The sequence below is a fragment of the Rhinopithecus roxellana genome, chromosome 20, assembly GCF_007565055.1.
Source record: "Rhinopithecus roxellana isolate Shanxi Qingling chromosome 20, ASM756505v1, whole genome shotgun sequence".
NCBI lineage: Eukaryota > Metazoa > Chordata > Mammalia > Primates > Cercopithecidae > Rhinopithecus > Rhinopithecus roxellana.
Window position 1 is genome coordinate 48,894,950 of NC_044568.1, and position 71,675 is coordinate 48,966,624.

The window sequence follows — 71,675 nt, forward strand, 5'->3', positions numbered from 1 at the left end:
AACAAGAAAACCCCAAACATTCCAAAGGAGTATAAATAGAATTTCAGAGAAAGCAATACATTGGAGAAGCCAAGAGAAGAGAGTGTTTCACTGAGACAATGATCATTTGCAAGTGCCAAAGAAGGCAACAGTAGAGAAACTATGCAATATGAGATGTTTTTGCCATCCAGAATTTATTCTGATTTTGCTTGGAAAGAACCACTTCTTCCCCATTCTCAGCCCTTGTGTTTTGCGTGAAGCTGAATCTACCCAGAGATGGAGCATATAATCCAAGCCTGAGCCAATCAATGCATCCCATTCTTCTAATCATGGTGTTCAACTAGAAGTTGAAACAGCCAGGCATGGTGGCTTGCACCTTTAATTCCAGCTACTCAGGAGGCTTAAGCCTAGAAATTCAAGGCTGCAGTGAACTATGATTACACCACTGCCCTCCAGCCTGGGCAACAGAATGAGACCCTGTCTCTAATAAGTAAAAAAAGGAGTTGAAACATGCCTCAAACAAGGCAATAAAGCCCAATCAAGATTGTCCTACAATATGTGCTTAAGCTATCAGTCCATCTGGACTCAGCATTGTGTATATGTAGGGGCTAGAGCTAGAGCAGCCATCTTGCAACAACACTGGACAGAGAATGGTGTGAACACTAATAAATTAGAACCAAGACTCAAAGGTAGAAAAACCAGGACCTGGTGACATCTTTTGAATTCAAGTGTAAGCTGAGCCTGAAGCCAGACTCCCTTATACATGAGTCAATTTGTTTCATTCTTTAGCCTCAGTTAGTTCATGGTTGTTTGATTCTGATATTTGCAATATACACAGTTTTACCTGAATTAGAAATAAGTACTGAATGCAGAATGTTTCAAGTGATGCATGATAAAATGTGGAACTGACACGGGTGAAATAGGTGGGGTATAGGGCAATAAAAGCCCCTTTGACACAGTTGGGAAGCTGTGCATTCAATGAACCCCCATCACCATAGGTAATCTGTGCGTTCTCTTGACCCATAAAAGAGTCTAATTAATAAAAGAATGTTTCTTCACTCTGAAAGGCCAAGGCAGGCGGATCACTTGCGCTCAGGAGTTCGAGACCAGTCTGGGCAACATGGCGAAATCCCATCTCTAAAAAAAAAAAAAAAAAAAAAAAAAGTGTCTTGCACTAGAAAAATGATGCTAACTTTTGCCAGAAACATATACATATGTGTACCCTTTGGGGAAAAAGGGTCCTAGAAAATTAACATAACCAACTTTATATTTCTTTATTTCAACAATTGATGCTATTGGCTTAAGCTAAGACTATACACAGAAATAGCATCCAGGTCATTGAATTAAGGTCCAATTAATAAATAAGAATGGTCTTCTAGCATGCCACTACCCTTCATCAGCCCAGCAAGAGAGACTTTCCTTGTCTTCAACAAGGAAGACTTTGTTGATTGCTTCTTAGCATCCTCCCATCCTACTACATAATATAAATGTGATCCTGGAAATGTGAGTCCCATTCACCCCACACCTGACTCATATCAGCCTTAGGTCCTATGAAGATAATTTGGTAAACTTTGGGTCTTATTGAGATAGCTGGCCGGGTGTGGTGATGTACACCTGTAATCCTAGCACTTTGGGAGGCTGAGGTAGGTGGATCATTTGAGGTCAGGAGTTCGAGACCAGCCTGGCCAACATGATAAAACCCCATCTCTACTAAAAATACAAAAAAATAGCCAGGCGTGTTGGAGCACACCTATAATCCCAGCTACTCAGGAGGCTGAAGCACGATAATTACTTGAACCCGGGAGACAGAGGTTGTAGTGAGCTGAAATCACGCCACTGCACTCCAGCCTGGGTGACAGAGCAAGATGTCATCTAAAAAAAAAAAAGAGAGAGAGAGAGAGATCTAGGATCAAGGGCAGTCTATTTCCCTGTCAGAGTTCTAATTACCTATTATCCCTTTAAGTAGCTCGGGGTCCTCCCTGTTGTTATTTGGCATAGAAAAATGTTCCTCAGACTTGTAGGTATTCATCTGGGACTAGATATGAAATACACTCACTTTAAGAAACAGAAGAAGGCATCACCACATCCAAGAGGGAAGATAGGATTTTTATTCTCTATATTAGTTGGGACTTTTTTGGTTTTGAGTGAGATAAACTGAACTCAAAATATCCTAAACACAATAGCAAGTTTATTGGCTCATATGACTAAGAATTCCAGGAGGTAGACCCAGCTTTAGGTAGTGCTGGGTCCAGAGACTTGCTGGAATCCTCTCCATCTCTGGACTCTACTTTTCTTTGTGTTGGTTTCACTCTAAGGCCCCATGTGATATTCTCCAAAGCCCTTGGATCACACAGTCTTTTCTGCTAGAAGTCCCTGTAAAAAGAGACATTCTTCTCTGCAATATTCCAGACAAAGTCTTGGGTGGGTGTGACTCTCACTGGATTGAATTTCGGTCTGTGCCCACTCCTGAGCAAAAGACTGTAACCTGAAGGCCAGGCACGGTGGCTCACGCCTGTAATTCCAGCACTTTGGGAGGGAAGCCAAAGTGGGCGGATTGCCTGAAGTTAGGAGTTTGAGACCAGCCTGGCCAGCATGTTGAAACCCCGTCTCTACTAAAAAAAAGAAAAAAAAAATTATCCAGGCATGGTGGTGTGCACATGTAGTCCCAGCTACTTGGGAGGCTGAGGCAGGAGAATCACTTGAACCCAGGGGGCAGAGGTTGCAGTAAGCCGAGATAGCACCACTGCATTCCAGCCTAGACGACAGAGTAAGACTCCGTTAAAAAAAAAAAAAAAAAAAAAAAAAAAAAAAAAAAGACTGTAACCTGAGTGGACAAGATAAGCTGATTTGCTAGAGCCAGAGATGGGGGTCAACCTAAGTTGAACCACATGAATGGGGTTGGGCGGGGTGTGGGTAGGATTGAACGGTTCTCCAAAGGAAATTCAGGGATGTCTCTAAAATAAAAAGAAATGGATATCGGCAGAAAAACAAGCAAATGGCTTCTACATCATTGCTCTTAAATACTAAGCTTCTACACCATTTAGACTTAAATACTAAGTCTAAAATCTTAGTATTTAGGGGACAATGTAAGTCTCATCTAATATTGCTTTTTCCTAAGTGGACCAGAAGTCTTTTTTGAAAACAAAGGGAAATGTTGGCTCACTTGTTTTAAGGTTTCTTCCTCACAGCCACATGATCTGAGAATTTCCCATTTACTGGTAGTGGTGAACCTCTTCAGTCATAATTGTTTTACCCATTCCTGCCCTCACGGTGTTAGCTGATTGGACCAGGAATGAATACACCCGACCCAAAGAATCTAGTTCATTGGCATAGGCCAGTGGCCAATCAAATTCATCTTCACAACCCACTGAGAATAAGACAGGCTTTGAAAACTCAAGAAAGCCCACAAAATCCTCTGTCAGGCACAGTGACTTACACCTGTAATCCCAGCACTTTGGGAGGCCAACGCGGGCAGATTGCTTGAGCCCAGGAGTTTGAGACCGGCCTGGGCAATACAGAAAGACCTTCATCTCTACAAAACCACAACATGTATCTGGGTGTGGCAGTGCATGCCTATGTTTCCAGTTACTCTGGAGGCTGAGGTGGGAGGATCACTTGGGCCCGGGAGGTGGAGGTTTCAGTGAACCAAGATTGCACCACTGAACTCCAACCTGGGTGACAAAGCCAGATGCTGTCTTCAGTAAAAATATAAATAAAGAAAGACCACAAAATCCTCCTCTTGAGAGATCCAGACCTTTCCTGGTTCCCATTCTCCTGAGACCCTCTGTGTTTCTTTGGATTCTGTAAAAGAGCTCTGCTTGCATCCATTTAATAATTTATTGGTTCTGCTTGAGCTAATTTGAGTCTGTTTCTGTTGCCTGAAACCAAATGACTTGGCCAAGGCTAGGTCCAGTCATAGTCACATCCAAGGATGGCACGGAGGCCAGCGAAGGTGAAGCAGAATATGCCAGAGTGTGAGTAGGAAGAGATGAGGGCAGAGGGACAACAGGGTCAGACGATGGAGGGCCTTGTAGATGATCATAAGGACTTTGGCTTTCATTATAAATGAAGCAAGAAGACATTGAATGGGTTTAAATGGAGAAATGGCATGTCTAACCTTAATTCAATAAGAATCTCTTTGGCTGGCTTATTGACAATAGGCTGTGGAGGGCAGAATTAGCAAGACTAGTGAGGAGCCTATGGCAATGATTCGGGTGAGAGACAATGATCAATTGGAGCATGGTGGTGGGCCCGGGAGGTGGGGAGATGTAGATTCTAGGTATGTTTTATAAATCTGAACACTGATGCTTCAAGAGGGAGAGGACGTTGCCTATGGTTTTATGATGACGGAGTGGTTTAGAGGCAATAGCACTCTGTTCTGAAGAATCAGATGGTGATGGTCATAGGAGTGTACACATTTACCAAAACTCCTTGATTTGTTCATTTTGGGCCAGGTGCGGTGGCTCACACCTACAATCCCAACACTTTGAAAGGCCAAGGCAGGCAAATTTCTTGAGGCCAGGAGTTCAAGACCAGCCTGGGCAACATAGTGAAACCCCATCTCCACAAAAATAAGAAATTAGCCAGGTGTGGTGGCACAAACCTCTAGTCCTGGCTACTATTTTGTAATCTGAGATCTGAGGCAGGAGGATTTCTTGAGCCCAGGAGTTGGAGGCCACAGTAAGCTATGATCACACTACTGCATTCCAGCCTGGGTGACAGAACAAGACCTTGCCTCAAAAACAAACAAAAAAAAATTGCACATTTCACTGTATATAAATTTTAACTTGATTTTTTAAAAAGCCAGTCTAGCCTAATTCCACGCCTATAATTCCAGCACTTTGGGAGGCTGAGATGGGTGGATCCCTTGAACTCAGGAGTTCAAGACTAGCCTTGGAAACATGATAAAACCCCTTTTCTACCAAAAAAAACCCCACAAAAATTGGCTGGGTGTGGTGGCATGCACCTGTGGTCCCAGCTACTTGGGAGGCTGAGGTGGGAGAATCCTTGGAGCCACAGGAAGTTGAGGCTGCAGTGAGTCGTGATCATGCCACTACGTTCCTGCCTGGCTGACAGAGCAAGACCCTGTCTCTAAATAAATAAATAAATAAATTTAAAAGACAAAAAGAAGAAAAAGCTGGCTTTATTTTACAGTGAGAAATAACTGTGTATTGTCATTCAAAACAAATATAGAATTTGAACAGTGTGTTTCAAAATCCCATTGTATATGTATGTGTGCATATATATATATGTGTGTGTGTGTATATACATATATATAAAACTAATATGTGTATGTGGACACACACACATACACACACCAAATAATCACCAAACTGTTAGCTATGCTTATTTGGGAAGGGGTGGGGGCACAGATTATTGTTTTAATTCTTTACAATGAGCATATATTGTTAGAAGAAGCAGCTGAGATTTTTTAGAGGATTTTCTTTAAATTTCTCTCCAATAATGCTGGACCTGTTTCCACCCACCTGGGCAAGCAGCCCTTGGACCAGCAACCAAGGCATCTCCTAGGAATTTGGAAATTCAGACTCTTAAGACCCACTCCACCCTGATCTAGTCAGAATCTGCATTTTAACAACATCCATAGGTGATTGTAAGTGCATTCAAATCTGAGAAGCTCTAGGTGAGAACAGATCCTTTCCTGTCTCTGGGTCTCAGTTTCTTTCCCGCACAAAGAGAAACCGGTCCCTCCCAATTGCAGTTTTCTAATCTCGTTTCTTGTAGACATCTGAGTCCCTATAAAAAGGCAGCTGAAGCCAGGCAAGGTGGCTTACCTCTGTAATTCCAGTTATTTGGGAGGCTGAAGCAGGAGGCTCTCTTGAGCCCAGCAGTTGGAGGCTACAGTGAGCTATGATTGTACCACTGCACTCCAGCCAAGGTGACAGAGGGAGACCCTGTCAAAAAAAGAAAGAAAGAAAAGAAAGAAAGAAGGAAAGAAAGAAAGAAGAAGAGGAGGGAGGGAGGGAGGAGGAGGGAAAGAAAAAAGAAGAAGAGTAGGAAGGGAGGAGGAAGGCAAGCAGAAAGAGAAAGGAAGGAGAGAAAGAAGCAGAGGAGGAGGAAGGAAGAAGGAAGGAAGCAAGAAAACACAGAAGAATAAATAGGGAGGGAGGGAGGGAGGAAGGAAGAACAAGCAAGAAAGAAAGAGAAGGAAGAAAGAAGAGAAAGAAGAAGAAATGATAAGCAAGGAGTGAGGTGAGAAGGAAGTCAGCAGAAGAAAGAGAAAGAAAAGAAAATGGAAGAAAGAAGGCAGGAAGAAAGAAGACAAAGAAAAAAGCAAAGAAAGAAAAACGAATAAAGCAGTAAAGACAGACATACAAAGAATAAGAAATAAAAAAGAATCATCCCTAACAGACTAATCGAAGAAAAAACATGAAAGAAGTAAGACAGGCCAGGCGCGGTGGCTCACGCCTGTAATCCCAACACTTTGGGAGGCCAAGACGCGTGGATCACCTGAGGTCAGTAGTTTGAAACCAGCCTAGCCAACATGGTGAAACTGCGTCTCTACTAAAAACACAAAAATTTATCCGGGCTTGGTGGCGCGTGCCTGTAACCCCAGTTACTTGGGAGGCTGAGGCAGAATTGCTTGAACCCGGAAGGCGGAGGCTGTAGTGAGCTGAGATCGTGTCATTGCACTCCAGATTGGGTGACAGAGCGAGATTCCGTCTCAAAAAAAAAAAAAGAAGGAAAGAGGAAAAGAAAGAAAAAGGAAGGAAGGAGGAAAGAACGAAAGAAAGAGAAAGCAGCAGCTGAAAAGGGCAAAGGATGAGTGACTTGGCTGAACAGCCCCTGCTGCCTACGGCTAGGCGAAGGTGGGCCCTGAAGCGGCCTCACGCTGCGGGTCTGAAGGGAGTCCGAGGAGCGCGGCTGCGTGGGATTCCTGCTGGTGCTAGGGCAGGCGCCTGCCATCCGCGAGAGTGGAAGGAAGGCGCGGGACAGTAATAGGGGGCGGGAGGCGCTGCGAGGCGCCTTGGGGTAAGTGCCGCAGAGACCCAGCGGGCATGCAGGGTGGCAGGGCGGCCTCGGGGCGGCAGCAGGCACTGCGCGGTGGCCCAGGAAGGCGCAGCGCAGGCCGGGCTGGGGCGCAGGGCGGCCTCGTGGCGCCAGGGGGCGCTGCGAAGTCGTGGCCCGCTTCGGGCGGCCGCAGGTGCCTGGCGGCCTGGGGAAAGCACCTGGGCAGGTAGGGGCGGGGCCTGGGGAGGCGGGACCCCAGGGGGCGGGGCCCGGCCGGCCCACAAGAGCCCGTGGTGGCGCTGCCAGGGGATGCTAGCCCGAGAGCGAGCAGATGAGCAGCGCACCCGGATCGCTCATTCACGAGCCTTGGACCCTTTGGAACCGAGAGGTGAGTTCAGCCGGGTTGAGTCGGACCAGCTCGGGGGTTCTGGACACCGCAGCGGCCGCCGGGCGCCAGGGCGTCGCACGCCGTCAGCGCGCTAGGTGACTGAGCCAACATCAGCCGGTGGCGGCTTCCCGGTGCCCCGGATGCTGGGACACCTTGCCCGGGCGGTAGCGTCCAGCTCTCCGGGGTCTACCCACGCCGTGACCCGGATCACTGAGCCAGTCGAGAGCCACTCAGGAACCGTGTCCGGAGTCCGAGGGTCTGGGGGTCCTGGGCCGCACCTCGCCTCTTTTCTCTGCCCAGCGCCTGCTCAGCCCCCTTCCCTGCCAGGGTGAGTCGCGTGGACCTGTCCACTACTGTTCCTTCTACCCTCTGGAATGCTTTCTCCGGGGTGACTTGGTGCAGAAAGAAGCAAACACTTGAAGTGGGCTGGTTGGGCTCCAGCGTCTTCAGCCGGGGCTCCCTGGGGCAGACGTGGCTTCCTTCACAGGACAGCGCCCGCTTGCTCTGCGCCGGGAGGGCAGGGGCTGCGGGGTCGCTCTGGAGGAGCTCAGGTCCGAGCCCTGAGGCTGAGGGCTGAGTTCAAGTGATTTCTGCACAGGAGTCGCCCCCCGGGACGGGCAGTGGTCGGGAACTCTCCGGTCCAGCGAACCCAACGCTAGACTTGAGGCAAATCTCTCATCCTTCCCCAAGCTTTGGGGTCCTGCACTGTGGGATGGGGGACAGGCAAAGTCGGTAGTAGGTGAGGAGGGGGTGCACGGAGTCGCTGCGGTGAGCCAGGTCCTTGGAATTCTAAAGAATCCTTCAAATCCTTTCTACCTGTGTGGTCTTGGGCAAATTACCTAACCTCTGTGCCTCAGTTTCCTTCTCTGTGAAATGGGCCAAGTAATAGCACCTCATATAACTGTAGTGAGGATTAAATCAGGTAGTGTGTGAAAAGGACTGAGTGGGATGCCTGGGAGTAGAGAAAGGGATCAATAAGTGATAGCTGCTATTATTGCTGCTTTCCCCGCTGCTGTTATTATTATTAATGATTGAGGAGCAGCCTAGCTAGTTGTTAAAGGGACTCCTAGGTGCAAATCCCAGCTCAGCCACTTTCTAGTGTGACCTTGGGCAAGCTACTTAACCTGTCAGCGTCTGTTTCATTTGTATAATGGGGGTGGTTGTGACACCTACCTCAGAAGATTCTTGTGAAAATTAAATGAGGTGACACCTACAAAGTACTTAGAAGAGTAAGTGCTGGATATCAGCCAATAATTCTTCCACCAAGGTATCACATTGGATCAGGCTGCATAATCTAATGGTAGCTACAGTCTTGTTTTGCTTTGAAGTTGAAATATTATTTATATGAATATTTTATCTGTTTTGCAAAGTGCAAGATCAGTTTCCTTCCTTCACTTGGGGCTCCTCTGACATTGTCGACTGATCCATTGGGGTCAAGGTCGTTTCTGGGGAAGGGGCTGATGGGGCAGAGAGACCCCTGAGAGCTGAAATCACAGCTTCTGTTGAACATTCACAGAGAAGGGCTGCAGTTTTATTTGACAAGCAATTGAACCTGGACCTAGATTTTAAAAACAAACTCTTGCTAATTTTTTTTCTTTCTTTCCTTCTTTATTTTATTTATTTATGTATTTATTATGTATTTATTTATTTATTTATTTATTTATTTTGGATTGTAGTGAGGGAGGAGGTAAGGATAGACAATATTTAAAGTGATAAAAACAAAACAAATTATATTCCTGTTGCCCAGAAGCTACTAGCATCATTTTGATGATGTTCTTTATCCTGGTAAAATCATATCAATTTATGGAGGGTTTAGAGCAGTTTGGCTGCTCTGGGCATCTCACCTCCATGCCCAGCACTCCATTTCCTTTGCATCAGAGACCTCAAACCCACTAGTATCATAAGCTTGGAAGCCTCCTAGCTTTGCCCCAGCTTCCAATTTTAGCCCATATTTCATGGGTTCAGGGTGGGAAAAAAACATAACTCTGCAGGATCCGAATCCTGCCTAAAAATCTTGATGGGGCACATCGAAGTCACAGACACAGGCCCTTTCTGGTCCTGGGGACCTCCCTGTGTACCCTAGGATATGTCCTAATTTGCCTTTGTCACTGTAGAAGGCATAGGGGGACACATTTTTCATATACCCCCCATCCCCAATACTAGTACTCACAAGTCTTGGGAAGTGGTCATGTGCACTGTTCAGAGTTTGTAAATTAAATAGCTCAGGGTTCCTTCTCTTTCCTCTACCTTTAGTTCTCAGTACTGTTAATTAACTCTCTGCACCCAGCATACTATCAGGCCCCTCAAAGGCAAATGCCATAGTGGTAAAGGCTGCAAGGATCCATCCAGCTCTTCCACTAACCAGCTGCATCATCTTGCCCAAGATATTCAACCTCTCTGAGCCCATTTTCCTCCTCTGTAACATGGAGATAATAATAGCATGCCTACTTCATGAAACTGTTGAAACACAAAATGAAATATATATAGGCTATATGTATATTTATAGAGAGAGACTAATTTACTTATGAGACTAATGAGACTATATATTATAAACATGAAATGAGTTTTTTATGTAGCATATTAGTTCACTTCTAAAATTATTTCTCATTGTAAAGTTTGTATAGTTGAGATGCATCGTATACATTGATGAATGTGATAATTTGCTTTCCAGTACTGGTACTCTCCTCCAAAGCTGTTATTAAATCAAGGGCATTCTCTAAATTAATGGTATATTAGAATGAAGGAAATATGACACAATGCCTGGCAAACACTAAGTGGCCAACAGTTGTAGGTTGTTGTTACATCAGGTGATCTGGAAACATTAAGAGCTTGACTGTAAAGAGAAGAAAGGAAAAAGAAATCGTTTCACTTATAATAAAGCCTCAGAGAAAAGGTTGGGGAAAATACAGCCAGGAACATGATCTAAGGTGGCTGCCGGGAAATTTTCTTGGCAGATTTCATCCGTCAGTTACAATCTGCCCAGCACTGCTCTGTGCCAGACACTGTGCTAGGCACCAGGGGGCATAATGAGATAGGAATGCTGCCCTCGAGGAAGGCGGGCTACTGCAGGTGATAAGGCACGGGTACCCCTGCCTGATAAGAGAGTTGGTGGGGCTGCTTCCAGAGCTCCTGCCCCAGGAACCCAGGGAAAGTTCCTGCAGCCTGTCCAACCAGTGCTTCGCAGGTTGCACCTCACCCAGCCCCCGCGCGGCTAGGCCTGGGGGCCGTAAGAGAAGTAGGCAGCTTCTCTGGCAGCTGTGGTGGCCAAAACCAAAAGTGGAGAAGGGGCCAAGGCTTCGGAATGCAAAGTGTCTAAACCACAGAGGAACAGAGGAAGGGGGCCTCTAAGGGCGCGTGGACTGGTGTTTCTCAGGCTGTGGCCTCCAGGGACACACTGGGGCCTGACAGCTCACCTGCTTCTCTTCTCTGCCCCTCCAGCACGCCCGTCCTCAAAGTCCTGTCCTCAAAGTCGCATCCTCGCCATGGCTCCTGGAGAGAAGATCAAAGCCAAGATCAAGAAGAATCTGCCCGTGACGGGCCCTCAGGCGCCGACCATTAAAGAGCTGATGCGGTGGTACTGCCTCAACACCAACACCCATGGCTGCCGCCGCATCGTGGTGTCCCGCGGCCGCCTGCGCCGCCTCCTCTGGATCGGGTTCACACTGACTGCAGTCGCCCTCATCCTCTGGCAGTGCGCCCTCCTCGTCTTCTCCTTCTATACTGTCTCCGTTTCCATCAAAGTTCACTTCCGGAAGCTGGATTTTCCTGCGGTCACCATCTGCAATATCAACCCCTACAAGTAAGAGGCATGAGCAGGGAAACGCGAGTAGGGAGCCAGGCCCCCTACGGAGGCCGAAGCCCCTCCAGAAAGTGACACACTGGCAGCCTGGAGGTCGATTCCAGCCTACAAACGTGCTTTCTAGAAATTTGAATTTGTTGCTAACACTGGTAAACAGCCCTCTCCCCGGTTCTAAATCTGTATGTGCCAAGTTTTCAGACCATTAGTGACTTTTTTTCCTTCTTTCTTTGTTTCTTTTTTTTTTTTTTTTTTTTTTTTTTTTGAGATGGAGTTTCACTCTTGTTGCCCAGGATGGGATGCAATGGCACCATCTCGACTCACTGCAACCTCTGCCTCCCAGGTTCAAACAATCCTTCCAAGTAGCTGGGACTACCGGGCGCACCACCATGCCAGGCTAATTTTTTGTATTTTTAGTAGAGATGGGATTTCACCATGTTTGGCCAGACTGGTCTTGAACTCCTGACCACAGGTGATCCACCTGCCTTGGCCTCCCAAAGTGTTGGAATTACAGGCGTGAGCCACTGCACCTGGTCTTTTTTTTTTTTTTTTTTTTAAGAGACAGGGTCTCATGTCACCCAAGCTGGAGTGCAGTGGTGCAATCATAGCTCACTGCAGCCCTGACTTCCTGGGCTCAGGCAATTCTCCCACTGCAGTCTCCTGAGCAGCTGGGACTATAGGCACATGCCACCACATCCAGCTAATTTTTGTTTTTTTGTTTTTTAAGGAATGGGGTCTCACTGTGTTACTCAGGCTGGTCTCAAACTCCTGAGTTCAAGTGGTGCTGCCACTTTGGTCTCTCAAAGTGCTAAGATTACAGGAGTGAGCCACCACACCCACCCCATCAATGACTTCTGAGGATGGGCTAGCCCAGGGAGAGCAGAAAGAGGAAGCTGCAGGCTTTTTTCACTTAGAAGAGGCCTGGAACGAACTAACTCCCTCTGCACACTCCCCATATTAAGCCCAAATTAGCCAACCCCCGTCCGCATCTGCGCCCCTGGTTCTCCAACCTCACATGCTCACTCCCCCTGCAGCATGAGTGAGCTCAAGGCTGACTCAGAAGTGACACCCAGGTGACTTCCATGAGCACCTCAGCTGCCCCAAACCCTCATCTGAATAAACCCAGCCCCATTAATTGAGATCATCAGGCTCTGGGTGTGATCAGCCCTTGGGACTGCCCTATCATCCTCGGCAGGACCTGTTCTAAATAGGTCATCAGAGTCCTTCTCAGGATTATGGAAAACTGGTCCGTGAGGCAGGTCAGAATCAGGCAGAGTTTGTCAGAGCAGGGGTGGGGAGAAGGGAAGAAGAGCAGGGGAGGAAGATTATCAACGGAAACTAACTTGTCCAGAGTCATCACCCAGGTGGTGCAAAGCTCAAAATCAAGATCAAGTCTAAGACTCTTTCTCCACCCTCCATATCTTCCTCTTCTTTCTTTCTCTCTCCCTCCTTCTCTCTCTCTCTGGTCCTCCTTCCTTCTTTCCATTCATTATTTGTTCCATAATAATTTACTCAGCATCTACAAACTGTCATGCACTGTACTAGGTTCTGGGATAGAGAACTGAACAACCCAAACACAGTATTTGCCTTAGTGGATCTTATATTGTAGTGGAGGAATAAAGTCTTAATCAATATAATAACACTAATATTATTAACAATAGAAGCACAGTGGCTTATGCCTGAAATCTCAGCATTTTCAGAAGCCAAGGCATGAGGATTGCTTGAAGCCAGGAACTCGAGACCAGCCTGGGCAATAGAGCAAGACCCCATCTCTAAAAACATTTTATTTTAAATTAGCCAGGTGTGGTGGCACACATTCATAGTCCTAGCAAGTTGAGAGGCCAGGGTGGGAGGATTTCTTGAGCCCAGGAGTTCTAGGCTACAGTGAGCCATGATTGCACCACTGCACTTCAGCGTGGGCAGCAGAGTGACCCTGTCTCTAAAATAATAACAACAATATAGGCCATTTAATTATCTATATGTATATCTGTGTGTGTTTATTATATATAATAAACTCATTGAACCTTCCCAACAACCCCACTTTACAAAGGAGAAGGCTAAAACACAGAAAGGCTAAGACATTTGTCCAAGGTAAGGCAGCCGGTACCAGAATGGGGAACCTAAACCCAGGCAGTTTGGCTCTAGGGTTTCTGCTCTCAATTGCTACGCTCTGCTGCCTATACCTAGAGCAAGGGAGAGAAAGGAGAGAGCAGAGAGTTGAGAGGAGGCTGGAACCATTTGATTTGTGAAAATTAAAAGATGGTATATTGTGCTTCATGAAGGCAACTCCTTTATAACTATTTTGTGTTCCTGGGGGTCGTCGAGGTAACAGTTATACCCTCCTTCCCCCCAGCACAGATTTGAGGACAATCAGAGGGCAGAGGCAGAGTGAGCTGGGTGGAGAAGGAGCCTGCCCACTAGGTAGACTCCCGGTTGGCAGTTATTTACTTGTCCTCACTGTGGCTGGTTTATGGGAGGCACCTGACAGTCACCACTCCAGAAATGCTGGTCAGGACAAACTCATCAACACACCCTGAGAGCAAGCAGATAGTGGCGGCAGAGGTGAAGCCGCAGGAAGTCACACACAGGTCACACATGAGCCTTTCCTCATTTGCCGGAGCCAGGGTCACTCTGGATGCGTCAAGTCATGAAAGGCATGGTCTCCTCTGCCAAGGTGTTGGGAAAGGTGGGCACGAGACTGACACGTGTTGATGGAAAACAACCCGGAGGAGCACCAGGGTTCTGCCAGTGCCGCCTCCCCTCTCCCTGACTTTTCCTCCCCACCTTGGCAGGTACAGCGCTGTGCGCCACCTTCTAGCTGACTTGGAACAGGAGACCAGAGAGGCCCTGAAGTCCCTGTATGGCTTTCCAGAGTCCCGGAAGCGCCGAGACGCAGAGTCCTGGAGCTCCGTCTTGGAGGGAATGCAGCCCAGATTCTCCCACCGGATCCCGCTGCTGATCTTTGATCAGTATGAGAAGGGCAAGGCCAGGGACTTCTTCACAGGGAGGAAGCGAAAAGTTGATGGGAGAATCATTCACAAGGCTTCAAATGTCATGCACATCGAGTCCAAGCAGGTGGTGGGATTCCAACTGGTAAGATTTCACCTTCTCATTCTTTCACTGCTTAGGGGCATGGGATGGGCTGGGTCCAGGACTCTTCTCCTTGGCCACTAGCCCCTGTGGTCCCACTGGAAGAAATACACCCAGCTGGGGTCAGGCACAGTGACTCATGCCTGTAATCCGAGCGCTTTGGGAGGCCAAGGCAGGCAGATCACCTGAGGTCAGGAGTTCGGGACCAGCCTGACCAACATAGTGAAACCCGTCTCCACTAAAATACAAAAATTAGCCGGGCATGGTGGCACATGCCTGTAGTCTCAGCTACTTGGGAAGCTGAGGCAAGAGAATTGCTTGAACCTAGGAGGTGGAGGTTGCAGTGAGCCCAGACGGTGTCACTGTACTCCAGCCTAGGTGACAGAATGAGACTCTGTTAAAAAAAAAAAAGGAGGGGGGTAGAGGTGGGGGGCAAGCAGAGGGAGAGAATTAGGACAAATACCTAATGCATGCGGGGCTTAAAACCTAGGTGATGGGTTGATAGGTGCAGCAAACCACCATGGCACATGTATACCTATCTAACAAACCTGCATGTTCTGCACATGTATCCCAGAACTTAAAGTAAAATTATTTTTTTTCTTTTTTTTTTTTTTTGAGACGGAGTCTCGCTCTGTCGCCCAGGCTGGAGTGCAGTGGCCGGATCTCAGCTCACTGCAAGCTCCGCCTCCCGGGTTTACGCCATTCTCCTGCCTCAGCCTCCCGAGTACCTGGGACTACAGGCGCCCGCCACCTCGCCCGGCTAGTTTTTTGTATTTTTAGTAGAGACGGGATTTCACCGTGTTAGCCAGGATGGTCTCCATCTCCTGACCTCATGATCCACCTGTCTCAGCCTCCCAAAGTGCTGGGATCACAGGCTTGAGCCACCGCGCCCGGCCTAGTAAAATTATTTTTAAAAGAAAGAAAGAAAGAGAGAAAGAGAGAAAGAAAGAAAAGAAAGGAAAGAAAGGAAAGACACCTAGCTGGGGTGATTCAGCTGCAAACAACTGAAACTGACTCAGGTAATTTTCAGTTGGGGGGTGCAGAGGGAGGAGGAAATGTGTTAGAAGGCAACCAGTAACTCATAGAGGCCTCTCAAAGGGCAGAAATTAGGACAGATGCAGGGATCTAGGTAGCAAGGCATAATGAAAAGTCATTTCAGATATTGCTGCTGGAGTAAAGAAGCGTCAAATATGTTCAGTTTTTGTTGGTGTTGTTAATGCTTAAGAGTCAAATTCCATCTTGGGACTATCTGGTTGGTCAAGCTTGGGTCACCTAATCACCCTTTGGCTAATGGATGGTGGAGTATCTTCATGGACAATCACACCAGGCTGTATCCAGAGGGGGGAAGGAAATTCTTCCAAAGCAAAATTGACATGCAGGCACCAGAAAGAAAAAGATAGACAATAAACGGCAGAAACATCAGTGTTCCTGCAGTACTTGCCTTCATGAGGTGCCTCGTCTGACTTCATTTTCCCTTTTGGTCCCATTTGAGGGGATTTTTTTTTTTTTTTTTTTTTTTTTGAGACAGAGTCTCACTCTGTCATCCAGGCTGGAGTGCAGTGGTGCAATCTCAGCTCACTGCAACCTCTACCTCCCAGGTTCAAGTGATTCTCCTGCCTCAGCCTCCCTAGTAGCTGGGATTACAGGCATGCACCACCATGCTTGGCTAATTTTTTGTATTTTTAGTAGAGACTGGGTTTCACCATGTTGGTCAGGCTGGTCTCGAACTCTTGACCTCAGGTGGTCCCCCCACCTTCGGCCTCCCAAAGTGCTGAGATTACAGGCGCGAGCCACTGCACCTGGCCTGAGGGGCTCTTGAGAAATGCCATTCACTGAAAATGAATTCTAGTACCTTCGTGGGCAAACTCTATCACCACCCTCCCTCTCCATGCCCCAGTCACCTCTGGAGGACGGGGGGCTATGTCCATACCTTATAGGCTTGGTTGCCAATTGTGTGACCTTGTAGCTATAGTCCCAAATCCTGAAAAATGGACCTTCTAAATCATTGAGATTTCAAAGTCTTCTTGGGTCCTTTCATAGGATATCTGCAAGGTTCTTCTTGATACCAAAATCAACTCTTTATATATAAGTTTGTTTGTTTGTTTTAGAAACAAGATCTCACTCTGTCATCCAGGTGGGAGTGGTGCAATCATAGTTCACTGCAGCCTAGAACTCCTGGGCTCAAACAATTTTCCCACCTCAGCCTCCCAAGTAGCTTGGACTACAGGAATGCACCACCACACCTAGATAATTTTTCTATTTTTTGTGGAGATGGGGGTCTAGCCATGTTTCCCACGCTGGTCTCAAATTCCTGGCCTCAATCAGTCTTCCCACTACAACCTTCCAAAGCATTAGGATTACAGGCATGAGCCACTGCAATCAGCCAAAATCAGTTGACATCTGTCCATTTAGAAAAGTTTCCAAGCTTTGTGTGATGAGAACATTTGGAATGTACAATGGCTTCCCTATGCTGTTCTCATTATTGTATATTTCAAACATGGGTCCTCCCAGCTACCACACGTGGTTGGGAAGGATGGTGTTTCAGTCAATATTTTGTGGGTGAGATAATGGGTACAGAATATCTTGCCTAAGATCCTGCAGAGTAGTCTCTCCTCCTCCTGCAGAGTCTGGGCTGGAATCCAGATAGCTTGACTGTTGATATGATAGGAAATGGGAAAGGTTGTTAGGAATGTAGTAGCATCAATCAGGTGAACCCCAGGGTACCTGGGGACCCTGAAGATGCTGGTTTTCCTTCTGGCTTGGTGGGCAAGTAGTGCAGAGTTGCAGGAGTAGGACTCTGTGTCCTTTCTCACTCAGCCCCTTTTTGGTCTTTGAGGCTTGAGGATGATCACTCCCAGCCCCTAGAAGTGAGAGGAAACTCATCATTGCCCCAGATATCCAACCTGTTCCCCTGAGTATCTGGCCTGGAAGTCTCGGTCCCTCATTCTTACGGTCCTTCTGAAGAGCAGCGATAGGACCGATGGCTTCAGCCTCGTGTCTCCTCTTATTCACAGTGCTCGAATGACACCTCCGACTGTGCCACCTACACCTTCAGCTCGGGGATCAATGCCATTCAGGAGTGGTATAAGCTGCACTACATGAATATCATGGCACAGGTGCCTCTGGAGAAGAAAATCAACATGAGCTATTCTGCTGAGGAGCTGCTGGTGACCTGCTTCTTTGATGGAGTGTCCTGTGATGCCAGGTCAGGAAAGAACGCTGCTCTCTCAGCCTCTGAGGACTGGCAGCTCTGAGTACCAGGCCCCTTGCAGGAACCTACAGCCTTGATGATAGGTCTTGGGAGCAAAAGGTGCTCTTCTCACTGACGCTGCCTTTGGAAATTGCTTACATGGGAGCTGTGTTCTAGAGTCAGTGAGTGAGGTGTGCATGACATAAAATCAAAATATCCTTAAAGTCATTAAACTACTCATTAAAAACAAGGTAGTTGGCTGGTCATGGTGGTTCATGCCTCTAAATCCCAGCACTTTGGGAGGCTGGGGTAGGTGGATCGCTTGAGGTCAAGAGTTCAAGACCAGCCTGGACAACACAATAGTGAGACCCCATCTCTACTAAAAATACAAAACTTAGCCAGGCATGGTGGTGCATGCCTGTAGTCCCAGCTATTCAGGAAACTGAGGCAGGAGAATCACTTGAACCCGGGAGGCAGAGGTTGCAGTAAGCCGAGATTGCACTACTGCACTCCAGCCTGGGCTACAGAGCAAGACTCTGTCTCAAAAAACAAACAAACAAACAAACAAACACACCAACCCACAAGGTATTAGATTGGCACAAAAGTGATTGCTGTTTTTGTCATATAGTGTGCATGTAACCTAACCTTGTATATTACCAAAATGCATACTGATGATTAAGAACCATCGTTCGAAGGAAGGAAGGAAGAGAAGGAGGGAGGGATGGGGGGAGAAAGGCCCATGTTCAAATATGTGAGATTTCAAACCGTTCACCTTTAGGATAACACTCAGATCCCTCATGGTGACTGGGCAGTGGGTGAGACATTCTAAAGTGTTCCTGGGCTGGGCACAGTGGCTCACACTTGTAATCCCAGCACTTTGGGAGGCTGAGGAGGATGATTGCTTGAGCTCAAGAGTTTGAGACCAGCCTGGGCAATGTGGCAAAACCTCCTTTCTAGAAAAAAAAAAAAAAATCAAAAACTTATCTGGGCATAATTGCACACACCTATAGTCCCAGCTACTCAGGAGGCTGAGGTGGGAAGATCACTTGAGTCTGGGAGGTTGAGGCTGCAGTGAGCCATAATTGTGCCATTGCACTTCAGCCTGAGCAAGAGAGCAAGAACCTGTCTCAAAAATAAAAATAAAAATAAAATAAAATAAAATAAAATACTAAGCCTCTTTCGCCTATATATATGTTAGCAGACAGATTGGTTCTTGTGAAAAGTAAATAAATGGAATCATGTCTCCCTAAGAATTGGGTTCCAAAGTCACATAAGGGCACAGATGATGTGATTCTTTCCCTGGGGATTATTTTCTAGGAATGGAAATTTGAATGGAAAATGTCAAGTGTTGACTGAGAAATTCAAAAGTGGAGGAATTTGGGGACAGACATGGCACAAGGAATGTCAAGTCAGGATAGAGATGAAGGTGAGAGGATTCCGAGAGAAAACAGAAGGCAGAGAGTCTAGTTCTATGTCCATGTGTGTCAACCAGAATGAGGGGCCTTGTTTGTCATTTGAACAGGAGCAAGATGTGGAAAATGAGTCACGTCTCTCACGCGTTCTCCCCAAAGAGAGTTGACTCCATTAGCACTGCCCTGCCCAACTTCAGCTAAGACGCATGGGGAAGATCCCTTTCTGACCCATTTTCTTTCTCCATAGGAATTTCACGCTTTTCCACCATCCAATGCATGGGAATTGCTACACTTTCAACAACAGAGAAAATGAGACCATTCTCAGCACCTCCATGGGGGGCAGCGAATATGGTAAGGAAACGTGTGCCAAGGAGATCTTGAGGTCCTCCAACAGTGGACATGGGGCAGCAGGACAGTGGGGATGCGGGAGCCCTCTGGAAATGCAGGATCTCTCCCACTTGGCCAGAAACTAAGGATGCCCTTTTTTTCTACCAGCGTTTCCATCAGTGTTCATGCTGGTTCCTTCCTTCCGTGTCAGCGTCTGTTTTCCTTTTTGACTTCTCCTCCACCTTTGAGAGAGTGACAGGGACATCGTTGGGGCTCCTTCTGCTAGGGAACTACTCTGGTTTAGACTCATAGCTAGAGTGAATAATGCAGGACAGGTGGTTTCCAAACGGAGTTGAGCCCAAATATGCTGAACAGATTAGGGAGGTAGATGCACATTTATCTTAGTTCAGGTGACAGATTCTGGACGGAGCCGAAACCCAGCTCGGCCACTCACTGTGTGACCTTGGGCAAGTTACGGTGCTTCATCTATAAAGTGGGACTAATAACAATATCTCCCATATGAGATTACTGAGAGGACTTAAGATACAGACTTAGAATAAGACCTGGTCTGCACTCTCTTAGTCTGCTTGTATAACAAAATACAAGAGACTGGGTGCCTTCGATAACAGACATTTATATATCACAGTTTTGGAGACTAGAATGTCCAAAATCAAGGCACAGGCAGACTCGGTTCTGGTGAGGCTTCTCTCTTTGGGTTCAGAAGTCTGACTGTCTTCCTTCCGTGTCCTCACATGGTCTTTCCTCTGTGGTGTGTCAACAGAGAGAGGCCTGTGATGTCTCTCTCTCTTCTGATCAGGACATCAGTCCTATCAGATTAGAGTCCTCTGCTTATGACTTCCTTTCACCTTAATTAAGGCCCTATCTCCAAATAATATACCTTTGGGGGTTAGGGCTTCAACATATGAATTTGAGGCAGTAAACAATTCAGCCATAACACATACTAAGCACACAATAAGTGCTAGTTGCTATTGTTATTACTACTATTATTACTGTTACTAGCATTGTTACCAGTCTACCACCATTGCTACTGCTGCTATTACCCCCAAAATAATACCATTGCAACTTCCAGCACTACTATTACTACTATTCCACTACGATTACATTTGTAGAGAAGGTAGGAACTGAACAGATTGGCCTGGCTTATGCCCAGAAAGAATGCTTGAAAGGTCCCATGCAAATAGAACATGATGTGATATGCAGATATACTCCCACCAGGACAAGCAAGGGCCTGTCATAAAGGAAATCCATACTTGGAATCCTGGACTTTGTCACTGTGTAGTCTGTGCTCTTACTAAGTCTGCAAGGAATCGTAATTCAGTGCACATACTTCATGGGGAAGAAGTAATCTGGAAACAGAGTGAAAAGTTGCAGAGTCCTGGCTCTGCTATGGAGGGGCTGTGTGACCTCAAGCAATTCACTTCCCCTCTCTGGGCTTTGTTTGTAATTGTTTACAAGTTGTTTACAAATTATTTGCAGTTGTTTACAAGTTGCTTACAAATTGTTTGCAATTGTTTACAAGTTGTTTACACATTGTTTGCAATTGTTTACAAGTTGTTTACAAATCATTTGCAATTATTTACCAATTCTTTGCAATTGTTTACAAATTGCCCTTGTTTACAAATTGAATGTCAGAATAACTCTCAAAAGTATCTTCTTTCCATCCATATAGACCCCGCTGATTCATTCATCCACTTACCAAGCATGGAGTATCTCCTGTTTGCCAGGCCCTCTTCTATATACCGGGGACACAGCAGTGGAAAGACAAATGTCTTCTCTGCTGTTAGGGAACTTAAATTTTCATGGAGAGAGACAGATAAAAAATGAGTACACAACTACACAGACATGATCTAGTTACAAATCCTAATGACTGCTATTCAGGGAAGAAAGAGGCAGAGTGGGAAGACAGAGTGGCTGGGATTGGAATGGGGGGGTGGTCAGTTTGGATAAGATCTCTAAGAGGGGGCTATTTAGGGAGGAAAAGATTCATGTTAAGGTCTACACAAGAACATTCCAGGGACTAGCAAGGGCAAAGGCCCTGGGAAGGACATGAATCAGATGTGTTCTAGAAACAGAAGTAAGACCAGTGTGCTTGGAGCTTATTGAGGTGGGGAGAGAGTGGGAGGAGATGAGGAGGGAGAAGTAGGCAGGGGCCGTATCATCATCACCTTGACAGATGCAGCCAGGTTTATTCTGTGGCATTCCCATATATCCAGTGAGATGCCACTGAAGAGTTTCAGGTTTCAAGGAGTGATCTGGTCTGAGGTCTAATTTTCAAAGGACCTCAGCCGGTACATGAATGAGCAGGGTCTCTACGGATGGAAAGAAGAGAATTTTGAGTTATACTGACATTCAATTTGTAAACAAGTCAAGAGCAATTGGTAAACAATTGCAAATGATTTGTAAACAATTGCAAACAATTTGTAAATAAGCCCAGAGAGGGGAAGTGAATTGCTGGAGGTCACAGCCCATCTGTAGAAAAGCCAGGGCCCTGCAACTTTTCACTCTCAGTTCCCATGTGCACTGGTACTGTGTTTACTCTGGTGCTGGGTCAGCATAGACTGCAGGGGACAAGAGCAGGAGTGGGAGAAGAAGTTGCGCCAGTGATTAGAAACACCATTAGTGATTCATCTCTTCTCTGAGTGCCCGCCCTGAGGGGTGAAGCAGCCAGAGCAATGCATGTTCTTTTGAATGTTCTGAGCTCCCCACCTCAAAGGACCACATGGAGATGCATGTCTCGAGCGGAGTGGCAATCTCCTTACACTTGGCAAAAACGTACGCTTAGCAAGAACTGTGACAGTGATACTGTTTGAGCCCCTGTTTTGGGCTAAGCTGTGGGGGCACAGCAGAGAGCAAGTCAGGCACGCATTCCAATCTCATGGAGCTTCCAGTCTAGCCCTTGTCCACCTGTCACTTGTTGGAAATACCTGGTCTTGGATTTGAAGCTCCTGAAGCAGTGGGAGAGGTGGGTTACCCCCCAGGAAATGTTTTCCTAGCCTTGGATCACGGCAGGTTGCCTTATCCTCCCAGGGCTGCAAGTCATTTTGTACATAAATGAAGAGGAATACAACCCATTCCTCGTTTCCTCCACTGGAGCTAAGGTGATCATCCATCGGCAGGACGAGTATCCCTTCGTCGAAGATGTGGGAACAGAGATTGAGACGGCAATGGTCACCTCTATAGGAATGCACCTGGTAAGAGAATATTCTCATTTCCATAGACTTGGAGAGAACAGATGTTTTTTTTCTAAGGATAACCAATGAGGTGCAGCCTGTGGAAAAGGGTGTTTGTTTCTAAAGGGAACATGGTCCCAGATTTTCCCATAGTTACTCCATTCATTTCAGGAGTTACATTAAAGGTTGTGTTTGTATCTTCTGACCGACTACAGTGGCTCACACCTGTAATCCCAGCACTTCAGGAGACCAAGGTGAGGTCAAGAGTTTGAGACCAGCCTGGCCAACTTGGTGAAACCTGTCTCTACTAAAAATATAAAAAATTAGCTGGGTGTGGTAGCACATGCCTGTAATCCCAGTTACTTGGGAGGCTGAGGCAAGAGAATAGCTTAAACCCAGGAGAAGGAGGTTGCAATGAGCCAAAATCATGAATCATGCCACTGCACTCCAGCCTAAGCAACAGAGCAACACTCCAATAAATAAAAATAAAAACAAATAAAATAAAATAAAATAAAAGATTGTATTTGCATGGATTGATAGGACAGGATGCCATTTGTGGAAAGAATTTAAAAAGCAAGACACCAGCATTTGTGGAACCTATGCTGGAAGCAAGGCATTAGGACACTAACTATATATTTGTCAGTAATACAAATAGATAAGATTACTAACTATCTTTCTGGGTTGCTTAAAGGCCTATGAGGCATGTCAGTAACTGTATTAAAGCCTAGTAGAAAGTCACTCAGCTCTCCAAGGTCTATTTAGCCCATCATGCTTCCATCAGTTTTACCTCATTTACCAAGAACCCCTTCTCCCTCCAAATTTGACCTTTGTGGACCTCTCTGGGCACTGAGAACACACAAACCTATCAACAGAAACACAAGTAAGCTGCAGACTCCAACCCCTGAGTCAGCCTTGCCCAATGGGAGCTGAATGGCAAGGTAAAGAGTGGACTCTGATGGCCCTGGTCACTCCACTGCTTATGGAGTTTTCTTGTTTGCAGTTTTCTTGTTTGCAGGCCTGGGGTCTTTTTATTCCAGGATCTGTCTGCCTCTCCCTTTCTCTCTTTCGTAGAATGACTGTTAAGAACTTATTTAGACCAGGCACAGTGGCTCATGCCTGTAATCCCAACACTTTGGGAGGCCAAGGCGGGTGGATTACTTGAGCCCAGAAGTTTAAGACCAGCCTGGGCAACATAGCAAAAACCCCAACTCTACCAAAAACAAAATACAAAAACTCACCAGGCATGGTGGCACATGCCTGTAGTTCCAGCTACTCGGGAGGCTGAAGTAGGAGAATCACCTGACCCCAGGGAGGTCGAGGCTTCAGTGAGCGATGATTGTGCCACTGCACTCCAACCTGAGTGAGACTCTGTCACCAAGACTGGAGTGTAGTGGCGCGATCTCGGTTCGCTGCAACCTCCGCCTCCCTGGTTCACGCCACTATCCTGCCTCAGCCTCCCGAGTAGCTGGGACTCCAGACGCCCGCCACCACGGCTGGCTAATTTTTGTATTTTTTAGTAGAGACGGGGTTTCACCGTGTTAGCCAGGATGGTCTTGATTTCCTGACCTCGTGATCCACCCAATTCGGCCTCCCAAAGTGCTAGAATTACAGGTGTGAGCCCCTGTGCCTGGCCCATAATGACACTTTTCTTTACCTGTTTGGGGGTGGGGAGAAAGAAACAAAATCTCCTTGTGGACTATACATCTGTTCACGCCTTTATTTAAATCCAACCTTAATATCCCCAATTAAACTTCCTAGCCTTTATCCCTCACAAATGTATCCTCCAGAGCAGTGGCTTCCAAACCTGGTTGATTATCAGACTCAAAGTCACTGAATCAGAATCTGTAGAAGATGAGCCTAAGGATCTATATTTTTACCAAGTTGCAGTGGTTATTCTAAGAGGCAGCACACTTGGGAGCCTTGGCTCGACCTTTTTTTTAATGTTTAAATTTAAAATATTTTTAGAGTCAGGGTCTTGCTCTGTCACCCAGGCTGGAGTGCAGTGACACAATCATAGCTCATTGGAGCCTTGAACTCCTGAGGGTCTTAGCTTTAGAAACTTGAGCAATACAGAATTAGAGGAAAAGCTAATTGTGTCTTCCCAAGTGAAAGTGAAGCTAGAATGACACAAAGATCTAGCTATAGCTTTGCATTGGGTTAGACAAAGAGATGGTGGGCATTTAGGGCTTGGATATCCATCTGTCATTTATCCATTCAACTGATATTTTCTGAGCACCTTCTATGTGCTAGACATGGGGTACCTCAGCATGGAGGACACCATCCGTGTCCTGAGAGAGTCTAGAGTCCAGCAGAGAGGATTGAGTAATAAACCAGAAACGGCACAAATGATTCATTATAATTGCCATAAGTGCTATGAAGAAGAAATGCAAGACCATATGAGTGTATATTATGACATGACTGACCTGGGGCTCATTTTCAGTGGGGAAGATGAGGTTCAAGGAAGGCTTTCCTGAGAAGATGCTATTTAAGCTGAGACAGCAAGATGATGAACTAGAATGGAAGTATGACAGACGAAGTCTGTGGCTTCACTGCCTCGTGGTGCCCCATAGAAAGGACAACCCTGGACAAGGAAAACCATCAAAATGGTCTTTCTGGGCCCCCAGATGCTCTCAGGAGGCATGTTACTTAGGGGCTTTGTTCCAGCATGGGAGGGAAGTAATGTGTATTAGCTTGAGCTGTGTGAATGAAAAAAGAAAAACTATCTCGAACCCCCAATCTGCTCAAACTGTGACTTGAAAAGACTTTTTTAAGAGACAGCCACTTAAGTAGCTGGGCAACTCATTCTTTTGTTCACTGGCAGATGGCAAAACTTCAGAGCACAGTAGTGAGCATTTTGGTCAGACATGTCCCACACAGTTTTATCTGCACCCCGAAGTAGGATCCAGGATTTGCAGCGCATCCTTCCCTTATCCTTTTGCCCTCTTCCCTCTTTTCAAATTGGTGTGAGTTACTAGAGCTTACAAAAGTACAAGAACTAAGGAATTCTGCTCTCTTGTTTTTTTGCTCTGAGCTTGGAAATATCCACCACATTGTTAAGCAAATGTTCTCTTTACCAGTGGTGGGTAAACACAGACATGAGTGAGTTTTCTGCTACGCTTAATTTGAGATGTAGAAAATCAAAGCCACAGAGCAGGGTCAGTCAGCTTTAGGTCTGATTTATGAGCATTTAGAACAACAACAGAAAAAAAAACAGGGATTATGAAGAGGTCAGCAGAGAGTCACTAAGAAGAAGTCCAACCAAACTAGACTTCCTTCCTTTCTGATTTTATTTATGTATTGATTGATTAATAGGTGTGTGTAGCTGGTAGGCTCAGTCAGGCTGGCCGGCAGTTGGTAAACAAAACTTCCTTTATTCACTGAGAGATTGCGTGTCCAAAGTACTGAATATTAAAAGGTGAACCCAACAGAGCTCCTACCTTCAAAGTTCTTAACTTGAAGAGGGGAAGACCAAAGTTTGTTTGCTTTTTTTAAAGACAAGGTATTGCTCTGTTATCTGGGCTGGAGTGTAGTGGTGTGATCACAGCTCACAGATCACAGCAACCTCGACCACCTGGGGTCATGTGATTCTCCTGCCTCAGCCTTCCAAGTAGCTGGGACCACAGGCACATGCCACCGTGTCTGGCTAATTTTTAAATTTTTGTAGAGATGGGGGTCTCACTATGTTGCTGAGGCTGGTCTCAAACTCCTGGCCTCAAACAGTCCTCCCATCTGGGCTTCCCAAAGTGCTGGGATTATAGGCGTGAGCCACCATGCCTGACCAAAGACAAAAGTAAGCACAACTTTGCAATACAGTTTCCATCTCTGTGGAAACAGACCTTTTCTGCCTGGTTCCGAAGCTTGCTTCTTCGAACATAACAGATCCTCGGTAAATATTGATAGATGACAGATGGATGGGTGGATGGGTAGATGGATAAGTGAGTGGGTGGATGGATGGTTGGATGGATGGATGGATGGATGGATGGATGGATGGATGGATAGGTGAGTGGGTAGATGGGTAGGTAGATGGTTGGTTGGCTGGCTGGCTGGATGGATAGATAGGTGAGTGGGTGGGTAGGAGGGTGGATAGATGGATGCCCAGACAAAAGCTATTGGAGAAGGCTTTATATATGATGGATTTAGAAGGACAAGTGCAGGCAAATAGTCAAGAAGAGCCAGTCCAAAGAACGTAACAATTACAAAGGAGTCACAAAATGAGTTTATTTAAGCTGTGTAGTGAAACTTTTCAAAGAAATAATTTTAATGGAAGTATTATCAGTATACTGGAGACAGTACATTTGTAGTAATTCTAGAAAGAAATGATGTGGACCTCAGCTGAGGCAATGGCTGTGGGGATGAGCAGAGGGAATAGATTTCAGGGATATTATAGCACAGAAGCAACAGGGCTTGACAGCCAATGTTAGCAAGAAGGGCCAGGGGGAAGTTAGATTGATATTTAGGTAGTGGCTTGGGGAGAGAGATGGAGGAATGCTAGGCTCAGAATTAGAGAGTCCAAGGGCAGAGTATGTTTGGGGGAGAAGACCACTTCAATTTGGGACAGACCCAATTTGTTATGCCTTTGAGAAGTCAAGGTGAAAAGAAAGCATTCATTAGATGCTATGGACCTACAGCTCAGGAGAAAATCTCGGGGGGTAGTTGTAGACATGGAAATAAATGCCATCACCCAAGACCTGAGACAGAACCCTAAACGTGCAAATGTTTAAGGGCGGAGCGGAAAGTTAAAGGAGAAAGAGAGGCAGAGAAGTAGGATCAGAAGCCAGAAAGAGTTGGCATCAGATAAATCAAGGAAGAGAATTTTACAGAAGGTGTGACCAAAAGTAGCAAGTACAGTCGAGAGGTCAGGCAAGGTAGAGGGCAAAAGCATTCTCTGGTTTTGGCAGCCAAGAGGTCACCAGTGTTCTGTGCAAGAGACGTTTTCAGTGGAAGGAGTGGAACAGAAACCAAAGTACAATAGGTTGAATGGTGAATGGAAAATGAGGAAGTGGACATGGGTGGACTACTCATCCAGTGGAGTTGGGGACCAGGCCCTGGAGACTGGGGAGACTCCATATCATTACAAATCCTGTTGTACCTTTTGATTCTAAAGCACATACCCAGACTTCATTTCACAAGTTCAATCTATGCCAAACAGGGATTAAGAGCTCTAATGGCTGAGATTCAAACCCCAGTTTTGCACGTTAGTTGTGTAATCTCTGACTCAGTGATCTCATCTGTAAAATAGGGATGATAATAATGATGTTACTTCATGGCTGGTGAGAATTTAATGAGTTGGTACATGTGAAACGCTTGAAATGTGCTTGGCATATAGTAAGTGCTTAAAGTATATTGGCTTGGCTGGGCACAGTGGCTTACACCTGTAATCCAGCACTTTGGGAGGTTGAGGCGGGTGGATCACTTGTGCCTACGAGATTTGAGACCGGCCTGGGCAATATGGTGACACCCCATCTCTACAAAAAATATAAAAATTAGCCAGCTGTGGTGGCACACACCTGTAGTCCCAGCTACTTGGGAGGCTGATGCGGGAGGATCACTTGAACCCAAGAGGCAGAGATTGCAGTAAGCTGTGGCCGTGCCACTGCACTGCAGGCTGGGTGACAGAGTGATACTCCATCACACACACACACACAAAAATGTATGTGTGTGTGTGTGTGTGTGTATATATATATATAGAGAGAGAGAGAGAGAGACTGTTACTATACATTGTTTAAGAAAAGAGGTGAAGAGAAGGAAAAATAACTTTGAGTGAAAAAGGAAAAAGAGGGGTTAGGGAAGATTTCTATGGTCATTTTTAACACCTCTCTCCTTTATGAATTATATACACACACATATGTACACACATATATAATATATATTTATATTATACACTATTAGTACATTATATATAAAAGATACTATTAATAATTGTACTTACATAAAGGATAGTGATTATTTGCCATTTGTGTTGCAAGTATCTTTCCCAGTTTGTGGTTTTCTTTAGGATACTTTTTCACATGCAAAATAGTGAATGTTTACATAGTCAAAGTCTTTGTTTTCTTCTTTAGTCATTATGTTAATGAGAGTTCTTCCTCTTTGAGACCAGATACTAAATTGAGTTTGCTTCCAGTTATTTTATTATTTCATGTAATATTTTAAGCCATCAGAATTTTTTTCACTGGGTGCAGTGGCTCACACCTATAATCCTAGTGCTTTGGGAGGCCAAAGTGGGAGTTTACTGCCGCTCTGACCTTGTGGGTTCAAGCAATCCCCCCACCTCAGCCTCCCAGGTAGCTGGGATTACAAGCATGAACCACCACACCTAGCTGATTATTGTATTTTTAGTGGAGATGGGGTTTCGCCATGTTAGACAGGCTGACATGTTAGACAGGTCTCGAACTCCTGACCTCAAGTGACCCACCCTCCTCAGCCTCCCAAAGTGCTGGGATTACAAACGTGAGCCACTACACCCGGTCTATTGTTGTTATTGTTTAATCAAAATCAAATAGCCACTAGGTAGCACAGTGGGAATCTGATTTCAGACTTATTTGGACCTGAGCCCACATTCCTGACCCCTTAGCTAGCCCGCCTGGTGCTACCGGTTGTTTAGGGTGACCATTGACTATAACACAGTTCCTAGAGAAAAAGCCTTCTAGAAGGGCCCAGAATTCAACCCCCTTATGCCCATGGTCAGAGGAGACCATCAGGACAGGGTCATGGGATGGGCCCTGAGACAGCCTAGAGACTCAAAGCAAACAAAACCTCCTCAATAATGAGTCCAAGCACAGCAGCTTATGCCTGTAATCTTTGGGAGGCCAAGGAGGGCAGATCACCTAAGGTCAGGAGTTCAAGACCAGCCTGGCCAACATGGTGAAACCCCATCTCTACCAAAAATACAAAGAAATTAGCCGGGCGTGGTGGCACACACCTATAATCCCAGCTACTTGAGAGGCGAAGGCATGAGAATGGCTTAAACCCGGGAGGTGGAGGTTGCAGTGAGCCGAGATCATGCCACTGCACTCCAGCCTGAGCGACAGAGTGAGGCTCCATCTCCAAGAAAAAAAAAAGAGTCCCTCCCAGGTCTGCACAGTTCAAGAAGAAAACCATCCACCTGTTTCATCCCCAGCCTGGCCATCCCTGCTGTCCCCTGCCTGGCAGAAGCAGCAGTCCATTCTGAGCATGGAAACCAAGGGAAATAAAGGCTCCCCACCCACCCCCCGAGTCCAGCTGCCACTTTGGCCTGTTGAATGGGGCTGGTAGACACCTCCACCATGCCCTCAGTGGCTGAGGGAAGTCCTTTTTACTGCTGGGAGAATCTCTCACTCAAACAAAGTCTTACCCAGAAATGTACACAATGGAAATAGAAATGCGGGATGAATGTAGTTGAGCCTGGGAGACAGACCAGCCTGGTTACCACCCACCCTTCTGTGATGGGCCCTAAAACAGGGTGCAGACAGAACAGAATTTGCAAACTGCTAAGCTGTGGCAAGGCGGGCAATCTTTCTGAGAAGGTGACTTGGGATTACTGGCTGGGACAAGAGTTACCACTGAAATGTGAGAACAATAGCCACCTTGTCTGAGAATAGCTTGGCTGGACTGACCATCTCACAGATGAGACATGATTATACCGGATGGAAGTTCTCAAGGTTGCAAGAGGGTGGGAGCTGACTCTCTAACCCCAGAAGCTGTGGGGGCTTTGATAAAGGCCCTCCTCTTGTCACCTCCCTGCCCCTTAGGCTCTGTTGCCATCTGGACTTTTCCCCTTAGCACTGTTTATACCTTAAAGAATGAGCTTGCTGGGTGCAGTGGCCCAAACCTGTAATCCTAGCACTTTGGGAGGCTGAGGTGGGAGGATTACCTGAGCCCAGGAGGTCAAGGCTGCCATGAGCCATGATAGGACCATTGCACTCCAGCCTGGGTGACAGATCGAGACCCTGTCTGAGAGAGAGAAAGAGGGTGGTGAGCTAAGGACTCCTATGCAATTGTCTCCTTCCCCCAAGATCTTCAGAAAGAAGCAGATAGAACCTGGTTTGATATAAATGGGCTCTATGTCCCACACATATACCTCTATACATACACATACATGCACACATACCTATGTGTGCACACACATACACACTTTTACATGCATAAGTGTATGCACACACATACAAACTCACACATATGCACACATATACACACTATTTTTTTGTGTGTCCCCAGGGGTCAGCTTAGAAGTCAAAATGTCTTCCTAGCCTCCACAAGCCAGCAGTTCTGGAAAACTGAAAGCTGGGGCGGAGGGAAGAGCATTCTGTCAAAGTCACCGCATTCGAGGTTTTGAGAATCTCAAGACCTCTACTCCAGTCAGAACAGGAATTTCACTCCATTTGCTCTACTTCTGGTTGCTTCAGAAAACAACCGGAACCTTCCAAGAGCTGTGAGTTTGATAAGCATCGTTGCAGAATGAAGGGCCATTGAGTACCCAGAAAGCGTTGAAATCCAAATGGTTTCTCATAATAGGTTTCCTGGAAGCAGCCCAGGGGCTGGTTTTCAAGGTAGAGGGAGCCCCAGCCACCCCTGCTGGCTGCACACGGCTTGCCTAAGTGGACAGACCCCTCATCTGGATGCCAGGGTATTGTGCTTTCCTACCCCAGGCAGGTAGAGCCTGTAGCTGACCCTCTAGACTCCGGGAACGGTTCAGCAGGACCCGGGGGGGCGCCCAAAGGAACACGTCTGCCCAGGGATCCTGCTGCTTGAAGAAGCTTAGAGGATGGCAAGGAATTGTGACCTCAAGGAAGGCCACTGCTTGACATGTTTGCACCCCTGTGCCCAGCCCAGCCCTGGCGTGTACTAGAGGCCCTGCATGCATTTTCCACCCAGCTATTAAGTCTATTTATTCTGTACTGACATAGAAAGACACTCACCCTTGTTAGTGAGAAGGGCAGGTTGCAGGGCAAAGTGAATGTGTGAATCCATGTCTGTCTGTCTGAGATGCAGGATCTGATCTGTTAGCGCAGGCACCCTGGGAAAGAGGGGAGGCCAGACAGCCACTTTCCCCTTTGTTTGCTTCTGTTGTTTAAACAGTTTTAAATGAGAATCGTCAATTGCCCTGGAGGTACTTGCAGTGAATTGAGGGAGACTAATGGGTCAGCAGATGAAATGCAATACAAACAGAAAGGGATTATAGCCAATTGAAATGGCTACAGTTTCCACCTGCCTCAAGCTACAGTTTCCACCTGCCTCAAACCGCTTTGTTCCTCCCCCCGCCCCCGCCGCTTTTCATTCTTTCTTCAAAGTGAAAATAATTTTCTTCCCTCCCACAAATCTGCCATTCATTTTCTCTTTACCCCCATCTCCCCAACCAAAAAAATAAAAACGATTGTACATGGGCACGTGGATGCACACAGCATACAAACACACAGTTGTGATAAACTGGTCACGATTTATCTTCCATTGAGTTAGAAGATGTTATCCTCCCCCCCACCCCCATTTATGCTTGTTTGGCTTGGCTGGATTATTTATTTGCAGTGACAAATATTAAGCTAGAGCAAAATTTAGTAATCCACAATAAAACATCATTGAAGCCAGGTGCAGTGGCAGGAGCCTGTGGTCCCAGCTACTCGGGGAGGCTGAAGCAGGAGGGTCCCTTGAGCCTGGGAGGTAGAGGCTGCAGTGAGCCTTGATTGTACCACTGCACTCCACCCTGGGTGACAGAGTGAGACCCTCATCTCTAAAAAAAATAAAAATAAAAAATTATTGAATAAGGATTTTGAACTTTGAGTGACAATGCTGTTTACCTCCTCTATGATCAGGGTAACATTCTACTCTGTTGAACTTTCCTTGGCTTTTTTCTAAGAAAGTCAACATCTTTCAAGTCAACTTCTAGGACCAGAAAACAAGGCAATGGGTCCTTCACCTGAGCGGGAATCCCAAGCAACTCATAGTCCCTGCTGCCCTTCCTTTCTCCCTTCCTTTCTCTCTCTCTTTCTTTCCCTTCCTTCCTTCCTTCCTTCCTTCCTTCCTTCCTTCCTTCCTTCCTTCCTTCCTTTCTTTCCTTCTTTCTTTCCTTCTTTCTTTCTTTCTTTCTTTCTTTCTTTCTTTCTTTCTTTCTTTTCTTTCTCTTTCTTTCTTTCTCTCTCTCTTTCTCTCCTTTCTTTTCCTCTTCCTTCCTTCCTTCTTTCCTTCCTTCCTTCCCTCCTCCCTTCCTTCCTTCCCTCCTTCCCTCCTTTCCCTCTTCCCTCCTCTCTCTTGCTCTGTCACCCAGGCTGGATTGCAGAATCGTAGCTCATTGCAGCCTCGAACCCCAGACTGAAGCAATCCTCCCTCCTCAGTCTCCCAAAGTGCTGGGATTACATGCATGAGCAACTGTGCCTGGCCCCTGCTTATCTTTCTAATCCCTCCTCCCACCTCCCAGTGGATTCGCCAACTGCAAATCCATTTCATTCAGACAATCAATTCCAAATTTCTCAGCTGGGCATGATTTGACCTCAACCTCCCTGTCTGACTTCATCTCCAGCAATTTCTCTATTTTGCCATTTTCAGCCACACCAGCCCCTCTTGCCTCAAGCCTTTCCTGTTTGCTCTACCCAGTCATCCTCTGTCCACTTCTTCATCTTCTTTTTTAAAGATAGAGTCTTACTCTGTTGCCCAGGCTGGAGTGCAGTGGTATGATGATGGCCCACTGCAGCCTTGACCTCCTGGGCTCAAGTGATCCTTCCACCTCAGCCTCCCCAGTAGCTGTGACTACAGGTGTGTGTCACCATGCCTGGCTTCCTGTTCACTTCTTGACGAGACCAGCTCTTTCTTGCAGTTCCATGTTGAGCCAACAAGTCCCCTTTTCAGAAATACCTTCCCCAATCACTCTGTGGGAAAAACTGCCCATCTTCTCTTAACCCCTCCAGTTTCCCTACCCCATTTCATTAAACACCATCCAGATTTATCCAAAATCATCTTGTTTATTTAATTGCTTGCTTACCATCTATTTGCCCCACTGAAAGGTATGTTCCAGGACAGCAGGAACTTATCTGTCTTGATCATTGCTGATTTCAGGGTCTACCACAGTACCAGGCACCTAATAGGTGCTCACTAACTTTTCGTTAAATGAATGATCAAATAGCTTCTCAGCTCCCAAGGGTTGCTTGCAAAGTCCCCTGTCTGGTGCCGCCTGCAAAACCCTCCACCTGGGTCCTGGGGGATGACAAGGCTGAATGTGTGCTGCTGTGATTGCAGACAGAGTCCTTCAAGCTGAGTGAGCCCTACAGTCAGTGCACGGAGGACGGGAGTGACGTGCCAATCAGGAACATCTACAACGCTGCCTACTCGCTCCAGGTAACAGATTGCCAGGGGCACTCAGCCCTGGGTTTATGGCCCGGACCCAGGAGACAAAGTTATATCTAGGCTGGGGTGTGGCTTGCACCAGGAACTCTGGTGAGGATCCCTGGAGTTCATCCAGAGACCTCAAGAACAAATGATGCCAGCTGGTTCCAGTCCTCTGCAGTTCATCTGTCACCAGAGCTTAATTGATTCACCGAGGTTTCTGTGGAACTCAATGTACAGCTGAGACAGACACACCTCCTAAATAGGCCTTAGCAAGGGAGGAACAGGAGAGAAGCTGTCTGAGAGAGACACTGGCCGAAGGGTCAAGAGCATGGCTTCCAGGCCTGCTGGTGCCCCTCACTTGATGATGGCCTTGGACCAGCTGGGTTCCCCTCAGCAACCACAAGGGGAGGTGGGATTGGATCAGGGGCTGCTAATTTGCAGCTCCCAGTCGCCTTCCAGGTGGCATACCCAGTTTTTCAAGAGCCTGGATGGTGTTTAAAAGTCAGAGAATTTCACAAGAAAATCCAGATTTCCAGACTCTCGAAAAAATGAAATGATACAGCAGCATTGAGCCCATATTTCCTGCAGGATAAACAGTGGGTGTAGCCACCCCAATAAATGCAGCAGGTGTTCTCTGGCTCCCATAGTTTTCACTACCCCTCCGTATATCACTTACATCACTGTCTCCTGTATACGTTTGACTTTTTAACACTTAAGTGAGACGATCTGTTCTGCCTCCTCTCACATTCTGGGAATTTATAGTTCACCTCCTACCAGCATACCCCAGAGAGTCCATGAAAATCAGCCCAGCAGAACAAAAGGACCAGAAACCTTCAGCACTGAGTCTGCCAACTTAGATAAGAGCAGAGTTGAGAGGTGATGTAGACAGCGAGTAAAAGAGGACTTTTGGGCCAGGCACCATGGCTCATGCCTGTAATCCCAGCACTTTGGGAGGCAAAGGTAGGAAGATCACTTGAGCCCAGGAGTTTGAGACCAACCTGGGCAACATAGCAAGACCTTGCCTCTGAAAAAAAAAAGTTTTTAATTAGCTGGGCATGCTGGTGCACACCTGTAATCTCAGCTATAAGGGAGGCTGAGGAGGGAGGATCCCTTGAGCCTAAGGGTTCAAGGCTACAGTAAGCCACGATCACACTACTGTACTTCAGCCTGAGTAAGAGAGCAAAACCTTGTCTCTAAAAATAAAAAAGTGAGCTCATCAGAAAGATACTTCTGGATGGTATTTAGTGAGAGCTACCATGCACACACACACCTTACATGTATCAATTCATTTCATGCTCACAACTTCATGAAGTTGATATTATTATAAAGAAAGCAAAGCATCGGAGAGGTTAAGTAACTTGCCTGATGCCAAACAGCAGATAAATAGCAAAGCTGGGATTTGACCTGAGTAGCCTGCCTTCAGGAACTCTGCTATTAGCTTTTATGCTATAAGCTCCATGGATATTGTGGTAGCTTATGATCCATGAAGACCCAACGTGGAGGGCTTGGGCTTGAGAATAGGAACACTGGGACTGTGTTCATTTCTCTCTGTTTCTGGAGGACTCCTCCAATTTTCCCATTTAACTTTGTGTTGGCACCCACATGATGGAAAATGACCGCTCCAGCCCCAGCTCAGCCCAATCTCCATATCTCAGTTAGTCTAAATTCTAAATACATTGGCCACATGCGGCGGCTCATGCCTATAATCCCAGCACTTTGGAAGGTCAAGGTGGGAGAATCACTTGAGGTCAGGAGTTTGAGACCAGCCTGGCCAACATGGTGAAACCCCGTCTCTACCAAAAATACAAAAACTTAGCTGGGCATGGTGGTGCACATCTGTAATCACAGCTACTTGGGAGGCTGAGGTGGGAAGATCGCTTGAGCCCGAGAGGCAGAGGTTGTAGTGAGCTGAGATTGTGCCACTGCACTCCAGCCTGGGCAACAGAGCAATATTGTCTCAAAATAAGTAAATAAATAAAAATAATAAATAAATTCTTAATATCTCTTCCAGCTTGAGCCCTTTGCAGTTCCGGGACCATGCCCAGCCCAGTTGACCTAAGGGGCAGGTTCATGTGGTTGACCAAGGCTGAGGGAGGCTGACCCCCTGGGCTGAAGGATGTACAGGGAACTCCCTGACATCCGTATGCAAAGACATGAATGGCATCCCTGGGTCTCCTCTTTCAGATCTGCCTTCATTCATGCTTCCAGACAAAGATGGTGGAGAAATGTGGGTGTGCCCAGTACGGCCAGCCTCTACCTCCCGAAGCCAACTACTGCAACTACCAGCAACACCCCAACTGGAGTGAGTGAGACCCAGCCCCAGCCTTGCATGCTCCAGGACCAGGGTCAGCCTAGCCCTGGCAATAGGCACTCATGGGACTCCAACCCTCTTGCCTTTTGCATGAGGGAGGTATTGGTTGAGAGCCATTTAACTAGAGTTTTACTTCTGTTGTCAAGCCTGGCTTGAATTATACTTTGCAACTGACCACCTTAGTCAACTCCAGAAGGTAGGAATGGGTCGATATTACCTTTTCACAGAATAGATAACCAAGACCCAGAAAGGCTAGACAGCTTGCCCAAGGTCACACAGCCAGAAAGGAACAGAGCTGGATCCAAACCAAGGGCGGTCTGACCTTCAACTCACACCCTTAACCACCACTGCTTTCTGTTTCCCAACATCACAAGGCAGTATGTGTTTCCAGAGAGCCAGTGTTGGTAGAAAGTGGGAGGAGAAATCATTAAAATGAGACTGTGGGGCTGTCCTTGGTGACCTGGGGATGCCCGGGAAGGGTCCTGTGGCTTTTTCAAAGCTCATGCTGCCCTCTCCCTTGTCCCTCAGTGTATTGTTACTACCAACTGCATCGAGCCTTTGTCCAGGAAGAGCTGGGCTGCCAGTCTGTGTGCAAGGAAGCCTGCAGGTATGTGGACCCCAAGGGGTGAGATGGACGGCTGGGTTGGGTTGGGCTGCCTACACTCATACCGTCCCCTCCTCCCTTAGCTTTAAGGAGTGGACACTAACTACGAGCCTGGCACAATGGCCATCTGTGGTTTCGGAGGTAAGTTCTTCTGCCCACCCTTCCCCACTCGAGCCCCCCGCCTGGAGTCCCACTGACATTTTTGCTGTGTCCTCTGGCCTGGGACATGGTCCAAGGGGAAGAGAGCTACCTTGCAGAGGCTGGGGAACAAGTTGGGGAACCTGAGGAGGGAGGCTGGCCCTGACCTCTTGGGCATCCTCAGACCCACTCTTTCTCTCTCCATTGTAGAAGTGGTTGCTGCCTGTTCTCACTTGGGACCAAGGCCGGCAAATAAACAAAAAGCTCAACAAGTAAGTTTCCTCTACCATGTTCCTCTGCCTCTGCCCGCCACAGCCCCCAGCCTTCTCACTTGCTTCCATATGAGTATGGGTATGGCCAAATCTCTTTTTTTTTTTTTCTTGAGACAGAGTCTTACTCTGTCACCCAGGCTGGAGTGTAGTGGTGTGATCTCAGCTCACTGTAACTTCTGCTTCCTGGGTTTCAGCAATCCTCCTGCCTCAGCCTCCCAAGTACTTGGGATTATAGGTGTGCAGCATCACACCTGGCTAATTTTATATTTTTAGCAGAGATGGGATTTCACCATATTGGCCAGGCTGGTCTTGAACTCCTGAGCTCAAGTGATCCATCTCCCTCAGCCTTCCAAAGTGCTGGGATTACAGGCATGAGCCACTGAGCCTGCCCCCCTCTTCTTTTCATTCACTCACTCATTCATTTCCTCAAAGCTGGGAGAGAGTGAACTTACATCTGTGAATCATGCCGTGTGAACTCACATTTCTCTAAGCCATCACTATCTCCCTCATGCCCACTGCTGGGCCTGCCCACCTTGAGAGCCAATCTGGCCAATCTGGCTTCCAACATTCATAGAGCACCCCCTAGGTGCCAGGTGCTGTGTGAGGTGCTGGGGAAACCAGGACAATCAAGCAGACATGGTCTCTGCCCCCCAAGGTACTTACACTCTAATGATAAAATAGACTTTGACCAAGCAATTGCAAACCATTAAACCAAGTGTTGCAAACTGGTGACTGATCCTTGGCACAAATCTAGCCTCATGAACGCAACCCATTATTTCCAGCTTTTCCTGAAAGTTCAAAAGTTCTGGCAAGAACGACCCTCCACTGTTTTGTAGCACCGAAGAGCTGAGTAATACCTGCTCCTTTGGAATGAGTCATGGTCCAGTTTGCCATCGTCCTATCGAGAGGCAGTTTAGTGCGATGGTTAAAAGCATGGACTTTGAAGCCAGATCTAAATGAGTTGGAGTACTGGCTCAGCCGATTATCAACAGTGTAGTCTTGGACAAGTTCCTTAACCAATCTGCATCTCCGTTTCCACATCTGTGAAATGAGGATGATGAAACTATACATACCTGCCTCATAGGGCTGTTGGGAGAATTCAGTGAGTTAATTCACATAAAGTTCTTACGACAGTGCTTGGCAACACAGGAAGTGCCCCATAAATGCTCATTGCCATTGTGCCTATTATCATATTACCTCAACTACCCTGCTCATGTACATTACCTGTACATACTTGAGATTGCTATCAAACAATTACAAATGTCGACGTTTAATGAAGAACAGGGTACAGTGGCAGTATGGCTGGGTCGACTGACTTAATCTGGAAGCTGGGGAGCAGTTATTGAGTAAATGAATGACATGAGGACCAGTTCCAGGCTGGAGATATGCTCTGGGGTGTAGACGGAGCCCTTATGGGCCAGGTTCTGATACCTCCAAGGAGCTCAGTGCCTTGGCTGTGCTGCCAGCTTGGGTAGGAGGGAGACAGAAATGCTGAGGACTGGTGATCTGGTAGGATGCCAAGGCTCTTGACTCACCTGTTGGAATTTTGCAGGACAGACTTGGCAAAACTCTTGATATTCTACAAAGACCTGAACCAGAGATCCATCATGGAGAGCCCAGCCAACAGTGTGAGTAGAGTGGCTTCCTTCCAGGACCTGTCCTGAGCCTATGTCCCTTGTCATTGACACTGGGGAAAGGTGTCCTGCATGCCCTTAGGCAGCAGAGAACTGGCCCAGGGCCCTTGGAGTGTTGTTGGTGGAGATCGGAGTGCCGTGGTGGAGGTCTGGGACTATGTCAGAGTGTCCTCACTTTGGGGGCAGATGTGAGCATCTGCCTGGCCTTGGGGAGCAGAGTCAGGGAAAGGGGTTCCAGCCTGCTCTAGGAGGGCTGCTGTAGGCTAGCCAGGTCTCAGGTCAGAACACACAGAGTAAGAGGAGACAGGAAGCCTGCCTGCTTTTTCCTCCCAGTCTGTGCAGGGTCAGGGCTGACCCGTGGCTCCCTTGGGAATCAGGGTTCCTATGTGAGACCAACTTGTGGGGAGGTCTCTCTTGATGGGACTTGTGTGGCTTGGCCTCTCTTGCAGATTGAGATGCTTCTGTCCAACTTCGGTGGCCAACTGGGCCTGTGGATGAGCTGCTCTGTTGTCTGCGTCATTGAGATCATTGAGGTCTTCTTCATCGACTTCTTCTCTATCATTGCCCGCCGCCAGTGGCAGAAAGCCAAGGAGTGGTGGGCTCGGAAGCAGGCTCCCCCCTGTCCAGAAGCTCCCCACAGCCCACAGGGCCAGGACAACCCAGCCCTGGATATAGACAATGACCTACCCACTTTCAACTCTGCTTTGCACCTGCCTCCAGCCCTAGGAACCCAAGTGCCCGGCACACCGCCCCCCAAATACAATACCTTGCGCTTGGAGAGGGCCTTTTCCAACCAGCTTACAGATACCCAGATGCTAGATGAGCTCTGAGTCAGGGATGAGAAGACAGATCTAGTCAGGACCACCAGCCATGGTCTAAGGACCACCAGCCATGGTCTAAGGACATGGACCGGGTGCCCCCAGACGTGCGCACAGGGGACCCTCTGCCCCATTCTGGGCTTTTCAGAGACTCCGACCAAAAAGCCTGCTTTAAACTGCAAGATGGGGCCTGGACATGTGCCCGAAGACCCATCGGGTACTACGCAGCAGCACTCACAACTGTCCAGGCTGAGATATATCCTGGGACCTGAACTATTAGCGCATCAGTAGAGACTGGGGGCCGAGGCAGTGGTGCTGGCCCAAGCGAAGGCGAGTGAGGGCTGATGCAGCTCTTTGCAGGTCTTGAGAGGGAAGGACTCTTCCAAAGCCCCAAAGCCAAGGGTTTCACCCACACTGCCAGCCTGAGTCGGGGCCCAAGGATGTGACATTGAGTATCAAGGCTAGATAGCTACTGCCGGATGCCAAAGATAGGAGAAAGTGCCAGCCCTGGAACCGGAGCCGTTTGTGAATAAACTGTTCTTCGTCACTGACACTGGGGAAAGGTGTCCTCCATGCCCTCAGGCAGCAGAGAACTGGCCCAGGGCCCTTGGAGTGTTGGTGGAGATCAGAGTGCCGTGGTGGAGGTCTGGAACTATGTCAGAGTGTCCTCACTTTGGGGCAGGGGTGGGCCCAGGAGATGGATCTGATTATCCCATTTTGTGTATGAAGAAACTGAGGCACAGAAAGATTAAGTTACTGGCCCAAGGTGACACAGTGAGGAGGTGGCAGAGCTAGGATTTGAACCCAGACAATCTGACTCCACGATTTTGCATCTAATTTGTGTCTGTACCTTTTAAAGGGTGAGGCCCATGTCACTTTGGGTGGGAAGACGGGGAGCATGGTGGGCCATGCTCTGGGCAGCTATTCCAAGACAGAGCTGACCCCCGCATCACCAATGGCCTGTCCCTCACCAACAAGCCAACTGCGACAGATGACCCACTTCATATCACATTCACATCTTCCCACCTGAAAATGGCTAACAGATATTAAATCCTTGGTTGGTGTTTAAAGCCAACCCAAGAAAAGGTGTTAGGTACTGTTTTAAGCACCTAGATAGGTTAGCATAGGGGACTGCAATGGTGTTCTGCAAACGAAATCCTGTTTTTGACCATGAACTAAAATTTTTATTTTATTTTATTTTATTTTTTATTTTTTGTAGAAATAGGATCTCACTATGTTGCCCAGGCTGTTCTTGAACTCCTGGCCTCAAATGATCTTCCCACCTCAGCCTCTCAAAGTGCAGGGATTACAGGCACAAGCCACCGTGCCCAGCCAAGAATTTTTATTTTTGCTTTTAAATATCAAAAGAAGAAGATTCTGTAACTCATGAAAATGATATGAGATTCGACTTTGAGTGTCTATAAATAAAGTTTTGTTGGTACACAGCCACATCCATTTGTTCAAGTTTTGTTTACGGCCATTCATTGCACTACAGTGGCAGAGCTGAGTAGCTAAAACCCAAACCTGCAAAGCCAGCAAACCCTAAAATATTTTCCCTTTGGCCCTTTACAGAAAACTGTGCTGACCCTTGGATGAGCATATTCGATGGATATGATTATCCCATTTTGTGGATGAAGAAACTGATGCATAAAAGATTACTTGCCCAACGTGACACAGCTAGGAGGTTGCTGAGCTGGGATTTGACCCCAGACAGTCTGACTCCAGAGCTGGTGCCTTTTATCGCTCCATTATTTTGCAGCCAATCTGGTCTGTACCTTTGAAGGATGAGGCTGAAGTCCTTTTGGGTGGGAAGAGGGAGAGGCTAAATACCCTGGCTCTAGGGCTGAAGGAAGTCCTTCATCTATGGGGTGGCGAAGGTCCACAATTCAGGACTCATTCCCTTCATGAGAATGGCTGCTAGTAAGGGCAAGAGTCTTGGTAAAAGAGGGCTGTAGGGACCCTGTCTGGACCTGGGCACCCCTGGTTCAACTCAACTCCAGGCCTGTGACTAGAGTAAGCCTCTGTCCTACGTGGCGTTTCCACTAGACCTCACGGGGCAGGGCATTGCCAGCAGGCATGCCAGCCAGCAAGGAGGAGGTCATGGTGAACCCAGACTGGAGGGAGCTCCCCCGTGAAGTGGGCTCAGGAGCTAGGCCCATGCAGGTGGGGATTGGGTTACAGAGGCCGTGAGCCTGGCTCTCGTCCACGCTGGGCTCTGGTGGCTGTAGCCGGTGCTGACAGGGAACTTGCAGCAGATGCCTACCTGGGCACAACGCAAACAGGAGCTTCCTCGTCCTCCTCCATGGCGGGGGCAGGAGGTGCCCTCAGATTCGTGGAATTGGCCAGCCTCTGCCTGATGCAGGAACACTTCTAGTGAGGCTTGCCAAAGGCAAGGCCACGAGAATCCAAAGCCAACAGCTGCTCGACTCTCCCCAAGCACACAGGCGTGCACACCCAGCAAGCTCCAGCTGTCTCCATTCTTGTTTGGCTCTTGCAGTGTCCAGCATTGCCTTCCCTCCTTCTCCACTTCACCCTTCCAGGCCAACTGCAAATGTCAGCGCCTCTGTAAAGTTTTCCCTGACCCTCTTCCCTTGTCCCAAGAAGTTGGAGCTTCCACCATTATACAGCTTGCCTGTCTTGCCTCTGTCTCCCAGGCTGGAGCACAGTGGCATGATCATAGCTCACTGCAGCCTTGACCTCCTGGGCTCAAGTGATCCTCCTGCCTCAGTCTCCTGAGTAGCTGGGATTACAGGTGCATGTCACTACCCATGGCTCATATTTAAATTTTTTATAGAGACAAGATCTCACTATGTTGTCCAGGCTGGTCTTGAACTCCTGGACTTCAAACAATCATAGCTTACTGCAGCCTCAACCTCCTGGGCTAAAGCAATCCTCCTGCCTCAGCTTCCCAGGTAGCTGTAACTACAGAAGTACGCCATTATGCCTGACTAATTTTTTTAAATTTTTTGTAGAGATGGGTTCCTATTATGTTGCCCAGGCTAGTCTCAAACTCCTGGCCTCAAGCTATCCTCCCACCTCAGCCTCCCAAAGTACTGGGATTACAGGATGAGCCATGGCGCCTGGCCCTGTATATAATTTTTTCCCCATATCTGTCTCTATCATTAGACTATGAGCTCTGCAGGGGCAGGAATTGTGTCTTATCTCTTTGTCCCTAGATGGGGACAGGACAGAGTACAGTGTTGGCATTTAGGAAAAGTTTGTGGCACTTATAAAAACAGTAACAATACTAACAATGGCTAACATGCATTGAGCTCTTACAGTTTGCCAGGGATTCTGCTAAGCACTTCACACACATCAGCTTGTGTAATTCTAACAGCTCAGGAACTCATAAATAAAGAAATGGAGGCTGAATGTGGTGGCTTACACCTATAATCCCAGCACTTTGGGAGGCCAGGGTGGGCAGATTGCTTGAGCTCAGGAATTTGAGACCAGCCTGGGCAACATGGCAAAACCCCATCTCTACAAAAAATACAAAAAATATCTGGGCATGATGGTAGTACACGCCTGTAGTCCCAGCAGCTACTCAGGACGCTGAGGCAGGAAGATCTCTTGAGCCCAGGAGGTTGAGGCTGCAATGAACTGAGACTGTGCCACCATACTCCAGCCTCGGGAACAGACAGAGATCCTGTCTAAAAAATAAATAAAATAAAATAAATAAACAAAGAAAAGAAAAGAAAGGAAAAGAGAAGAAAAGAAAAGGAAACGAAAAGAAAAGAAAGAAAAGAAAAGAAAAGAAAAGAAAAGGAGTCACAAAGAGTTCTCAAAGCCACACTGCTAGTAACTGATGTGCCCAGGCTAGCAGGCAGAGTCAATGCGCTTAAGCACTGTGCAAACTGCCTTTCAGATAGAAGTTTTTCCCCAGAGGCTAAGTGTGTCTTCCCTTGAAGTTTTCTCCAGCCCTCTTTAGCTTCAGATCCAGCCTGCTCAGCTGAGGGACCTTCTTTTCCCAGGACAAAGGTGAGGAGAGAGTAGAACAACCTCATTCCAAGACCCCTTTCATAAGCAACTGCCATGGCCAGGAGTTACTGATTCCAAGGGACAACGACTCCATTTGTAAGTCACAGGAATGCCTGTTCTTAATGTACCCCTGGTCTTCTCAAATGGAGCCACCACCCTCACTGCTCCTCTGAGGGTCACTGAATCCCAGACCCTAGTGTCCTGCCACCCATGCACCACCTCCCTGATGAACAGAGGCACTGCAGACTCAGCCCATGTCCTACAAACCTGCACAAGAGAAAATATTAGATAAACATGCCAATCTCTTCTGGGGTTAAAAACTCAGGAGAGAAGTCTGGGCTAGATGGAGACATGGGCGTCAAACAGGCAGGACAAAGCCAGGGGTGTGGTTTAGGTCACCATGGAGGGAAGCAGATCAGAAGAGGAGCAAAGGGTTCAGTGCGGTGGCACACACCTGTAATCCCAGCACTTTGGGAGGCCAAGGCAGGAAGATTACTTGAGCCCAGGAGTTAGGGACTGCAGTGACCCATGAGTCTGTCACTGTACTCCAGCCTGGGCAACAGAGCAAGATCCTCATCTTGAAAAAAATAAAGCAGAGGAAAGAGTCAAAGATGGAGACTCCAAGACTCTGACGTTTAAGAAGGATCCTTAATAAGGACAAAAGGTGAAGTGACAGGAAGCTCCCTCCTCTTCATGAATCTCCCTTCTCTCAGCTCTCCTTCCTCCTTCCCTACTCCAGGCTATGCCAGGAGAATGTCTCCGTAGTGCAGACTGGACCACAACACCTCCTGCTTAGATACTTCTTGACAGTGCCCCATCTGCCCCATCACACCTTGGCCATGTTTCTCAAGTTGCAGGACTCACCCTATGGCAATAATTTTAGGCAGCACACAGACTTATCTGCAACTCTGAATGGTTCCCTCTGTCTTCCTCCACTCACCCTCCACTCATTCATGCATCCTTCAAGACCAGATGCAAATGTCACTCTCTCTATATGGTCTTCCCTTGCCCCAGCAAGTTGGAGCATCAAATATCATTGACTAACAGAATACGAAAGGTAGTCCATTTTCCAATGTGCAAAAACAAAGTTCCAGCCAGGTGCGGTGGCTCATGCCTGTAATCCCAGCACTTTGGGAGGCTGAGGCAGGAGGATTGCTTGAGCCTAGGAGTTCAAGACCAGCCACAACACAGGGAGACCCTGTCTCTACAAAAAAATATACAAAAATTAACTGAGTGTGGTGGTGTGCGCCTGTAGTCCCAGCTACTCAGGAGGCTGAGGTGGGAGGATGGCTTGAGCCCAGGAGGTCAAGGTCACAGTGTGCTGTGATTGAACCACTGCACTCCAGCCTGGGCAACAGAGCAAGACCCCATCGCAAAAATAAACCCCCCAAAAAACAAGAAACAAAATCTCAGTTTGATGCTCATGGGTCTTTAACACTTTCTAACACTGTTCGTCTCTCTTTTCTGACAAAGAGAGAGCTGCCTCAGAGCCTGTAGCTCTCTAGCTCGCTTGCTATCTAATTTGAACTTAACAGCATCATTTCTTCACTGCATTTGTTTTCTCAGTGGTCTTCTGCTTAATGTAACCAATGCTTAATGTAATCAATAGAAGAAAAAAGTCAGTTGATTGACTGAGATTTGCAAAATAAAGTGCAAGATCAAGCACTATAAAAGAATGCATCTCCTTTAGTCACTAGTTTAACAATCACTTATTTATGCAACAAATGTTTATTGAGCACTGTATTCATTTCCTGTGGATGCTGTAACAAACTACCACAAACTTAGTAGCTTAAAACCACAGAAATTTATTCTCTTACAGTTCTGGAGGCCAGAACTCTGAAATGAATCTTATGGAGCTAAAATCAAGCTATCAGCAGGGCTGTGCTCCCTCCAGAGGCTCTAGGGGAAAATCTGTTTTTTGTTTGTTTGTTTGTTTTTTTTTTTTTTTTTGTTTTTGCCTTTTCCAACTTTTACGACTGCATCCCTTGGTTCGTGGCCCCTACCTCCATCTTCAAAGCCTGCAGAGAAGCCTCTTATTTCAGTCATCACATTGACTTCTGTTGTTGCCAAATCTCCTTCTGCCTCCTTTTAACAAAAACACTTGTGATTACATTTAGGGTCCACCCAGATGATTCAGGATATTTTCCACATTTAAAGATCCTTAACTTGGCTAGGCACAGTGGCTCACACCTATAATCCCAGCACTTTGGGAGGCCAAGGTAGGTGGATCACTTGAGCTTAGGAGTTCGAGACCAGCCTGAGCAATATGATGAAACCCCGCCTCTACAAAAGATGCAAAACTTAGCTGAGTCTGGTGGTGCATGTCTGTAGTCCCAGAGACTTGGGAGGCTGAGGCAGGAGGATCGCTTGAGCCTGGGAGGCCGAAGTTGCAGTGAGCTGAGATCAAGCCGGTGCACTCTGGCCTAGGCAACAGAGTGAGATCTTGTCTCAGAAAAAAAAAAAGAGAAAGATCCTTAATCACATCTGTGAAGTCTCTTTCTGTGCCATAGAAGGTAATGTCCACAGGTCTCAGGCATTAGGATGTGGGTATTTGGGGGAGGGAGTCTCTTTGGCACCTTCAAAAGTGTTTACTACGTGCTCAGCACATGGTAGGAGTTAGGGATGCATCTGCCAGTCAGGCAGAAAAAACTCCCCACCCTTATGGAACTCACTTGGCTACTGGGGGATGAGAAACCACGAAAATGATCAATGGAAGAAAAAAGTCAATTGTTTAACTGAGATTTTCAAAAAATTGTACAAAATCATGCACGATAGAATGCCTAAAATACATATGTAGGCAATCAGTGTTATGGAAAAAAGAAAACACAGTCAAGGGCACTGAGAGGGCAAGGACAGGCAGAGGGAGCTGGGAACAATACTATTTGGTCAGGGGAGAACTTGAGAGGACATGATCTGAGCAACTGGAGAGAATCATTCATGCAGATACGTCTGGAGGAAGAATGTTCTAGGAAGAAGGAGAAGCCAGTGGTAACAGAAACATTTCCTTTTAAAATAAGTTTATTCTGGGCCAGTTGTGGTGGCTCACACCTATAATCCCAGCACTTTCAGAGGTCAAGGTAGGTGGATCACTTGAGGTCAGGAGTTCGAGACTAGCCTGGCCAACACGGTGAAACTCCGTCTCTACTAAAAATACAAAATTAACATACAAATTTGTAAAAAATACAAAAATTAACCAGGCGTGGTGGTGTGCACCCGTAATCCCAGCTACTTGGGAGACTGAGATAGGAGAATCACTTGAACCCAGGAGGTGGAGGTTGCAGTGAGCCAAGATCGCACCACTGCACTCCAGCCTGGGCAACAGAGCAAGACTCTGTCTCAAAAATAAATAAATAAATAAATAAATAAATAAATAAATAAATAAAATTTATTCCCAGTGGAATATTATTCACCCATTAAAAGAAATGAACTCCAAAAGGTAGGAAGGTGGGAAGGGGATGAGGAATGAAACACTACCTTTTGGAGACAATGCACACTGTTCAGGTGATGGCTATACTAAAAGCACACACTTCACTACTAATGCAATATATCCATGTAACACAACTGCACTTGTATCCCTAAATCCATAAAAATAAAACAAAAAATTAAAAAAGAATGAACTACTGACGTATGAATGAACCCTGAAAAGGTCATATATGGTCCCATTCCATTTATACGAAGTACTCAGAATGGATAAATTCACAGATAGAAAGCAGATTGCAGGGAGGAGAAAAGGAGAGTGATTGCTTAATGGATATGGAGTCTCCTTTGTGGATAACAAAAAAGCCTTGGAACTAGATAGAGGTGGTGGTTACATGGCATGGAGGACATAATAAATGCTGCTGAACTGTGCACTTTAAAAGAGTTATGTGGCTGGGTGCGGTGGTTCACCTCTGTAATCCCAGCACTTTGGGAGGCCCAGGAAGGTGGATCACCTGAGGTCAGGAGTTTGAGACCAGCCTGGTCAACAAGGTGAAACCCCGTCTCTACTAAAAATGCAAAAAGTTAGCCGGGCATGGTGGTAGATGCCTGTAATTTCACCTACTCAGGAGACTGAGGCAGGAGAAAGGCTTGAACCCAGGAGGCAGAGGTTGCAATGAGACGAGTTCATGCCACTGCCCTCCAGCCTGGGTAGCAAGAGTAAAACTCCGTCTAAAAAAAAAAAGGGTTATGTGATAAAAAATAAAAAAATCCAAAAACTAAATTTATTTAAATGAAAAGAGAGCGAGTTGACCTAATGAAAAACAATAAGTGAAATTATAAAGAAAAGCAAGATGCACTGAGCATAGAAGTCAGAAGAGCAGAAACTTCTGGCCTGGGGCTGGACTAGAGGAGGAGAAAGTAGAAGTGACTAGAGGTAAACAGAGCATTTGGAAAACTGGGTAGCAAGGAGCTATTTCTCACTTTAAGTGGCAGTAGAAACCCAAGTGTTTGCTTTGCTTTTTTTTTTTTTTTTTTTTTTTTTGACGGGGTCTCACTCCAACACCCAGGATAGAGTGAGTGCAGTGACATGATCACGGCTCCCTGCAGCCTTGACTTCCCAGACTCAGGTGATTCTCCCATCTCAGCCTCCCAAGTAGCTGGGATGACAGGCATGCGTCGCCATGCCCTGCTAATTTTTGGTAGAGATAGGTTTTCATCATGTTACCTGGCTAGTCTTGAACTCCTGGGATCAAGTGATCTGCCTATCTTGGCCTCCCAAAGTGCTGGGATTACAGGCGTAAGTCATTGTGCCTGGCCAGCTTTTCTATTTTTTAAAACCACATATGTCTTTTATGCATTCTTCTATAGTGCATGATTTTGCAACATTTTTTGAAAATCTCAGACCAGACTCAGTGGCTCATGATTGTAGTCCCAGCACTTTGGGAGACTCAGACAAGAGGATCACTTGAGCCCAAGAGTTTGAGGCCAACCTGGACAACATAGCAAGACTTCATCTCTACAAATAAAAACAGCTAGACATGGTGGCCTGTAGTAGTAGATACTGGGGAGGCTGGGGGGATGACTTGAGCCCAGAAGTTTGTGGCTACAGTGAGTATGGTCATGCCACAGCACTCCAGCTTGGGCAACAAAGCAAAACTTTGTCTTAGAAAAAAAATCTTAGAAAAGAAAGAAAATGATGAGTGGGTGTTAACACAGGTGTTGCATGGATGTTCATAACACATCCTAAAAGCAACCTAGCATTCAAGGCAATGTCCCCAGGGTGCAAATATCTTTCTGGCTCTGTCCCCTCCACAGAGGCATCCCCAAGAAATGACTGGCCACACATTCCCCAGGGTGGCTGCCCTGGGAATGTCCCCTCCAGATCCACCTCTGGCTCATGCAGCCACCACTACCTCCTAGGAAACGGATAAACTGTTCTAGTTCCTTCTCTCCCAAGGCAGGACCGGCCCAGGGTGGAGAAGGGGTCTGGATCAGCAGGATTCCTGAGACATGTGCTCTAATTGCGGGCTACAGACTGAAGGGGCCCCATTGTGCCCAGCTGAAAGCTGGAAGGAGCAGCAGGAGGAGGTGAAACAGAACTGATTGTTAAAACGCTCCTTCGCCCTCCTCCAGGAACATTCCCAGTGGAATCTTCCCAGCCTCGTCTGCTCATACCTCTGGCCAGATGGGCAGGTGTTTGTCTGACAAACTGTTGTTCAACAGCTCTCTTTGTTAAATGATTGCATGTACTCAGGGATCTGACAGCTGTCTTTTGTTCTTTTTTAATAACAATATTATTATTATTATTATTATTTGAGACAGGGTCTCACTCTGTCACCCAGGCCGGAGTGAAATGTCACCATCATAGTTTACTGCAGCCCCAACCTCCCAGACTCAATCCTTCCACCTCAGCCTCCCAAGTATATAGTCAGTAGCCACACCTGGCTAATATTTGTATTTTTTGCAAAGATGGAGTCTTACCATGTTGTCTAGGCTGGTCTTGAACTCCTGGGCTTCACCTGCCTCAGCCTCCCAAAGTGCTGGAATTACAGGCATGAGCCTCCATGACTGGTAATAACATTATTAAAAATACATTTTTATTTGTAGTTATAGAAAAGTAGTAAGTATTGTGTTTGGAATCTTGTCTGTCAGTGGTAAAAGCCTAAATTACATTTGATTAAGAAAAAGTAAATACATAAAGGCTCACATAATTGAAAAGTCCATGGGTCTCTGCTTCAGGTACGGCTGGATCCAGGAATTCAGAAGATGAAATCTGAACTCTAAGTTCTCTCTCTCCTTTGTCTTCCCTTATGTTAGCTCTATTCTCAGACATACTCATCATACAGTGTTAAGATGGGTGCTAGAAACCCTAGACATGTGTACTATCTCTTAGCACTCTCCTCATCCAAAGAAAGAGAACTTCTGTCTTATAACTATTTCAAACCCCCAAATTATTGAATGGGCTTGCATTGGACATCCTTAGGTCGTGGGGCTTTTCTTGAAACAATCACTGTGGCCAAATGAATGAAAACATTGTAGTTTGCCAGACCTGGATTTTGTGTGTACTTCTGAATTGGGAGAGCAGCCCTCCCCCTAAAAGTCATATTAAAAGTGGAGGGTAAGGAATGATTGCCCAAGAGCCACCAAGGTTTAGTGCAGCAATAGATATCCCATTCCGCACTATAGAAAATTGAGCATTTTCAGAAAAGCACAAAGAAGAAAATAAAGACCAGCCATTACTCCACAATGACAGGCTTCCAGGAGATACCATCTGGGCTCTCTTTTCTTACATGAGGGAACTCAAGCCAGCTCAGAGGATTTTCCAACCCAGCAACATGAAATAGATTCCAGTACAAACATGAGAAAAAGAAGAAAAGCAAAGGGAGTTTTGGCAAGATAGTGAAGCTGGCTATCTGTGGTTGCCTGCCAACCTTCTGCAGCCAGTCAGTCCCCAGATCCCTGCCAGCCTCAGAACACACTTCTGCCTCCTGAATACCTCCAGCCTCTGAATCATCTGACATTAACTTGTTCATCCATTATCCATCCATTCACATATCCATCCATTCGTCCATTCATCCACTCACTCTTCCATTCACATATCCGCCCATCCATCCATCCATCCATCCACTCACTCATCCATTCACATATCTGTTCATCCATTCACTCATCCATCCATCCATTCACATATCAGTGCATCATTCATCCATCCATCCATTCACATATCCATCCATCCATCCATTCATCTACTCACTCATCCATTCACACATCTGTCCATCCATCCACTTATCCATCCATTCATTCATCCACTCACTCATCCATTCCCGTATCCATCCATCCATCCATCCATCCATTCACATATCCATTCATTCATCCATCCATCCTTTCACATACCAGTTCATCCATCCATTCATCCATCCACCCATTCACATATCCATCCATTCATTCTACTACACACCTATCCTATAATTATTTTTTACACTTGATCTTAGCCAAAAGGCCAAGAAGCGATCCATAATTCTTTTTTAAGCCCTGAAGTCAGACTACCTGGTTCAAATCCAAGTCCCAACACTTACTAGCTGTATGACTCTGGGCTAGTTTCTTAACCAGTGTCTGCCCCAGTTTTCTCATCTGTAAACGCAGGTGGAGGCGGGGGTGGGTAATGACAGTTTTTACTACGTAAGCTTATTTTGAGAGTAAAATGAGATAAGGTTGATTCTGAGCGCTTGGCGGAGGGCCTGGCTCATGAAAGATCCACAGCAGAATTTTCTAGTGTTGGGTTTGTGTTGTTGTTGTTATAACATTAGGTATTTACCATGCATCAGACATTAGTAAGGCCACCTACAGGCAACTGAATGGGCTAAGGTTGGGTAAGCACTGCTAACTACAATTTTTTTCCTCTGCTGCTCTAGAGGCAGATGCTGTAAAGAACTTTTAGGACCACAGGGAATTGTCCTCTGGGATCTTCTGGTTTTTAAATCTGCTATATCTTGAACTTTAAAATAATAATAATAAATGCAACTCAGGCTTTGCAACTCCTGAAGATCCTCAAGGGAGTTGTCTGGGATCTGTTATTATTGACTTAAACTTTCTGGCTTAAGGCTGGGCACCTGAAAAATGATCAAACTGGACATCTATGGAGCCCCCACATTCATGCAGATCTGGGGAGTGGGGCAGGCAAATGCCAGCCCACCCTCAATGGACAGTTTATGGAAATTGATGGCCTTACAGAATATCTTGGGAGTCAAGGGGGTGTCCTCATCACATCCTCCCTTGGGGCAGAGACATTGAAAAAGAGAGGAGGATTTAGGAGGTCACTAGCTGCTTCTTTAGGTGGAAAACTGGATACGGCTTTCTGGGCCATGGATTGAGATCTGAGAATAATGTTCTTGGCCTTGGCGAGTAATGGATGCCCCTCATGAAATAAGGAGAGACTATGATGGCCGTGGGCCAGCTAGCATACACCAGGGGCTGTACACTGAGTATGAAAGGAGGGAGAGAAAAAGGACAGGATCAGAGCTTGGCATGGGGCCTGAGTAGAGGGTGAGCCAATGGCCAGAGGAGAGCCCAGCGCAGTCAGGATCAGGGGTCAATCTGTGGTCAGGATCAGGGTTAAACCCGAACAAGGGCCAGGCTCAGTTCATGTACAGGTCTCTGGTCCTGATGGTCCTGCCTCACTGTCAGGCTTTGGGTGGAGGCTACTGGCTGCTTCCTTGTCCACAGGCTTCCTCAAGGTGACCTTGACATTTTCCCAGGCTGTCTCTGCCACTTCCCTTCCACTGCACTATTTACAGCCTTCCTCCTTTGAAGACCCTGGCACCAACATACCACCTCTCTCACCCTTGCCAACACCACCCACCATCATCCAGGACCGTTTACATCCCCTGAAGACTTCAGCCTCTGCTGCCCTGTTTGCTCCTTGCATTTATGCAAAAAAAAATTTTTTTTTTTAATTGAAGAGATGGAGTCTTGCTCTGTGACACAGGCTGGAGTGCAGTGGCACCATCATAGCTCACTGCAGCCCCAACTCCTTGGGCTCAAGTTATTCTCCTGCCTCAGCCTTCTGAGTAGCTGGGGCTACAGGCATGGACCGCCATGCCCGGCTCATTAAAAGAAAAAAAAATTTTTTTTAATTTTTTGTAGAAATGGGTTCTCACTGTGTTGCCAGGCTGGTCTTGAACTCCTGACCTCAAGTGATCCTCCCGCCTTGGCCTCCCAAAGGTCTGGGATTATGGACCTGAGCCGTGGCACCCAGTCTTATTTCTGCTTTTTCAGGTGTGGCAGACACCCCAGCTCACACTGGCTTTGGTAAACAGTGGGGGAGGGGGTTATTGTGACTCACTTAAATGAACTGTCTAGATGCATCTAGCTTTAAGAACAGATAGACCCAATGTTCAGTCATTAGGGCCCCATCCATCGCCCTCCTCCATTCCCCTGATCTCCTTGACTTTCTTCTGAGATCAGGTCTCTCCATAGGGTGCGAAGATGGCCTCTAACAACCACTCACCCCTGACAACCACTCACCCCGCTAAGCCTCTACTGTTTTTCTAGCTCATTCACATCAAAGAAAACGAGATCCTCCTTCGGCCTGCATTCATAGATCAAACCCAGCAAGGGATTCTGATTGGTGCTGTTTGGGTCACATGCCCAGCTCTGAACCAATCACAGTGGTCAGAGGATGACACTCTCATTGGCCACGTCTGAGTCACGTGTCCGTCCTAGATAAAGGTGAGTGCCACCCACACCACGTGGATTTCTGAAAGAACAGTGACCGAGCAAACAAGCCTAAGTCCTCAGCTTGAGCAGATTGTACTTGAACTCTGAATGACCCACTCAATCAGGAGACCTCACAATTCTTTGAGTTCCTCAACTCTAATAACTTTCCTCTTCAGTCTTTGGTAGCCACACATTCCCAAAGCTATACCTTTGGTATGAAATACTTCCCATCCCTCCCTTTTTTTTTTTTTTTTTTTTTTTTTTTTTAACTTTTTGAGAGGGAGTTCGCCCTGTCACCCAGACTGGAGTGCAGTGGCGTAGATCTCGGCTCACCACAACCTCCACCTCCGGGGTTCAAGGGATTCTCCTGACTCAGCCTCCCGAGTAGCTGGGATTACAGGCTCCCAATACCACGCCCAACTAATTTTTTTGTATTTTTAGTAGAGACGGGGTTCACCATGTTGGTCAGGCTGGTCTCGAACTCCTGACCTCAAGTGATCCACCCGCCTCGGCCTCCCAAAGTGCTGGGATTACAGGCGTGAACCACCGCGCCTGGCCCCCTCCACTTTTCCTACTCTTGTTCTCTACCCTATTTCTTGACCCAATTGGAATTTCCAGACCCCCTCAACCCTCGCTAAACTCCCAACTCATCCATCCTCTCCTTCATCTTTCTGGAGGAGACCTCGTAGTCAAACACTTTAGCCACGCATTCAACACCTCCCTACCTTTTCACCCTTGCAACCCTGGAACAGTGCAAATGAGAGTTTCTGTCTTTCGGCCAGTGGGGTCATTAGCCCAGCTGGGGAAAATTGTGTAATTATACCAATTGATCAGTTACACATTTATGGTCACGGCAGTTACTTAGCATAATGCTTCTCAAACTTTGATCTTCATATGAACCATTAGGGATCCAATTTAAAATGCAGACTCTGATCTGTTAGAGTTAAAATGCAGACTCTGGAATAAGGTGTACAGTTCTAACTGGCTCCCAGGTGAGGCAGAAGCTACTGGTCATCGGCTGGGTGCGGTGACTCACACCTGTAATCCCAGCACTTCGGGAGGCCGAGGGAGGCGAATCACCTGAGGTCAGGAGTTCGAGACCAGCCTGGCCAACATGGCGAAACCCCCTCTCTACTAGCAATACAAATAGCTGGTCGTGATGGTGGGCACCTGTAATCCCAGCTACTTCGGAGGTTGAGGCAGGAGAATTGCTTGAACCCTGGAGACAGAAGTTGCAGTGAGTCGAGATCCCGACATTGCACTCCAGCCTGGGTGACAAGGGTGAAACTCCATCTCAAACAAATCAAAACAAAATAAAAAAAGAAGCTACTGGTCCTCAGAGCACACTTTCAGCGGTCAGGGTTCAGCATTCCTTTACTTTAGTGTCCCTCAGACATTCCTCAAGAACCTGGGGTGCTTGTTAAATATGAAGGTATCAGGTCTCTTCCATGGAATTTCTGACTCAATATGTAGGGATTGGAGGCCGAAAGGTCTCCTTAATTTTAACAATTTTGAAGTGACTTATCTCCTGGGATAATTGGAAAACTGTGTTCTTTCATGTAATTTGATTTGCATATCTCATTTTGGATTCCAGACCTTCTCTGCCATTCACAATCCCCACCCTTTACTCATCCCCATAAGCCTCAGCGGGTGAGCTGGCCCTGACCTTCCAGAGACAACTAAGGTGTGTTGGCATAAATGAAACTTCACTTATATCCCCTCTTATCTTTGTTCTTTTCCCTCCAACGTTGGAGAAGGAGGTGCCTTCTCTACCCTAGCCCATTCCCCTCCGCCGTTCATCCTCCTTGTTCTCCCACAATTCCCCTCCTATTCTTTCTTTCTTTTTTTTTTTTTTTTTTTTTTTTCTGTTTTTAGAGGGAGTCTCACTCTTGTTGCCCAGGTTGGAGTGCAGTGGCGCAACCTCGGCTAACTGCAACCTCCACCTCCTGGGTTCAAGCGATTCTCCCACCTCAGCCTTCCGAGTAGCTGGGATTACAGGTGTGCATCACCACACCCAGCTAATTTTTGTATTTTTAGTAGAGACTGGGTTTCACCATGTTGGCCAGGCTAGTCTCAGATCTCCTGAACTCAGGTGATCCACCCGCCTCACCCTCCCAAAGTGCTGAGATTACAGGCATGGGCAACCAAACCCAGCCTGCCTGTGAGACATTTTTTTGTCATAAACTTTTATTTTTTTAAGAGATGGGATCTTGTTCTGTCGCCCAGACTGGAATGCAGTCGTGTGACCTTGGCTCACTGCAGTCTTGAACTCCCCGGCTGAAGCGATCCTCCCACCTCAGCCTCCAGAGTAGTTGGCACTACAAGTGTGTGCCACCACACCCAGTTAAGTAAACTTATTTTTTTAAAAACTTCTCTTTTGGGGGTGGGGGGGAGATGGAGGTTCGCTCTTGTCACCCAAGCTGGAGTGCTATGGTGTGATCTCAGCTCAATGTAACCTCCGTCTCCTGCCTTGGCCTCCTGAATAGCTGGGATTACAAATGTGCACCACCACGCCCAGTTAATTTTGTATATTTATTAGTAGAGACAGGGTTTCACTATGTTGGCCAGGCTGGTCTCGAACTCCGACCTCAAGTGACCTGCCTGCCTCAGCCTCCCAAAGTGCTGGGATCACAGGTGTGAGCCACTATGCCCAGCTAAAAACTTTTCTTAAAAGGCTTTTTGGGCCAGGCTCAGTGGCTCACACTTGTAATCTCAACACTTTGGGAGACCGAATCAGGAGGATGGCTTGTGCCCAGGAGCTTGAGGCCAGCCCTGGCAATGTAGCAAGACCCCGTCTCTACAAAAAAATACGAAAATTAGCTGGGCGTGGTGACGTGTACCTGTAGTCCCAGCTACTTGGGAGGCTGAGGTGGGAGGATCACTTGGTCTGGGAGGTTGAAGCTACAATCAGTGGTGATTGTGTTACTGCACTCCAGCCTGGAAGACAGAACAAGACCTGATTTCCTTAAAACAAACAAACAAAAAAGGCTTTTTGCTTTAAATCAGTTTAGCTCTATGGATGACTTGCAAAAATAGTATGGACAGTTTCCGTACACCCTTTACCCAGTTTCTCCTAATGTTACTGTGGCTTAAAGAGTCATGGGATGTTTGTCAAAACTAAGAAATGAATGCTGGTACAAAACTTTGAACTGAATTACAGACTTTATTCAGTTTCACCAGTTTTCCCACTAATGTCCAAAAAGTGTGTGTTTTAAATTATACAATACTTCATTCATCATTCTTTTAAAAATTAGAAAATACAAATATAAAAAGAGAGAAAAAACCCACAATCACCAAAAACCACGATACAGACACAACTATAGGTGACATTTTGCTTTTCTCTTGTAGTGTTTACCCAAGTAAATATATATATATATATATATTTTTTCTTTTTTCACAAAAATATGCTCACCCGGTCCTACAATCTGCTTTTTCCACTAAATTGTGTATCATAAATGGCCTTTCATGTTGGCAATTATAGCTCAAGATCATCATTTTTATCACATTAATGTTTTTATTTTAACTTTTTGATAGGTAACAGACTCACATGGTTCAACATACAAAAGGTAGAAAAGAATATTTAGCAAAAATCTCCCTCCCATCCCCATTTCCCACTCACCCAATCCTTTCCTCCACCACATGATTGTGTGGATCAAAACAGGTTAAAGCTGACAGCAAATTCTGGGATGAATAAACCATTATTTCACTCAGCCAATTCTCTATTACTGGATACATAGGTTGTTTCTATAGGTTTACATTATAAATGACACTTTGATTTACCACTGCCTTTGCCAAACTATTTCCTTAGGATAAATTCCTACTGAAGCAGCCAGGTCAAAGAGTTTACACTTTTACACTTTTTTTTTTTTTTTTGGAGACAGGGTCTCACTCTGCTGTACAGGCTGGAATGCAGTGGGGTGATCTCGGCTCACTGCAACCTCTGCCTCCCGGGTTCAAGTGATTCTCGTGCCTCAGCCTCCCGAGTAGCTGGGATTACAGACATGTGACACCACACCCAACTAATTTTTGTATTTTTAGTAGAGATGGGTTTCACCATGTTGCCCAGGCTGGTCTTGAACTCCTGGCCTCAAGTGATCCTCCCACCTTGGCCTCCCAAAGTACCGGGATTACAGGCGTAAGCCACCGCGCCCGGCCTAGAGCTTACACTTTGAGAAGAGAGAGTCCTTTTATTTCAAATTGCTTTGTACAAAGATTACACACCACTTTCCTACACCCAGGACTGCCCAGGCCATCAGACTGTACCAAGCAGTTAAGTCACAATGTTGTCCTTTTTATCTGCATTTCTTTTGTAACCAGAGAGGTTGGGTCATGTTTATTTCATTATCTATGAACAGACGAATTTCCTGGAAGTTGATCTCAGATGGCTACCTCCCCTTATTCACCCCACATTGACTCTTTTACTCCTTACAGTTTGGGATCCACTTTGTCCCTCCCCGACCAAGATGCCCCAGCAAAAGGGCCACAAAAGCATCCAACCAAATGGGCCCTTCCCAGCCTCATCCTGTTTAATTTCCCTGCCACCAAACATTAGAGACCAGGCCATGCCTCTGCCCCTGAGCCTTTTAGGCCAGGTCATCCTTCTAAAAAAAAAAAAAGTGTAGTTGTTAGATGAAGCCTGCTGTTTTGTTTTGGTTTGAGATGGAGTCTCACTCTGTCACCCAGGCTGGTGTGCAGTGGTGTGATCTCAGCTCACTGCAACCTCCACCTCCCAGATTCAAGCGATTCTCCTGCCTCAACCTCCCAAGTAGCTGGGATTACAGGCGCGTGGTACCACACCTGGCTAATTTTTGTATTCATAGTAGAGTCAGGGTTTTGCCATGTTGGCCAGGCTGGTCTCGAACTCCTGACCTCAGGTGATCCACCCGCCTAGGCCTCCCAGAGTGCTAGGATTACAGACATGCACCACTGTGTGTGGCCCAAATTCACAATTTCTTTAATCCAATTTGAGTTTTGACAATATACAGTCATGGAACCACCACCATTACCATAATACAGAATATTTCAGTCCCCCTAAAGTTCCCTTGCGCCTCTTTGCTCTCAAGCCCTCCCTACTCCTACTCCCTGGCAACCACTAATCTACTTCTTATCACTATGGATTTTGCCTTTTCTAGAATTTTCTATAAATGGAACTGTAGCAGTCGCTAATCTGTACGAGTCTACAACAACCTCAATTCTTGCCTCCTCAGAAGAAATAATTCATCCAAGGGACATAAGGCAGAGTGAGAGACCAAGGCAAGTTTTAGAGCAGAAGGGAAAGTTTATGACCAAGCTTTAGAGCAGGAACAAAAGGAAGGAAGGTACACTTGGAAGAGGGCCAAGCAGGTGACTTGAGAGAGGTCCAGTGCATGGCTGGACCTTTTGACTTAGGGTTTTATATGTTGGCATACTTCCAGGGTCTTGTATCTGTTCCTTAATTCTTCTCTTGGGGTGGGCTGTCTGCATGCACAGTGACCTGCCAGTGCTTGGGAGGGGCTGCATGCATACTGTGTTTACTAGAGTTGTACGCGTGCCTGCTTGAGGCATTCTTCCCTTACCAGCTGAATATTCCTGGAAGGCCATATACCAGTTAAACTCTGCCATTTTGCCTGTTAATGAGCCTGCTTGAGCCCACTCACTCAACTCCCAAGAGCTTATTGGGAAGCTGCTCTTCACTAGTTTCAGGTTTTTCTATCTATTAGTAGACTTTTTCCCTGGCACTGACTGTGACCAATTATTATTTTAAAGAACAGCTTAACAGCTGCCTGACTGTCACCTGATGGTCGCCTGACAGTCCCGGTCTGTGGATCAGGGGGAGCCTTCTCCTGCCCTACTCATGTCTGCCTACCTACTCTAACAGAACCATACAGTATTTGGGTGTTGTGAGGTTTTTTGTTTTGTTTTATTTTGTTTGTTTTGTTTTTTGAGACAGGGTCTCACTCTGTTGCCCAGGCTGGAGTGCAGTGGCAGGACACTGCAACCTCCACCTCCTGGGTTCAAGCGATTCTCCTACTTCAGCCTTCCAAGTAGCTGGGATTACAGGTGCGTGCCATCACGCCTGGCTAATTTTTTGTGTTTTTAGTAGAGACAGGGTTTTGCCATGTTAGCCAGACTGCTCTCGAACACCTGACCTCAAGTGATTCACCCACCTCGGCCTCCCAAAGTGCTGAGATTACAGGAGTGAGCCACCGTGCCCAGCCAAGGTTTTTGTTTCTGGATTCTTTCACTTAGTATAATGTTAATGTTTTCATTTAGCGTAATTCATCAATGTTGTTCAGAGTATCAGTAGTTCATTTATTTTTATACCATTGTATGGATATACCAGTTTGGTTATGCATTTCCAGGTTGATGAACTTTGGGGTGGTTTCAAGTTTTGGGCTATTTTGAAGGAAGCTGTCAAGAACATTCATGTACCTTGGTTTTTATTCCACTTGAGTCAATTCCTAGGACTGAAATTGCAGGTCACTGTGAAGGTGCAGTGGGTGCATGTTTCACTTAATAGGAAACTGCCATCTTGTTTTCCAGAGTGGCTGTACCATTTTACATTTCCACCAGCAGCACATGAAAATTCCAGCTGCCCACATCTTCACCAGCACTTGGTATTGTCAGCCTTTATCATTTTAGCCACATGAATAAGTATGAGGTGGTATCTCATTGTGGCCTGAATGTGCATTTCCCTAATGATGATGTTGAGCGTCTTTTCCACATGTTTATTTGCTACTTGTGTATATTCTTTGATTAGAATTTTTAATTAAAAGAGCTAGGCCACTTGCAGTGGCTTATACCTATAATCCCAGCACTTTGGGAGGCCGAGGTAGGAGGATTGCTTGAGGCCAGGATTTTGTGACCAGCCTGGGCAATGTAGCAAAATCTCATCTCAACTAAAAAAAGTTAGGTAGGCCGGGGGCTGTGGCTCATGCCTGTAATCCCAGCACTTTGGGAGGCCAAGGCAGGAAGATTTGCTTGAGCCCAGGAGTTTGTGACCAGCCTGGGTGACATAGCAAAACCCCGTCTCTACAAGAAATTAAAAATTAGCCAGGCATGACGACAGGTGCCTGCAGTCCCAGCTACTCAGGAGGTGGGAGGATTGCTTGAGACCAGGAGATGGAGGCTGCAGTGAGCTATCTTCATGCCACTGCGCTCCAGCCTGGGTGACAAAGACCTTGTCTCAAAAACAAAAAACAAAAAAAAAAAAAAAAGAAAGAAAGAAAGAAAAGAAAAAAATAGGTTAACATAGTCCCATGGTTCAAAAATACAAGAGGGAGAAGTAAACTCCTTCCTTTCCTTGATAACCCTATGAGGGTGACAGCTGAGGAAACTGAGGCACAGGCAACTTTTCCCAGGTTGCATAGCTAGAAAGTGGTGGAGCTGGGATTTAAGCCAAGGCAGTCTGGCTTCAAAAAATGGGTAAGACACTTATCTATTTTTACATAAATGGTAGCACACCATGTTCTATCCTGTTACTGACTTTTTCACTTCAAATGTCTTAGGCATTGGCCTGGCAGTGGCTATAATCTCAGCACTTTGGGAGGCTGAGATGGAGGGATCACTTGAGCTCAGGAGTTTGAGACCAGCCTGAGCAACATAGCAAGACCTCATCTCTACAAATACAAAAATATTAGCCAGGCGTGGTGCCACACACCTGTAATCACAGCTACTAGGGAGGTGGAAATGGGAGGATGGCTTGAACCCGGGAGGTTGAGGCTGCAATGAGCTGATATTGCACCACTGTACTCCAGCCTGGGTGACAGAGTAAGACTCTATCTCAACAACAACAACAACAACAAAAATCTTAGGTATTGTTCCATATCAGTTCTTATTGATTGACCTTATTTGTTTTGACAACCCCATATGACAACCACTGAAATGATGTGCCATTGTAGCAGGACAAGCCTCAAACAAAACTCCTCAGACACCGGATTAAATAAGGAAGAGGTTTTTTATTCGGCCAGGAGCGTGGGCAGACTTGCATTTTAAGAGCCGAGCTCTCTGAAAAAGATGCTTGGCCTTTTTAAAGGCTTACAACTTTAAGGGGTCCAGGTGAAAGGGTCGTGATAAATCAAGCAAGCGTGGGAAACGTGACTGGGGGCTACATGCATCAGCTAACAGAACAAAAAGTTTTACAATGCTTTTTCCATACAGTGTCTGGAATTTACAGATAACACAAGTAGTTTAGGTCAGGGGTTGACGTTATTATTATCACTTTTTTTGACTCCTAGGGCCGGGTGGTGGTGCCAAGGTTGTCTGGCTATTTATCTTACTTTTGTTTCTTTCTAACTTTTTGCTTTTTCTCTTTTGTCTTGTGAACTAGGCAAGGTGTGGGGAGGAGGGCAGCAGGAGTAGTAGTGGTCTCCTTCCTTATCCCCCGCTTTGAGAATTTTCACTAATTAGTGAGAGTTCTCACTTTTATTTTTACTTTCTGAGTCTCTTTGTGAGACAGAGCGATAGTGTTTTATGTAATACACTTGTGCTGAAGTTTTCTGATGAACCACGGTAGCTACAAAACCTTTTATCATTTGAAGGAACAAGTGTAATACACAGGGAAGCAGCAAGCAACTTTCTATTACCAGTAACGCATTAATAATGAGGGTTTTAAATTTTTATAGCTGCAAACTATTTTCTGAATGAAGACCTAGGATCAAACCTGTGTTAAACCTGTACAGGCACATGTATCAACTTTGTCATGTCCTAAGCAGGTTAGTTTTTTACTGGGTCTTAAAACCTTTTTCCTAGCGAGTAACACAGTATTTTTGAATAAGAGAAGTTTTTAAGAGTCAGATGCTTGAACTTGTGGCATCTGTTTGGGGAAAAAGTTAGTTAAAGTTATCTTGAGGCATTAACTCTTTTGCTTCTCAAGGCCATTAGTTTCTTACGTCAGCCTTTTTATAAACATAACATGAAGAAACTTCCAGGCTGCCAGTAATGTTTTCAGCCAACTGAGCAAATAGGTTTTTGCTAAAGGAAGAGGTTCTGGTAACTTCTGGTTTGTATGTTTAAAGAATGACTGCAAGACTCAGAATTGTTGCTGGGCTGGACAGGTCTGGGTTTCCTAAGTAGTATGTGTCCAGTGAGGACACCTTATATAGGTGTTTCTTCTAGCATGGTTATGGGAGGTAACAACAACAAAACAATGTATAGCATATTCATATCCAGCAAGGTCAAAAGAGGTCCTTACCTGGGAAAAAGGTTGAAAACGGCAACAGAACGATAGGAAAATAGTATTACAGGAAAACTATTAGTCTTAAGATTTTTAACTACATTTACTTGCTTGACGAGTCCTCAAGCTTCGGCCGTGCGTAGACTAGTCAGCTGCCGGTGTGTGACTAGAACAGGGCTGTTGTCTCCTCAAGCTTCAGCCATGAGTAGACTGGTCAGCCTCCGGAGTGACCAGAGCAGGCCTGTCGTCCTCAGCAGCAGCTTGGTCTCGTCTCAGGATCAGCTGGGTTGGATGATCTGTGTCCTGCTAGCTGGTCCACTTTTCCTGAGCTGCCGGTGTTAGCTGACTGTGGTGGATCCAAGACACAACACCTGCAACTTTAACAGTATAGAGCTCATCCTATATGGGTCCTAGAAAAATTAGATTTTACTTTAAATAGAGTCACTAGATTTAAAAGGGTGTCAGGCTTATAGGCATTTTCATTTATTTGATTATGAACACTTTGTATGGCTATTTTTAAAGCCTGCATTTGCTTTTTTAAGGTTAATTCCTTTAGTTTCTGGAGGTCACCTTTAATTTAACTTATGATTTGGGGATGGCCGACCAAACAAAATCTTATAAGGCAAATACCTAGTTTGTTTGGCGGGGGTGCACCTGACTCGGAGGAGGACCATAGGCAAACACCTGATTTTATCTTAAATGAGCAAACAAGCACTAGCATGTACCGATAGTCTCCAGCACGGGGCAGTTCTGTAAAGTCTATAAGCAAGTTTTCACAAGGTATGGCTCTTTTTACTGTTTAAGTTTCGTAGAGGAGGGTTTTTTCCCCACCCCCACTTTGTAACTCTATTTAGTGGCTTAGCCTTCAGTGAGAAATTGGAATCCAGATACGGCAGAATCTTGCTGCTTTTAACTTCTAATGTGACCATGGGCTCCTGGGAGCCTAATGAGAAGGTGCCTAGTCTTTACATTCTTCAGCTCCTGTCAGCCTGATCAGATGACTATTTGGTTCCTCCAAGGTGCGGCAGCCCTTGGCCGATGGCCTCCTTGTCTTGCGGCCTTGGCCATTTCCTTTATTGCCTTTTGAACATTTATCCTTCTAGTGTCCTCTCTTTTTGCATCTCGCACATTAATCTCTCTCTAGCCTGGTCCGGCTCTTGAATCCTTGCCCAACTTGACTTCTTTCACATTTACATCCACGTCCACATCCTCTCACGTTGCTAATTTTTCTTTTTTTACACTTACTCTTAGTCTTTCTTTCTCTTTTGCTCTTTCCCAGTTTTGTTCCTTGGTTACAGTTAACATACACCTTGGTGGCCACTTTTGTAGACTAGGTGGTATTCATGCCTGCAGCTTCTGCTTGATGTTACTCTGGGCTTACTTTACAAATGAAGTATTCACTACTGATTTTCAGCAGCCTCAGGGTTAAATGGGGTGTAAAGCCAGAATGCTTTATAGACTCTCTTATAAAACTGACTTAGGCTTTTGTCAGCTCCTTGAAGCATTTCTGAAAATTTTTTATATTACTTGTTGTTTTCTACCAACTCTTAGCCTCTGCAGAAGTGCTTCTCAGTACCTCTGCAAACGCTGAAGCTGAGTTACATTCTCTGGGTCTTTTTTTCCCTTTATTTTTTAGAGTTTAACAGGCTCTTTTTTATGTATAATTCTCCATGCACTTGGAGGGTTAAACAGGCATACCAACAGTCAGTGTAAATGTTTACAGTCTTACCTTCACTGAGTTCTAAGGCCCGAATTAAAGCAATCAGCTCAGCTTAATGACAGTGTCCAGGGTTACCACCGCGTATTCTGCACATCTCTCTCCTTGTGGGTTGATGAAGCTGCTCCCGTCCATGTATAGCTCCTAGTCTACTGATGCCCAAGGCTGGTCCCAGAGGTCAGGTCTGCTAGAGTAAACTTGAGTCCGACACCTCTACACAGTCATGCTCGACAGGGCTCTAGCTGATGAGAGCAAGGTGGCGGGTTCAGGGTGTTTCCAGTTTAATAAATCAATGGTTGAAAAGGGCTGATAGATGAAAGTCTGTCCCTCCCCCACACCCCCCCCGCCATGTGGGCCTGGTCATTATAATAGACAGGTCCTCGTGTCTCCCTGAGAGGCATTTACATAGCTCCAGCAAGACCAGATCTGAGACGGCCCACTTGACTATCTTGACTTCCTTCCTTGGTCTCTCGAGACTCCCATCCTCCCCTTCGAGGTGAGACCTGGGGCGTATTAGCTCCTGAATCGAGTTTCTGAGGGGGCTGTTGGCCTCGGTAAAGCGGGGTAGGCTGGGACATACGGAGAAAGAATTTCTATGATCTCTGGCAGCTCCTGCGAAACTGGCTTCTCTTGCTGTTTCTGGGACTCCCTTTTCTAACTCCGTGTCTGCTGGCGAAGCTGCTCTTACTTTTACTTTGGCTTTTCTTGCAATAAGCTGTTAAATGGCTACATTTATGCTGGTTTTGTCTGTATTATATTTAACCATGATTGAATATAAAGGAACTTGATCTACGTACACTGGCTGTCCTCTGACCCCTGTCACCACCTTAAATACATGGCCAATTGTTCCTTGTCTATAATTCCTTCGGTGGGCCATCCAACACCAAAAGAGGGCAGTTTTAATTCACACAGAGATCTTAACCTCTAAGGGGTTAACTTAACTCTATAATCTGCAAAACCTTTCTTAGGTTCTGTAACATGCATTTTGATAGAGTAAGTTTTGATGATTTGATGACTTTCTTTTTTTCTTTTCTTTTTCTTTTTGACAGTTCCTAGCAGAGTGGGCTTACTTTGTGTCTGACCTATTCTTCTCTTGAGACAAAACAACATTCACACTATAAGAAGGAAAGGGTAAAAGGTCACTCACTCATCTAATTTACACTAAATCAAAATCAAAACTAAAACCAAAGCATTGTTAAAGGCACACCTGTTCGTCAAGCAACTTAAGCCAAGTCAAAATCAGAACCAAAACCAAAGTGCCAATAAAGGCATGCCTGTTTATCAAGCAATTCAAGTCAAAAACAAAACTAAACCAAAGTATCAAACAATTAATTCAAGTCAAGTCAAAAACAAAAACCAAAATGCTGGTACAGGCACGCCATGGGTGATCAGGCCACACTTCCACTCAAATGGAGTGGGAAAGTTCCAAAGACCAGTCTTACCAAGTTTCAGATGTCCAGACTGAAAGTGCCAGTTCCTTCCCAGTGTTCAGCCACTGTGTTGATCCTCCATGGGGACCTGCTGTGCACTGCTCTGACGGACGAGGCATTCCACCGGGGCAAATGCCTACCCAGGAGCGCTCTCATGATCCGCATCACTCAAGCTAGCCAGAGTTCCCCGCGGGGATGCTCTACAGGGCAGGCATAAGCTGCCTAAGGGGCTGCCTCGACAGTCCGGCCCTCCGTTAATCACCTCGCCTCCCGGTCAGGGAACCAATAAATGTAGCAGGACCAGCCACAGACAAAACTCCTCAGACACCGGATTAAAGAAGGAAGAGGTTCTTTATTCAACCGGGAGCATTGGCAGACTCGCATCTTAAGAGCCGAGCTCTCTGAAAAAGAAATGCTTGGCCTTTTAAAAGGCTTACAACTTTAAAGGGTCCACGTGAAAGGGTCGTGATAAATCAAGCAAGCGTGGGAAACGTGACTGGGGGTTACATGCATCAGCTAACAGAACAAAAAGTTTTACAATGCTTTTTTCACACAGTGTCTGGAATTTACAGATAACACAAGTAGTTTAGGTCAGGGGTTGACGTTATTATTATCACTTTTTTTGACTCCTAGGACCGGATGGTGGTGCCAAGGTTGTCTGGCTATTTATCTTACTTTTGTTTCTTTTTAATTTTTTGCTTTTTCTCTTTTGTCTTGTGAACTAGGCAAGGTGTGGGGAGGAGGGCAGCAGGAGTAGTAGTGGTCTTCTTCCTTATCGTAACTTATTTGGCAAGTTCACTATTGACCGACATTTAAATTCTTTCCAACCCTTTGCCACAACAAATAATGCTGTAGAGAATATCCTTGTGCGAACCTCCCTCTATGCGGTATAGGTATATCTGTCCAATAGATTCCTGAAAGGAGAATTACCAGACCAAAGGGTGTGTGTCTTCACTATTTTAGATTACCTATTTCCCCACATCCTCTCCAACACAGTGTTAAACTTCGCCATTCTTGCCAATTGGATAGCTTTAAAAAAAAAAAAAGCCCAAAGAGGTTGAAAATTTATGTCCACCAAAAAAAACCTGTACACAGATATTTATTTATAGCAACTTTATTCATAATTGCCCAAACTTGGAAGCAACCAGGATGCCCTTCAGTAGGTGAATGGATAAATAAACTGCTACATCCAGATGATGGACTATTATTCATCACTAAAAAGGAATGAGCTATCAAGCCATGAAAAGGAAACAAGGAAACATAAACGCATATTACTAAATGAAAAGACCAATCAGAAGAGGCTACATACTATATGATTTTAACTATACGACATTCTGGAAAAGGCAAACTTGTGGAGACACAAAAAAGATCAGTGGTTGCCAGGGGGTAGTGGGGAGGAAGGGATGAATACACTGAGCACAGAGAATTTTTACAGCAGTGAAGTTATTCCATTATGATACTATAATGATGGGCACATGTCATTAAACGTTTGTTTATTTATTTTATTTATTTATTCATTTATTTTGAGAAACAGTCCTGCTCTGAAACCCAGGTTGGAATGCAATGATGTGATCTTGTCTCACTGCAACCTCAGCCTCCCGGGTTCAAGATATTCTCCTGTCTCAGCCTCAAAAGTAGCTGGGACTACAGGTGCACACCACCACACCTCACTACTTTTTGTATTTTTAGTAGAGATGGGGTTTCGCCATATTGGTCAGGCTGGTCTTGAACTCCTGACCTAAGGTGATCCACCCGCTTCAGCTTTCCAAAGTGCTGGGATTACAGGTGTGAGCCACCATGCCAGGCTGTCATTATGCATTTGACGAAACCCATAGAATGTGCAACACCAAGAGTGAACCCTAATGTAAACTATGGACTTGGATGATCATGACGTGTCAATGTAGGTCCATCAACTGCAACTAATGTACCACTCTGGTGGGAGATGCTGATAGCGGAGAAGGCTATGCATGGGGGAGGAGAGGGATGGGAAATATTTGTATTAATACTTTCCTCTCCATTTTGCTGTGAACCTAAAACTGCTCTAAAAAATGAAGCCTCAAGTAGTTCTTTTGGGGGGTAAAAATAAAAAAGAGAGAAAGAAAAACAAAGCCTTTTTAAAAAATGGCACCACTTCATTGTTTGATCATGTATTTCTTCCATCATGAGTGAGGTTGAGTATGTTTCGTGTGCTTAAAATTTAATTGCATTTATTTTCCAGTGAATTAAAGGTGTCCTTCAGATGTCTGGTGGTAGAACATCTAGCGTCCGGCTTTTCTTTTCCTTCTCTGATTTTTTTCTCTTCCTTATTTCCTTCCTTCCTTCCTTCCTTCATTCCCTCCCTCCTTCCCTCTCTCTTTTTTCCTTCTTTTTCTTTCTTTCTCTTTCTTTCCTTCCTTTTTCTTTCTCTCTCTTTCTTTCCTTCCTTTTTCTTTCTCTCTCTTTCTTTCCTTCCTTTTTCTTTCTCTCTCTCTCTTTCTTTCCTTCTTTCCTTCCTTCCTTCTTTCTTTTTTCTTTCTTTCTCTTTCTCTCTCCCTTCCTTCCTTCTTTTCTTTTCCTTTCCTTCCTTTCTTTCTTTCCCTTCCGTCCTTCCTTTCTTTCTTTCCCTGTTTCTTTCTTTTCTTTCTCTTTCTTTCTTTTTCTTTCTTTCCTTCTTTCTTACAGGCTCTTGCTCTGTTGCCCAGCCTGGAGTGCAGTGGTATGATCATCATGGCTCACTGCAGCCTCAATCTCCCAGGCTCAAGCTGTCATCCTACTTCAGCATCCCAAGTAGCTGGGACCACAGGAGTGTCCCTTGACACCCAGCTAATTTTTGTATTTTTAGTAGATAGGGTTTCGCCATGTTGCCAAGGCTAGCCTTAAATACCTAGGCTCAAGCAATCCTCCTGCCTCGGCCTCCCACAGTGCTAGGATCACAGGTGTGAGCCACTGCACCTGGCCTTTCATGTCTTCTTTTGCTGAATTCTCTTCTTTTGTTTTCCCTCCCCAAATAACAATTTTTCATGCTTTTCTTTTTAGTCCTCTTCTCATTCTACTTTATACTTCTGGGCTATCTGGTCCCTACCTATAACTGCCATTGTCCCCTCCTTATGTACAATTCTAATTCTACATCTTTATATGACTGTATATGAAGCTCCAAATTCACATTTTCAATTCTCTTCTAGACATTTCTACCTCAACACCCCTCAAGCACCTTTTAAAAATCTCTATGTTCAAAACTAGACTAGTTTCTTTCCCCTTCAAATCTGTTCATCTTCCCAAAATGTCAACTGGCAGCATCTATCCAGTTCGTCAGGCAAAAAACCTAGAAGTTATCCCCCTCACTCTCATCAAGTCAAAGAAAAAAAAAAAAAAACACAAAAGTCAGCCCTCACCCCAAATCCAGTCACCAAGTGGTAAGTGTTAGACAGGCTTCAAAAGACAGCTGGTCCAATAGATTGGACAAGAACCGTAATTTAGACACCTCAATTTTGGCACAAAAGTCTCAAAGAGCCCATCAGTGGCTCTTTTAAACCTTCTCTGGTCTACATTCCTCTCCACTTGGTCCCAGTATAACATTTTTATAGCTAAATGTAGCTTTTTGATGATATCTGGGTAGCTCGTTTTATCTTAGGATGTTTCACTGTGATTAGGTATGACTAGCTAGTGCTGCGATTCCTGGCCCTCTCACACGGGCGACGGCAGCTTTAGGCCTCATCTATAGAGACATAGCATGTTAGGGGAAACCCAGTTGTTCTGTGCTGCAACTCAGTCCAGGAGAAGTCTGGGTAGGTCGGCTGGGCATGGTGGCTCACACCTGTAATCCCAGCACTTTGGGAGGTGAGGCGGATGATCACTTGAGGTCAGGAGTTTGAGACCAGCCTGGCCAACATGGTGAAACCCTGTCTCTACTAAAAACACAAAAATTAGCTGGGTGTGGTGGCGGGCACCTGCAATCCCAGCTACTTGGGAGGCTGAGGCAGGAGAATTGCTTGAACCTAGGAGGTGGAAGTTGCAGTGAACTGAGATTGTGCCACTGCACTCCAGCCTAGGCGACAGAGTGAGACTCCATCTCAAAAATAAAAATAAAAATAAAAATAAAAAAAAGAAGCCTGGGTAGGTGCTGGCCCAGGAAGGGGCCTTTCACATGCTACTGGCTGGCACAACCAGGAGTTCTAAGAGATAGTGGAAGATGTAACTCTAAAAGGAAGCAAAACTTTGCTCCTCTCATGCCCTTTAGATGCACTGCAGGTAATTCCAGGGTACTAGTCTGTTCTCACACTGCTAATAAAGACATAACCAAGACTGGGTAATTTATAAAGGAAAGAGGTTTACTTGACTCACAGTTCAGCATAGCTGAGGAGGCTTCGGGAAACTTACAATCATTCATGGTGGTCGGGGAAGCAATGACAGGGCGGCAGCAAGAAGTGCCAAGCCAAAGGGGAAAAAGCCCCTTAAAAAACCATCAGATCTCATGAAAACTCATTATCATAAGAACAGCAGCATGGGGATAACTGCCCCCATGATTCAACTACTTCCCACCGGGTCCCTCCCACGACACGTGAGGATTATGGGAACTACAATTCAAGATGAGATTTGGGTGGGGACACAGCCAAATGGCATCAACCAGCAATACTACAGGATAATAATAATTCCCATTTATTAAACTTTTACTCTAAGCCAAACAGCAGGCTCACATGCTACACACATAATCTCATTTAATTAGCACAATATGCAACAGAGCAAGACTCTGTCTCAAAAACTAATAATAATTATTATTATCACAAACTAATAATAATAATAATAATAATAATAATTATATATATATTATTATATAATATTATATATTACATATATAATTATATATATAATTATATATTATATAATTATTATATAAATAATAATAATTAAATATATTATTATTATTATTATTATTATTATCACAATGGCCCTATGAGGTAGATACTAGTCATATCTCCATTTTAAAGAAAAGGAAACTGAGGCTCTAAGAACTTTTTGTTTTTGGAAACAGGATCTTGCTTTGTTGTCCAGGCTGGACTGCAGTGGTGCAATCACAACCCACTGCAGCCTCAACCTCCCAGGCTCAAGTGATCCTCCTACCTCAGCCTCTCGAGTAGCTGGAACCACAGGTACACACCACCTTGCCTGGCTAATTTTTGTATTTTTTGTAGAGATGGGGTTTTGCTATATTTCCCAGGCTAGTCCCAGACTCCTGAGCTCAAGTGATCTGCCTGCCTTGGTCTTCCAAAGTGCTGGGATTACAGGTGTGAGCCACCACGCCTGCCTTCTGAGAACTTTTGTGTAACCTTCTTGAGTCTCCCAGGCTGACTGCAAAGTTTATAGGCATAAACACTTCACTGCATTCCAGAATAATGGTTCACTGGTGCAAAACTCTAGCCATGGAGGTCTTAGCCACAGACACTGTTTTCCTTTGACTCTCTGAGATTTCTTAGCACAACATCAGAGGATCTGCCCAATGACCAGCCCTGGCTCACTCTTTGCCCGATGATCCCTATCAGGCAGTTCCCACTGTAGGCCAACCCCAGGGCACCAGCCCAGATTAGCGGGGCTCAGCTCCCTCCACCTATGACTCTCTTGCTCCCTGGGCCTGTGGTGAAGCCCCATCCACTGGTGTTCCAGCATTCTTCCTGCTCACCCAGCCACCATCTCAGGCCTGGTTCCCTGAAGCTGGCCATAAATCCTTCCAGTGAATATTAAGTAAATAATCTGTGACAGGCACTGGGCAGGAGAGAAAAACAGTGTTAGTACTGTGCCTCACGTATATTTGGCTCCGTTTCTGAATGAATGAATGAATGAATGAGCAGTGTCCTTGCTCTGTAGACTACAATCTACAGGGGAAGACAGAGTTAAAATTCCAGAAGATGAGCTCTATGACAGACAGAATATGAGAAATTCTAAGAGCACAGCATAGGGTGTCTACTTGGGGAAACTTCCAGGGCCATTTCCTGGAGAAAGTAGGGTTTAAGCTGAGACCTGAGGCATGACTTGGTTGCCCGAATGAAGGAAGATAAGGAAAAGGGAGAACCAGGTTTATTGAAAGAGAAAAAAACCTCTGCCCCACAGATGGAAAATAGGGAAGGGTGCCCTTTAGACCAGTCCAGAAACATTTAGGAATTTCTGCCAGATACACTGAGTTTAAACCAGATTGAGAGTAGACCTGCCGAACCATGGTCTATTCCAAGCAAGAGAAAAGCCCATTCAAGTTGGAGGTAGAAGGAACCAAACATTCATTATGATCCCTGTCAGTTTCAAGGGGACAGTAGTAGACCATGGGTACAGTTTATAAGGAAGCAAAGCTTAAGCCTCCACCAATCTCTCTTCACACCAGGAGATGTGC

General features: G+C 46.0%; 1 protein-coding gene across 2 annotated transcripts; it reads left to right on the forward strand.

The window, feature by feature from the left end:
* The first annotated feature begins 7,232 nt into the window (after window positions 1-7,232).
* Window positions 7,233-40,856, forward strand: SCNN1G (sodium channel epithelial 1 gamma subunit). Of its 2 annotated transcripts, none has more exons than XM_010358209.2 (13): window positions 7,233-7,336; window positions 10,775-11,135; window positions 13,925-14,225; window positions 17,237-17,427; window positions 19,072-19,175; window positions 22,200-22,363; window positions 33,542-33,640; window positions 35,816-35,933; window positions 36,471-36,549; window positions 36,630-36,687; window positions 36,895-36,956; window positions 38,509-38,584; window positions 39,040-40,856. In XM_010358209.2, the coding sequence occupies exons 1-13, from the start codon at window positions 7,258-7,260 to the stop codon at window positions 39,418-39,420; spliced, it is 2,073 nt and encodes a 690-aa protein (XP_010356511.1). In that variant the 5' UTR covers window positions 7,233-7,257; the 3' UTR covers window positions 39,421-40,856. The 2 variants fall into 2 exon arrangements, with proteins under 2 accessions (XP_010356511.1, XP_010356512.1); XM_010358210.2 differs by lacking the exon at window positions 7,233-7,336 and adding an exon at window positions 7,620-7,664.
* The last annotated feature ends 30,819 nt before the right edge of the window (window positions 40,857-71,675 follow it).

Bases quoted from the DNA above. Each gene is read 5' to 3' on its own strand.
- SCNN1G (XM_010358209.2), top strand. From the start codon at position 7,258: ATGCTAGCCCGAGAGCGAGCAGATGAGCAGCGCACCCGGATCGCTCAT. The intron at 35,934-36,470 runs GTGAGTGAGACC...CTTGTCCCTCAG, and splicing joins CCAGCAACACCCCAACTGGA to TGTATTGTTACTACCAACTG. The intron at 36,957-38,508 runs GTAAGTTTCCTC...GGAATTTTGCAG, and splicing joins ATAAACAAAAAGCTCAACAA to GACAGACTTGGCAAAACTCT.